General features: G+C 42.1%; 1 protein-coding gene across 4 annotated transcripts; it reads right to left on the minus strand.

Annotated features, from left to right (window-relative positions):
* Positions 1 to 14,190: 14,190 nt before the first annotated feature.
* On the minus strand, positions 14,191 to 58,977 carry rai14 (retinoic acid induced 14). Of its 4 annotated transcripts, none has more exons than XM_024380841.2 (18): positions 58,752 to 58,977; positions 58,059 to 58,141; positions 40,514 to 40,644; positions 37,371 to 37,459; positions 36,724 to 36,788; positions 29,034 to 29,091; positions 28,106 to 28,176; positions 23,276 to 23,382; positions 22,816 to 23,003; positions 22,441 to 22,478; positions 21,650 to 21,736; positions 20,974 to 21,063; positions 20,619 to 20,768; positions 20,173 to 20,274; positions 18,427 to 19,962; positions 18,061 to 18,222; positions 17,204 to 17,269; positions 14,191 to 17,108 (listed from the first exon to the last, which is right to left on the minus strand). In XM_024380841.2, exons 2-18 carry the CDS (start codon positions 58,092 to 58,094, stop codon positions 17,031 to 17,033), a joined length of 3,054 nt encoding a protein of 1,017 aa, XP_024236609.1. In that variant the 5' UTR covers positions 58,095 to 58,141; positions 58,752 to 58,977; the 3' UTR covers positions 14,191 to 17,030. The 4 variants fall into 4 exon arrangements, with proteins under 4 accessions (XP_024236609.1, XP_024236608.1, XP_024236607.1 ...); XM_024380840.2 differs by having other exon boundaries at positions 58,732 to 58,977; XM_024380839.2 differs by lacking the exons at positions 58,059 to 58,141; positions 58,752 to 58,977 and adding an exon at positions 40,768 to 40,859.
* Positions 58,978 to 60,948: the final 1,971 nt, after the last annotated feature.

A 60,948-nucleotide genomic window follows, 5' to 3' on the forward strand; every position in this document is an offset into this window, starting at 1 on the left:
AATGTATAGTCCATCTAGGTCACTGTGTACTTGGGGACCTTCAATGCTGCAGAAATGGTTTGGTACCCTTCCTCAGATCTGTGCCTCGACACAATCCTGTCTCGGAGCTCTACGGACAATTCCGCCGACTTCATGGCTTAGTTTTTTCTCTGACATGCATGTCAACTGTGGGACCTTATATAGACAGGTGTGAGCCTTTCCAAATCATGTCCAATCAATTGAATTTACCACAGGTAGACTCCAATCAAGTTGTAGAAACATCTCAAGGATGATCAATGGAGACAGGATGCACATGAGCTCAATTTCGAGTCTCATAGCAAAGGGTCTGAATAGTTTTTATTTTTATTTTTTATTTTTAACCTTTATTTAACTAGACAAGTCAGTTAAGAACAAATTCTTATTTATGTAAATGAAATTCTAAAAACCTGTTTCACTTTGTTATTATGGGGTATTGTGTGTAGATTGATGAGGATTTTTTTTATTTAATCCATTTTAGAATAAGACTGTAATGTAACAAAATGTGGGAATAGTCCATGGGTCTGAATACTTTCCGAAGGCGCTGTAAGAGGATCTGATAGGCTAAATAAACAAAATATGCATGCAAAGCTCACCGCATGATCCTCAAACCAATTACTGGCCAAACTTGTGTTTCCAAATGTGAATTCAAAGGCACTGTAGAATGCAGCATTGTACAGCCATACACTTCATTTTATACAGCCTAAATACGAATTTATACGGTAGGTATGTTGAAGTGCTGTTGTTGATGTGTTGTTGAAATGCTGTGTGCTCCTGCTTGTAGCGTGTCACAAATGCTTCACAATGTATTTCTTAAATGGCAGGCTATAGCCTTAAAATAATAATAATATAACCTAAATAATTCATTTTCGTTAGGCTACCTGGCTTGCTCCTGACTGATATAGAGTTAGTATGTTGCTGAAATGTCGAACGTCAACTTCAGCAGTCAATTTCATGTCTCCTCGGGGTTGTAGTGCAGGTTGAGGTTGTAGTGCAGCCTCTATAGGTCATAGAGACAAACCAAAGATATCCCATATGCATCGGAGTCACATCTTTCCCCAGCATTTTACAGCTTGTTTCTAGCAGGATTAAAGTGTCGTTATAGATCGCTTTATATAATCAGGTCCAAACTAATCTAAATCGTAAACTAACAAGGGGTAGGCCTACGTTTTTAGCCATTTTCTGTAACAAAAGCATATTACCCTCACATACCCCCTCATTTCAAGCTCTGGTTTTAACTCAACACACCAAGCTCTTCACTGACACTGAGATATTTAAGGAGTGCATGGTGACTGAAGGATTTGGCTGACAAAATCTATGTATAGTAGACTATAATTTTGTCTGTCAAACAGGTAGGTCTACCTCTTATTTATTGAATAGGAAGAAATAGGCTCCAACACAAATCCCTCTTGTTGTTAGTAGCCTAAAGTCTAATAAAAATGAAGACTGTTTAAATGAATTAGGCCTTCTCAAATTAGTCTACTTTCAGCACCCATGCGCTGTCCATCCGCTTCTTAGTGATGTAAGTCATGTAAATCACTCAAATATGGCTTATTGTGAGGTTAATAACTCTGACAAATAGCTTGATTTCGGGCAATAAAACATTTTTATTTTTATTTTTTTTATTATAGCAGTAGCAAGCTTACCTTCGGTCCCCCTCATCTTCACGCTCGCCCTCTCAAATTGAATAGAACATCAGTAGGCCTAATCCGAAGGCACAGACATAAGCATTTAAAAAAAAAAATAATTATACAAAGAACAAAATATTTTTGGAAGAAGCCTTTGACTCACCTCCTGAAGTGTCACCGCACACAGCACAGCCATTGGTTAGGCAGCACAAAAGGGTTTACATCAGCAAGAGCAGGGCAGGACGGAGCTCATGATTGGGAATGGCTATCCATTGCCGTGTGTAATGCAGTGTAGCCTAGTGTTATATACACCGTTCCAGCAGTGCAACAACCCAGGAAGTACAGTTTCATAGAACTTTTAGAACTTTTCTCTGTGCTTCTCCGAACATGATCTTCGTCAGTGGTATAAAGTACTTATGTAAAACTACTAAAGTACTATTTAAGACGTTTTTGGGGTTATCTGTACTTTACTATTTTTTTTTTTTGCCAACTTTTACTTCACTTCATTCCTAAAGAAAATTATGTACTTTTTACTCCATACATTTTCCCTGACACCCAAAAGGACTCGTTACGTTTTGACAGGAAAATGGTCCAATTCACACACTTATCTAGAAAACATCCCTGGTCATCCCTACTGCCTCTGATCTGTTAGACTCGTCAAACACAAATGCTTTGTTTGTAAATTATGTGTTGGAGTGTGCCCCCTGGCTATCTGTCAATAAAAATAATAATACAATTGTGCCATCTGGTTTGTTTAAGGATGTATACTTTTACTTTTGATACTTAAGTACATTTGAGCAATTTCCATTTCCATTTGATACTGAAGTATATTTAAAACCAAATACTTTCAGACTTTTACTCAAGTACTATTTTACTGGGTGACTTTCACTTGAGTCATTTTCTATTAAGGTATCTTTACTTTTACTCAAGTATGACTAGTGAGTAGTTTTTCCACCACTGCTCTTCAAATGACCTAGGCCTATTATACTATAGTGTATGCTTTGGATCATTTTATTGAGACCACATTAGGCGCACTTGATATTGCGCACCCAGCTAAGGGGCGTCGTCGAACACACAGAAATACCAAAATACGCAACTAATTCTCAAACCCTGAACAATATGACATTTAATCGATTAAAAATTACATGACCCTGCCATGGACTACAAAAAAAAAAAAAAAATACCTCCCCCATTTTCCTCTCGGTCACAATTGTGTAAATTTCGACCGCTCCCTAACAAAAGAAGTGAGGGAAATACTTTGAGAATCAAAGGATGTAGCATTGTCTTTAAGTGAAATAGCGACACTTTCAAGAAATCACTCACACACTGGTATGCATTTTTTGCTTACTAATCTCTGATTGACATACATTGAATGCCAATGTTAGTCAATTAACAACTGTCCTACTGAGTTATTTTCCTTCTAACCAGGGACACCGGGTAATTAGGATGTCTAAAACCACCTCCTCAGCACTGAGTGAGTCTTTTTCATGGTCCTTCGAGCTGGATAGAGACAATTATCCTGGTCCCTTGACCAGCGTCGGACAGGATGGGGAAAGTCTCCCCAATGATTGAAAGCAAGAAATCCCCATGTGTCCTTTGGCAGTACAGTAAAAGCGGTCTTTCTTGGCATAACATCCTATTCCTCAGTCTAGTCAGGTCTCAGTCATAAACACTAGTAGATCTATGGAGATAATTGTAATGTATTCCAGAGGCAGACTCAAAACCGTGCTGATTCTGATTCTCTCTTCCTAAAGCCCTGAATAAACTCACAAAGAACAACTAATCCCCACTGGAACAAAGTTTCAATATTGCAGAGGAAGAAGCCTGGTGACGTGCCAGTCTGGACACAGAGCAGAGCAGGCCCTGTGGACACAGAGCAGAGCAGGCCCTGTGGACACAGAGCAGAGCAGGCCCTGTGGCACTCACAGTAAAAGAGGATCAGCTCAACCTCACTAGAAAATAAAGCCCTTTCATCACCTCGGCATGCTGGCAGAGGACAGATTGAAGGACAGACCTTGATTGGATATGTCAGTCCACGCAATAACCAGCTGTAAGATCGACAGTTTCCCTTACCAGACCTCACTCTCAGTGAAAGCTCCCCACATACAAGGTCACCCCAAACACGAACCTTCCCTGTCTAACCTGCTCCCTGTCTAACTCTTCCCCTGTCAGGCTTGTCCCTGTCTCCATTGCCTCAGTCAGAGGCTGCCTCTCTCCACCTTCCCTTTCCAACCAGGCGGATTGTCTCCCTCCACATCCCCTCTCCACGAGGCAGTTTCAACTGCCACATGTCGCCACGCCAGAGAAGCAAACCCTTGCTAGCCACTTCCTCCCAGGGTTCCCTTCACGTTTGCTAACACTTTTTCACAAACACCACTAGCCTTTTGAAGTCCTTTTTAAGAGCACAATTATTCCCCCCTCCAGACAGTACACTCACTTCTCACCTTTTTAATAAGCCACTCATAGACAAGTGTCAGACTCTTAGACCTAAAGTACGCCCATAAAATCTCTGTCACTTGGCTGCAAACATTGAAATCCCTCCTTTGAACCCCCCCGCACCTCCTCCCCTCCAAATGGGTCTGTTTGCTAGTTTTTTGACTCAGTGCAAACACAGCTTCCGGCACCCCTTCGATTTTTGGTGAGTCAGATGTCACGCAGGTTAAAGAAGCCATTTAATTAGGGACCTGTGTGTTAATTAGGGAGCTGTGTTTTTAATTAGGGAGCTGTATGCGCTAATTGCTTTACATGTGCCACTCTGGCATCTAACCAAGGCATATTGGGGTGGTGTGGTTATGGGTTGGAGTGGCGCCTCAGAGGGTGGTTAAGGTCAAAGGGGACCAGGGTTTTAGTTCAGGGGTCGATAGCACCTCTGTTAACAGCATGTGTATAGTAGTGTGTGCGTGGGGTCGGGTGGGGTATGGGGGTAAGCTCTGTGTGTCCGGTTCTCTCTAGTCAGAGAAACTTCTCCAGTAGGAAGTGTGTTGAGATATTAAAGCCCAGCTGAGACTTTTTTTTCCCAGCTTGAAACTCTCTGTTATTAATAATGCAACATCATCCCATCTGTTATGAAGTCCGATTGTGGCATGTGTTTCCATTTAGGCTCATCAGAACTTCATGTGTATGCTGTACAAAAAAAGAAAGCCATTTGCCAAAAAGAAAGCCGTTTGCCAATAGATTTGCCATTCGCTGTGGAACGATCACTTGAAACGCACATTGTGATCATTCACATACCTACCCTTACCTCAATGTATCTGAGCAGGTTTCATGATCCCACAAATTTCGATTAAAAAGTGGCAATGGAACTCAATCTCCCTGACCGGGGTTCGGGAGCACCTCCACCACTACCACCACACTCCGTGTGCTCTATGGGTAAGCAGTTGGCCGCACATCTTGCAGCAATTTAGCAGCATGTGCCTTGTACAGAAAATATATTAATCGGATCTGGTTTTCTGGGCCAGTGTTTATTAGGCAAAGTTTTTGATGGTATGGTTGAGGCATGATGAACAGAGGCAGAACATGTTGCGGACATCAGTTAATTACGCGACAATCACATGCGGTTGCATTTGACTGAACACAAGCATGTAACCCAGATATCACTGGAGGTTTAGGAAACTAATGGGCCTGTGCTGCATGGATGCATGTTTGGCTGAAGACAACATTGTTGTTTTGGAAGCAAATATTGACAGCATATCAGTAACAACACTGATTTGAAAACGGAATACATTATTGGGTGATTAACCACAATAGGAGTTTTATTCAATAGATATAATTTACTTTAAAAGCTGTGGATAGATCATCATCAATCATTTTTCTTTTTACCTGTACAGTTTTACTTACATAATGCGATAGTAATTCTTCATATTAATGGGATTTGGAAGTCGAAATAATATAATTTACCTCTTATTGCCAACTCCATCCACACATCTTTCATATTTGGTTTTCGAATTGTTTGTTTGTTTTCCTCTAACTTCCTCTGGTATGTCCCTATTAAGTCCAGATGCAGGGTCTAGAGACAAGGGATTGATTAGTATGACTTCATTTGACTGCAGTTGAGTTTCTGATGACAGCTTCGCTTAAAGAATGTGGTTGTCAAAAAAGGGAACTGTAATTTGGCCAATATTGTGCGTGATCATACTGTTGGTAAGTCCATACTGCCATCTACCAGAGGCTGAGAGAATTGCTATGGAAATGTGTCCACATTTCCAAAGAGGTGTGTGAATAGCATACGGTCTATGGTAAATAGTAAACTTCTTCACTGGTGAAGTAAAGGAATATAGTCAATGAAAGCAAAGTGCATGTGAATCATAATTCTTAAACCTTTTTTCCTGAACTTTGTCAAACTAATTTGAGGACCCAATATTGCGTTGGCTTCAATGCACTGGCTGGCATAGTGCCTGCATGAAACTGCCTGGGAGTGTGGGAGTGTGGTTGTCCCCAGTCCTAGAAGTTTCCACAAGTTTCATCATTGCATCTCCTAGCAGGAATTGAGCCATTAACCCATTCTAACCAGGAAAAAAATATTGAATTTAAAGGTTATAAAGATCTATTGGCGTGAGTCATGAGAAGTGAACTTTGTTGGCTCTAGGAGAGTCAATATGTGGCAGAGGTTTATAGTGGTGGCTCTCTGTTCTCTGCCCTAGGGGAATGACAGTGGGCCAGGGGAGGAAACTCTAAAGGGTTGTGCCACCGGGAAGAGGAAAATAGAGCGGATGAATTACCCCAAAATTCAGCTGGCAGCACATCTGAGGCCACGGCACAGCAAGGACAGTCTGTTGACATGTGTGTGTCGGGTGCATACCAAAAGGAGCTGTCAGTGTCCTGAGGTCAGTGCAGGCCTGCAGTGAAGTAAAGTGTCCTCTAACCTGGGCCTAGATTCAATCAGATCAAGCGTTAACCAGCGATAGCCCAGACACCCACATAGCTGATGTTTTGGAGGTGTTGGAGGTGCAACGTAGTCTGGCTGACACATAAAGACAGATAGAGGACATCTTTGTATCTGCACTATTGAGGCTATCTCCATTTTGAAGTAGTACACTTTCTTCTTGGCTGATCCCTCCTGATGACCCGGTTGGACTTGACTCCAACAGGGTCACCAGGAGGGATCCGCGAATGAAATTGGTTGTCCCACCCAGTTGACTACATTAAAATGGTGGAATCCCTCAAATGATGCTGCCCATGCTAGTATGGCCTTTTGGCTAGAGGCCTCTATCCTTCTCTATGGGCTGACCCTAGCTCGCTGGGTAGTCACGTGGGTCGCATGTCAGCCAGGCTAGGTGGAACTGCCAAATCAATGAGCAGCTGCTCTTGATAATTGTTAAGAAGCCATACCAGTACCACTCCCGTAAAAAGTTCAGAATGAGAAAGTTTAGGCTACAGTATATAGAAATAATTACATTCAAATTGAAAATCATTAAACAAAATAATGAGGATTTCTATCAGCCTAATTAAGGTGTAGATTACATCTCACATTCCAATATTTGAACTTGTAAACAACGCTCCATGGGATTTATCTTATTGCGACTCTGTGCAGCCATTGGCAATGTCTGCTTTAGGTATAATTCCAGGAGCTGCATGTGGATTTGACAGCTCTATCGCAGTTCCACCTCCGACACCTCAAAATAATACCTATGCGGATTTCGGCTAAAGGGGATTTGATTGAATAGAGACCCTAGTTCCAAAAAGGGTTGGGTAGGTTACTTTCTAAATGTAATCCGTTACAGTTACCTGTCCAAAATTGTAATCAGTAACGTAACTTTTGGATTACCCAAACTCAGTAACTTAATCTATTTACATTGTCACTTTTAGATGACTTTCCCTTAAGAGACATAAGAAGAAGACAACAATCTATGTTACCAATTGAACAACATCTATTGATTTATCCTGCAATGTTAAAGTTTACCTAGCTGGCCATACACGGATGTACAATTTCACTTTATGGGTTGGTTATGTAGGCTTCTTATAACATTCTTCTAAGTCCAAAATCTATCAAAAGTGTGTGAGTTTGCTATGGATGCATTTTCTTTATCAGCATGAATTAGACTGAGTAATAAAAGTCCCACTTTATTTCTTAGGCTGGGATCCGCACTATGCAGCTGTTGCAACAGTGCATTTTTCACTGGCTGTCCACTGGTTTCCAAAACAATGACTGATAGGCAGCTTAAACTTCTTGAGTTCAACCATTATTGGGTTCAAATAGACATTTAGATTTGTGAACAGCCATCAACAACAACCACAATCCGTAAGGAGCAGATAGCTAAATGAGAGAGCAGCAGTGTGATTCCCATCAATGCGCTATGTAGATATCAATAATAAGTGATATCCGTATCGCCGTAGACTAAACCACTGCTGTCATCCTTAACTCCAAGCGTTTATTCAAGTTGGATATACTTTGGATGCCGACAGCAGTCGCCCATTGGAAGACACAGCTTAGACTGTAGCCTACAAAAGCCCATTCCTGCTCTTTTCCCGTGATCCGTCAAACACATTTGGCGTGTCATCGTAGTGGTCTCTGACTTGTGGTCAGATTCGCTCAGTTGGAACAAATTTAAACTTGCTCCTTTTTTCTAATGTCATTGAGAAAACAGAGAAGTGTTAATAAAGATTTATTTTCGCAAACATCCTTTCTGAATTCAAAAGTAATCCCTGAAATCATCTAGTTTTTCAAAAGTATCTGTAATCTGATTACAATATATTAGCTTGTAACGTAACGGACTAAAGTTAAAAATATATATATTAGCCCTTACATGTAACGGTTTACATCTTTAATCTGTTACTCCCCAACCCTGGTCCCAACCTTTTCTAACTTCCCTGAGGCCTTTAACAGAATGCCTTTCCCTTTACCGGGGTACAGCAGTGATGTTAATATGAGGCTCAGGAAAAGTTTGAATGCTATTGGAGAATTACTTTCAGGGTAGATTACGATCACAAAGAACCACAGATCACAGTCATGCTCGCCTGCAGGCACAATAATATGCACTTGTGATGGGTGTGTTTGGCAGCAGGAGAACGACTGTGCATACAGTACATGTCTGCAGGGCACATTCACCTTATTTCCTCTTCTCTGAAGAAAATGATCAATTGAGAATGACTTCCAATAAGTCAAAGCAAAACTGTAAAATATGTGTGCTGCGTTCCGTCAGTGAGGCTACATCAGCAGTCAGTGTCCTCCTGTTTTTGAAAAGTTGAAGCTTATAACTGCATTTCTATACAAATAAAAAAAAAAATGCTATTTTGAGAACAGCAAAAACAAGCAAAAATGACCCCATCCATCATCACCTTGGCTGCTGTACGTTCATTCACCTCAGTCAATCTACAAACACATAGCCTATTAGCTCATGTTATTCCCCTGAAAGGGAGGAAATATGAGAAATGATTCACACTGACACGTGGCATCAGAGACAAAACGTTCCTAACTTGTTTGGTAAGATTAGTACTGATTTTCTCAAGGGATCCCACTTGGTGCCCGACCCCAAGTTTGGGTACTAACCTCTCTGCTCCTCTCTCTCTGCTTCCTCCTGCATGCATTGCAGCCTGCCTCACCACTAAGCGCCACATCACTATCTGTCTCAGTAGCCTACGCTCTGTAAAACAAAGTTATTTTGAGAACTCAGCAAGAGCAGAAAATATGCTACTGAGGTAGGCTACGATTAACGTTAGCTTCTTACTTCCTTATAGCTGGCTAGGTAATACTAGCCAGAGCATTACTGCAACAGAAGTCTCTGCCGGAAGCGAGTCACCTGACTGACAGCGACTATTTGCAAGTTGTGCACTCTTTCTCAGAGAGTCGGTTTTTGTTTGTTTGGGGGATGTTTGTAGACACCACAGGAGTCAACGGGACGGTTTTAAACAGTGGTGGAAAAAGTACCCAATTGTCATACTTGAGTAAAAGTATAGATACCTTAATAGAAAGTTACTCAAGTAAAAGTGAAAGTCATCCAGTAAAATACTACTTGAGTAAAAGTCTAAAAGTATTTTATTTTTAAGTATCAAAAGTAAACGTAATTTCTAAAATATACTTACACTTTCAGTTTTCAAATCAAATCACGTTATTTGTCACATGCGCCTAATACAACACCTTACAGTGAAATGCTTACTTACAGGCTCTAACCAATAATGCGAGAAAAAAAAGGTGTGTGTGTGTGTGTGTAGGTAAGTAAAGAAATAAAACAGGGTTGGTCACCCGTAAAACTGCTGCCATTCCTTCCAGCGCCAATGTGAAATGTCAGAATAAGAGTAGAGAGAATGATTTAGTTCAGCATTTATTTATTTAATCACATTCCCCGTGAGTCAGAAGTTTACATACACTCAATTAGTATTTGGTAGCATTGCCTTTAAATTGTTTAACTTCGGTCAAACGTTTAGGGTAGCCTTCCACAAGCTTCCCACAATAAGTTGGGTGAATTTTGGCACATTCCTCCGCTTTAACTTCCTGACTGATGTCTTGAGATGTTCAATATATCCACATACTTTTCCTCCTGATGATGCCATCTATTTTGTGAAATGCACCAGTCCTTCCTGCAGCAAAACACCCCCACAACATGATGCTGCCACCCCGTGCTTCACACTTTTCCCTCCAAACATAACGATGGTCATTATGGCCAAACAGTTCTATTTTTGCTTCATCAGACCAGAGGACATTTCAAAAAGTATGATCTTTGTCCATATGTGCAGTTGCAAACCGTAGTCTGGCTTTGTTATGGTGGTTTTGGAGCTGTGGCTTCTTCCTTGCTGAGCGGTCTTTCAGGTTATGTCGATATAGGACTCGTTTTACTGTGAGCATTTTACTCGCAAATGTCCAATCTCTAGACAACCACGTGGGTGAAATAAGGGCACAAGTTGCCTTCCAGAGAGTCATCAGAGATTGTAACTTTCTCTGTTTCACAGAAACATGGCTCACTCGGGATATGCTGTCAGAGTCGGTACAGCCACCCAGTTTCTTCACGCATCGCAACGACAGAAACAAACATCTCTCTGGTAAGAAGAAGGGCGGGCGTGTATGCCTTATGATTCATGGTGTAATCATAACAACATACAGGAACGTAAGTCCTTTAGTTCACCTGACCTAGAATTCCTTACAATCAAATGCCGACCGCATTATCTACCAAGAGAATTCTCTTTGATTATAGTCACAGCCGTGTATATCCCCCTAAGCAGATACCTCGACGGCTCTGAAAGAACTTCACTGGACTCTATGTAAACTGGAAACCATATATATCTTGAGGCTGCATTTATTGTAGCTGGGGATTTTAACAAAGCTAATCTGAGAACAAGGCTTCCTAAATTCTGTCAGTATATCATATGCGCGACACGAGCTGGTAGCATTCTGGACCATTGCTACTCTAACTTCCACGATGCATACAAAGCTCTCCCCCACCCTTCCTTCTGCAAATCTGACCATGACTCCATTTTGTTGCAGCATTCGCACAAAACTGAAAGTGCAAACCACCACTTTTAATCATGGCAAGGCGACTGGAAACATGATTGAATACAAACAGTGTAGCTATTCCCTCCGCAAGGCAATCAAACAAGCAAAGCGTCAGTACAGAGACAAAGTAGAGTCGCAATTCAACGACTCAAACACGAGACGTATGTGGCAGGGTCTACAGTCAATTACGGATTACACACACAAAAAACAGCCTTGTTGCAGACATTGACGTCTTGCTCCCAGACAAATTAAACAACTTCTCATGCTTTGAGGACAATACAGTGGCACTGACACGGCCCGCTACCAAAGCCTGTGGGCTCTCCTTCACTGTGGCCAACGTGAGTAAAATATTTAAACGTGTTAACCCTCACAAGGCTGCCGGCCCAGACGGCATCCCTAGCCGCGTCTTCAGAGCATGCGCATACCAGCTGGCTGGTGTGTTTACGGACATATTTAATCAATCCCAGTCTGCTGTGCCCACATGCTTCAAGATGGCTACCATTGTTCCCGTTCCCAAGAAAGCAAAGGTAAATGAGCTAAATAACTATCGCCCCATAGCACTCACTTGTGCCGTCATGAAGTGCTTTGAGAGACTAGTTAAGGATCATATCACCTCCACCCTACCTGATACCCTAGACCAACTCCAATTTGCTTATCGCCCCAATAGGTCCATAGACAACACAATCACCATCACCCTGCCCTATCCCATCTGGAAAAGAGGAATACCTATGTAAGAATGCTATTCATTGACCACAGCTCAGCATTTAACACCATAGTACCCTCCAAACTCATCACTAAGCTTCAGACCCTGGATCTCAACCCCGCCCTGTGCAACTGGGTCCTGGATTTTGACAGGCTGCCCCCAGGTGGTGAGGATAGGAAACAACATCTCCACCACGCTGATCCTCAACACTGGGGCCCCACAAGGGTGCGTGCTCAGCCCCCACCTGTACTCCCTGTTCACCCACGACTGCGTGGCCATGCACGCCTCCAACTCGATCATCAAGTTTGCAAATGACACTACAGTGGTAGGCTTGATTAACAACAACGACGAGACGGCCTACAGGGAGTAGGTGAGGGCCCTCGGAGTGTGCGGTCAGGAAAATAACCTCTCAATCAACGTCAACAACACAAAGGAGATGATCGTGGACTTCATTAAACAGCAGAGGGAGCATCCCTCCATCCACATCAATGGGACAGTAGTGGAGAAGGTGGAAAGTTTTCAGTTCCTCAGCATACACATCACAGACAAACTGAAATGGTCCACGCACACAGACAGTGTGAACCTCAGGAGGCTGAAGAAATGTGGCTTGTCACCTAAAACACTCAGACTTTTACAGATGCACAATTGAGAGCATCCTGTCAGGCTGTATCACCGCCTGGTACGGCAACTGCTCCGCCCACGACCGCAAGGCTCTCCAGAGGGTAGTGTGGTCTGCTCAACGCATCAAAGGGGCAAACTACCTGCCATCCAGGACACCTACAGCACCCAATGTCACAGGAAGGCCAAAAAGATCATCAAGGACAACAACCACCCGAGCTACTGCCTGTTCACCCAGCTACCCTCCAGAAGGTACTGTCAGTACAGGTGAATCAAAGCTGGGTCCAAGAGACACAAAAACTGCTTCTATATTAAGGCCATCTGACTGTTAAACAGGCATCACTAACACAGAGTGGCTGCTGCCAACATACAGACTCAAATCTCTGGCCACTTTAATAAATGTAATAAATTGATTTAATAAAGGTATTACTAGTCACTTTAATAATGTCTACATATGCTACATTACTCATCTCATATGTATATACTGTATTCTATACCATCTACTGCATCTTGCCTATGCAGCACGGCCATCGTTCATCCATATATTTGTATGTACATATTCTTATTCATCCCTTTACATTTGTGTGTATAAGGTAGTTGTTTTGAATTTGTTAGATTACTTGTTAGATACTACTGCACTGTCGGAACTAGAAGCACGTAGTATGTTTGCGAGATGCCGGACAAAAGGCAATTTTAGAACCAGTGGTGTAAAGTACTTAAGTAAAAATATTTTAAAGTACTACTTAAGTCGTTTTTTGGGGTATCTGTATTTTACTTTACTATTTATATTTTTGACAACTTTTACTTCACTATGTTCCTCACAAAAATATTGTACTTTTTACTCCATACATTTTCCATGACAACCTAAGTTATCTAGGTTGTCAGAGAAAATGTATAAAGAAAAATATAGTTCATTTCATGTCTCAGGCCCTCAGCTGTTTGAGACAGTGGTGAAAGTGCTGATAAAAAAGGCTTACCTGGGAGGCAAATCCGGAGGATGGAGGCAAACATAGTGAACACACAACTGTTCATGATTCCACTCATTTGCAAAGAGGCAGGTGCGAATAGAACTCAGTCAGATCAAGGATATAAGCGTTCTGAGCTTTGATCAACACCGGGAGAGAAATGTTCAATGCTGACCCGTAATTGATTTTCTTTGTGTACAAAATATATATTTGTATTATTCATTTATTTTTTCAAATTAGTTACGGCCATGGCATCATTTACCTTGAATGTGGTCTCCTCGAACATGGAAACATTGCCTTTTAATTTAAATTTCGCACTATAGTGTAGATCTTCTGCGCTACAGATTGAATCTAGGCCTGAGAGGAACAGACATGAATAATGACCAGAGATAGGGAATAGTGACTGTCCAGGCAAAAGTCTTTGAAACAGGTCCCTGTATACATAAGGATGTCATCAGGGCTGTAAATGCAGTCTGATGTCAGGCTAATAGAGATAAATCCATATCTAATAGCCATTATACATATAACACAGACATCCATGCCTGGGGAAACCTGAGCCGCTTACCATTTCAACATCCATCTAATTCTCTACTTCTTCTAAAAATAAGTACGTTTTCCAGAGAACAAATTATGTCCACCTGCTTTACGTCACCAAAAGTGGTATGTGTTGAAATCAGAGCTAGTCATTCATTAATTGTTTGGCAGAAGCCCCTCTGTCATCCTAATTTATTATTGATTAGGGCCCTTGGGCTCTCTGGCAGCGGTTGAAATAAAAAGCAATCATCCCCACAGCCAATTGGATCAATACACGCCATATTTATGGGAAAGGCAACAGGCGAGGTCTTCACAATTTATTGAATTGGGTGAAAAACAACTGGCAAACAGACACATCAAAATCAGTTTCCATTACAAAAACAGTTGTAAAAACAACAGGAGACAAGGGGCATCTCATCCTTATCCCTTTCTAAATGCAAAACATTCAGGCAATGCTTATTAACCTCTGTCACAAAGAGAAGTCTTCTTTTTTTACCTTATTAACAAGAGATTTAGAGAAAGTCATCGAGTGACCTGGGATATAACTTCACTCCTGTCTTCATCATGTTCTATTATATTCTATTACTCCGCTGTAGTGGATCATCCTAAATCATTTAGGCTGTGTTTACACAGGCAGCCCAATACTGATTGGTCAAAAGACCAACATATCAGATCAGATCGTTTGCCCATAATTGAGCTGCCTGTGTAAACACAGTGAGGAGCCCAAAGAATGCTGAAACCACAGAGTACAGCACTGTGGTGGTATGTATAGGTTCGGGTTATGTATATGATCCATAACTGGAGTCATCCTGCATATCATGTGTCTGTTGTAATTGCACATCACTGTGATCACTATGGGAGTACACTGTGTAATACATGGCACAGTCAATGTAAGAGTGTTCAACCCACTAATATACTCAACTATTTCTCATTGGCTGCATCTTCAGCATTGTTCCTTGTACCATTTTAGTGGTAAAACTATAATGGAGCTTGTTTTCAAAAGAGTTCAGATTCCATGGGCTATTGTAAAATACATGATTTGTAGAAGTCAACAGAGGCAGTGCAGGGATGAAATGGTGCAGTTCTTACTATTACCAGGCCACAATGATACAGCACCAAATTGGAACCCTACTAATCCCGGACATCCAGAACAAATGTATTGCGTAATTGCGCCAGATGATTGATTCATTTCTGGGAAGGAGACGTGTTTTAAAAAATGTACTAACGAGACCACTAAACTAGAACTAGATTAAGCGTCTAAAATGTCCGACCGTTGTTTCAACGTAATCTTCTCACGTTCGCACACGCCAATTCATGGACCGTCTATATTCGGGTTGCATCCGATTTACTCAATCCAACTCACTAGCACTCAGTGCACACAGAGCGATTAGCGACGACATCATCACGTGATCCAAAAACATGACAGACATTGGATGAATAGAACATTTTTATATGTTCGGCTGTGTATGAAAATGTATAGAAAAACAAATCTAATCTGCCCCAGCGACAATTATTTAAATAATTCAATGGATGTCTGTGTACAAAAGTGACGATTTAAGTGTCTTTTTTGGACTTTTTAAATGTAATTTCTCTATGGTATCGTCTATGTGAATTGTCTTTCTCGGCCGGGCATCAGTTAAGCTGCAGTGCCGAAGAAAGACTGTAGGTGCAGTCGAAATCGTGCTTCTAGACCGGAACAATGGCCTCTTGAACAAGACGAGCTAAATCTCCACCCCTTTAAACGGATAAACCAGCCAGTGTTGGGCAAATCTATGGGCCGGATGTCCCCTTCCTAAAAACGAGAGCGCCTACGAAATCGTGATTTGTCCAAATGATGAAGAATCTGCTTACCAGAACAAAGTTCCTCGTTCGTAACGCATCCCAGTCTGTCGACAGATGCTAGTACCATTATGTTACGTGCATCTGTACACCAGAGATTATAGCCATATTTATGAGTAATGAACTTCGTGTTTTATGGTGCTTACTATACCTACTCTACTGCTCATGTACAGTATGTGGATGAAGTGGTTTGAATGAGCCTGAGCAACAGTCCAACAGACTCACATGCTGCCATACCAAGATACAGTATAGCAACACTGAAATAGTTGGTTGTTTCACCCCACCCCCACCCCTATAATAATATAACACTATTTGATATTACAAAATGAGGGAAGAAGATCAAGAATCAAGACAAGTCTGTCAGGCTTCAACACAGAAAGAGCAGGCACATGGGACACAAAAACTAAAATGTCCTGGATGGGACAGGTAATCTGCTGAGGCAATATAGAGTTTGAATGGGAGTACAGCATGATGAAAGTGCATTAGTCACATGGGTATTTTCTGTCCTCAGAGAGACACTCCCCAGAGATCTGAAACCACCTCACCCTTCAAGTACTGGATAATTGCTCAATAAATATCTTTGTTGACGCAATGGGGGGTTACATTACTCAAAAGGTCGATTCTGTTCATAAAGTCATATTGATTTAAAAAGCCTCCAAGGGAATATGGTGTAAATGAGGACAAAAACCCCCAGTTGGGTAAAATTGGCATTCACAGATTGCAGACACTAAAAAGGGCCTAGGTTATCAGACACAATATTGAATTTATACAAACCCCCCAAATAGGGTTGTTAAAAAATACAACTACCAAACTTCTTTGTTTTCATTTCATAAATGTATCTAGAAAAATCTTCCATACATTTGAAACTATTAGTTTTCATAAACATTTTATGCTATTAGGAAAATATTGATAAATGTGTCGAAAAAGCATTTTGCATGTGGTTGATTTAGGAAAAATTGCATGCAGAGGTCCCAAAAATTGGATTATATCATTGTCATGAAAACCAGTGCTACAATTAAAAACTAATTGACAACAATACAAAACTAACACTGCTAGTTCAAAGATAGGATGCCATTCAAATCTATTGACAAGGAGTCTTCATATTGTAGCTCCCCTCTGAAATAATTTGTAGACAAATAAAGAATCATTATCTTTGATTTTGCTGGACGTGTGTCTTTGATGGACGGATGCGGCACACGTGTGACAGGCCATGTAGGTTAGGAGACCAGCGTGTAAGGATGTTGTTTCCTTGTCTCCTCTCCAGCACTGGCAGTAGATAGATAGGCTGCTCCATCTCAGACACTTCATTTGGCTTCTGTTGGCATTTTGCACATCCTCAGAATCTGCTTCAAGGCTTTCTGAACGTCCTCATCCATCTGACCCTATGAGGAATAAAGCAATGACGTAATACCATTAAAACCACATCTGCGCCATTTAATATGAAATCACAGAGTACCCAGTATGCATAAAAACGTACCTGAACGGCGTATAGGAGATGCATCCTGTAGACGGACACTATCTCATGGTGCTGCCTCTTTGACTCCTATAGTAAAGAGATGCAGAAACAGGCTAGCGTGTTAACCAATTGGCTAGTGGAATATCATACATCAGCTATAAAAACCATGATGAAACTGCTCAGAATCATGAAAGATAAGCAATAAACCAAAGACTGAATAAATTAGGCAAACACCCAGCAGTGACAGAAACAGAAATCATAAATGACAGTAGACGTCCTTCAAAGATCAGCATCTACATGTCAAATGTCCTTGCTCAGAGCCATCTGATTTGCACAGTACATCCAGAGGAACAGGGTGGTCAATGGCTAACGCCTTGATCACACCGACAGCGTTAATGCGCAAAAATATTACGCAGCATCATCTGGATGTGTGTGCAACAAAGGTTCAACATTCAACTTCTGCTACCATTTCTGTCAAGCCATCTACACATACAGTTTGATGCATACGTTTGATAAAGCCAACGTATACACCAACGTGTGCAGCCTGTGACAAGCAGCGGCAGATGGTGAGAGGGTCCCGTTTGGCCTCCCCTGGACCAGAGGAGGATGCCCTGTATCAGTACATTACATCTCTTGGCTCTAACACGGAGGCTAATCATGACAGTACAGAGATCTTAATTTCAGCACATAATTCATCGCAATTCCGCTTCCAACTGTCTGGCAGTTGTTCCAGGAAAGTCCTTAGTCGAAGGGATTTGTGTAAACAGTGTATCCTGTCTTCTCTGACGCTATCGGAGTGAGGGTGAATGTAGTATACTGATTCATGGTTGAATGAGCCATATTAGCTATAGTGTGAAGGTGTATGACTCACGACTCACCCCTAGCTGGTACTGCAGCTGCTTGACTTGCTGCTGTAGGTTGTCCAGCTGCTGCTGTTGCAGGGTCTGCTGTCTCTTGGCAGAGCCTGCGCTGTAGGACAACTGGGATAGGCTGTTTAAGGCATCCTTTAACTTCCCCACCTCTCTCGACAGGTCATCGATCTGAGACACAAACAACGAGGGGGATCAATACAAGGAACGAAACTGTCTATCATATGGCCACAACAAAATAAAATGTCATGAGGAAGCAAAATAGAGGGATAGCTTTCTAAACTCAAAGTATTTCCTTTGCCAAACCAGGGAAATTTGCTATATCATTACTGGTGAACATTGTACTAAACACTCAGAAAGCTGTAACTTACAAACCTTCTTATTCTTCTCTCTCTCTGAGCTGACGTGTCCCTCCACCAGCTTCTTCAGCTGAGCTATGGCATCCTGGGCACCTCTGAGCTTGGTGCTCAGAGCGTGGTTCTCCTTCTCCCTGCTGACGGTCAGCTCCTGCAGGGCCTCCCTCTTGCTCCTCCCCTCCTTCAGCTCCTGCCACGCTGCAGCCGCATCCAGAGCCACCTCATCCTGCTTCCTCAGGGCCCCCTGGAGAAGCTGCGTCAGGTGGCCCACCTCAGTCTCCAGACCCCCTCTCATCTGCTCGTGCTCCAGCCGTGATATAGAGTCGTCCGGTGTGTGGTCCTTCTCCACGGTCAGTCTGTTCTGTAGGGCGTCCACCTGCAGGGCCCTCTGGGACAGCTGTTGTCTCAGAGCATCTGCCTGGTCCTCCAGGTCCTTGATGGCGCTGCCCAGAGAGGACACCACCTGGGTGTGGTCAGCTAACGCCACTGACCCCTGGGCCAGAGCATCAGCCTCCTGCTTCAGGAGGGCGATCTCCTCCAGAGAGGCTGAGTACTTGCTCTGTGTGTCGGCTAACGATGCCTGCAGCTCCTCCACTCTGCTCCTCAGCGTGTCCTGCTCTTTGACTGGGGAGAATACAGGGCTGCCAGGCTTAGACTTGACAGCCCGGGTCTCCTCCAGCTGGTTCCTGGTGGAGCTCAGTTCACTCTTGGCCTCGCTGTAGGACTTGGAGAGCTCCAGCAGGCGGCGCTGCAGCCCATCAATAACACTACCCAGCTCACCCTTCATCTCCTCAAAGTCATTAGCTGCAGCCTCCACAGGGACCGTCCCCCTCAGCGCCTCCTGCAGCATCCTGATTTCCTCCTGTGCCTCCTTGTACCGGTCCACCAGCAAACTCTTATCGTGATCAGAGCTGTGGTCTGCTGCCTTCAGCCTGGCCTCCAGCTCCCTGATCCGGCCTACATCCCTCTCCCTCTGCTGCCCTGACTGGGCCAGCTGGGACCTCAGCTCTTTCACTTCCTGCTCCAGAGAGCTTCTCAGTCGCTGGAGCTCCTGCTCTGCCAATTCCCTTCCTCCAGCACCTCCTCTTTCAATCTGTGCCCTGAGGGCCAGCACATCCTCTCTGGCCTGCTGGTGTTTCTCCTGTGTCTCCGTCAGCTTGGCCTGGAGCTCTGCTAGACTCTCAAGCAGCACCTTTCCCTCCCTTCCCTTCTCCTCATCCTGCTCAGGTATGAACCTGGCATGGAGTGTGCGGTTCTCCTTCTGCGTCTCCTGTAGTTTAGACTGGATGCTCCCTAGGGTCTCCCTCAGCAGCCTGATCTCCTCCTCGCCTCCTTCCTTCCCCCCCTCCTCACTCTCTTCCTCCTCCTGTCTCAGGGAGGTGATGCTGAGCTCCAGGGCGGACCCTTCAGACATGTCCTCCTCGGTCCCCTGAGGCTGGAGCTGGGTCTCGCTGGGGGACTCGTGGGTGGTGTGGTAGGAGGCGTTAGAGTTCATACTATCTGGACGGGACGAGTCTTCATGGCCCCCCTCACCTCCCTGGGGAGACGGACGCTTCTACAGGGAGATGGAGAGATGAGAATTGAGGAAAAATAAGTAACCACTGTTTAGTCGATTTTTAGGAACTTAATGGATATTTCTTATGTAGAGTGACAAATTATAGTAAACAAAACACTGGTATTACGATTGACAGAGAAAAGGCCTATTATCACTATAATGGGATATCTACGCTCTTGGAATGACGAGTTGTTTCGTTTGACAGCTTACCTTGAGTATCTGGGCTAACTGCTGGTTCTCCAGAGACAGAGCAGTAATCTTTGCTTGTAGGGCCACTACTAGAGCTGAGTCTACCTTCCCACAGTCCTCTGCCTGTATCAACACAATTATACAGTTAACCTGCAATGGTTTGAACTATCAGGGAATATGTTAAGTTCTTGGGGCATCTCATGAGACTTCCATAACCTTCCATTAGTACATGTAGTAATATTAGTCAACAGTGTGGGTGACTGTGTGGGGTTTTGAGCTACAGCAGGACAGTGCCCTGGAGCAGGCAGGATTCTCTACCTGAACATCCCCAGCCATTAAAAACACAGCACAGCAGCTGTATAAATGGGTTCCAGAGAGATAGAAAGGGGACAGAGAATGCTAGAGGCCTGGGATCAAAGCAGCGCAGGCAAGTGATATTAAAGGCCTGCGCTGTAGCTGTAACTCGCCTTGGGCCCCGGCTCCGTCTCCGTCTGGCTCATAGTCACAGTCTGGTCCACAATCTGCTTCAGATCCTCAATGGTCTCCAGCAGTATGCACTTCTCCCCCTGTAGCTTCTCCACCTCCTCCCTCAGAGACACGCTCTGCAACTCCTCCTCCTGAGACAAGGAGGGGATGGGATGGGGGGGGCGGACGGACGAGAGAGAGCGAGAAGTGAGCAAAACCAACATAAACTAAAATATCGACACAGAACAAAAACATGACGGGCAACAACCAAGATAATACTTTAGAGAAAAGAGCTGTTCTTTTAAATGAGAGCCCTGTAATGACTTCTAAGAAATTCTTGAGTGTAAGTGCATGTACCTTATAATTGAATACTTTAGATCCAAAACTTTTACTGGAGACCGGAGTTTCATTTGGGGTCATGTACGCGGGAGAGTTGGGGCTAGACATCTAGAAAGTTTGGAAACATAAAACATAAATTACATTTCTCAGTGTTTACTCCTGCGTTCGGAACTAGACATTTCTGTTACAGTACTTCAGCAATAGTCAATACATACAATTACACTGAGACAGACAGAATAACAACCCTAATGCACTGAATACAAAGAGCCCTTGAATGAAAGCAGTAGACAAGCAGGGTGAGGGTCCAAAACATTTAAGGACAACACTGGGTATCCAAACGGATACAAAGGTGAATTTAATTTCTTACGTGTTTTGCTCTATAGACACAGTAATTACTACTGGGAATTCAAACAGACACATACGAGGTCAACACATATTATAACGTTCAAGAACTTAATTCAGAGTAAAAGTAAAGCGTTACCTGACACAAACAGGGCTAAGGATCAATCAAAAGGGAAGCAGATACATAGATAGCCACACAGACGGGAAACGAACAGACCCAAAACAGACAGGCAGACTGACTGACAGGCAGACTGACTGACAGGCAGACTGATTGACAGGCAGGCAGACTGACTGACAAGTAGGCAGACTGACTGATAGGCAGACTGACTGACTGACAGAGACATGCCTTTACCTGCACAGGACTTATGGGAGGTGGAGGTGCTTTTCGTTTTTTGGGAGTTGTGCTTGGATCGCCACCTAATCTAGCCACTTGATCATGCTGAGGTGTGAGTGAAGGAGTGGGAAGAAAGAAGAACAAAAACAGAAGAACGATCCTGCAGTGTTTAGTTAGGTTAGCTAGTGAAAAAGAAGAATCAAACATTTGGAGAACTTGTAATCAAAGAGAAGGTATTTATCCAGGAGTAGCAAGGGCTTGGAGAGTAATCTGTTTAGCTAAGGTGTTAGATTCATGCTCATACATTGTCCTGTTTTGGGGTGGCAGGTAGCCTAGTGGTTAGAGCATTGGGCCAATAACCGAAAGGTTGCTGGATCGAATCCCCGAGCTGACAAGGTAAAAAATCTGTTGTTCTACCCCTGAACAAGGCAGTTAACCCACTGTTCCCTGGTAGGCTGTAAATAAGAATTTGTTCTTAACTGACTTCCCTAGTTAAATGAAATACAATAAAATACATGCTGCTTGAAGTGCATTTCAAAACGAGTTTCATTATGTAAAAAAAATACAAGGTTTAAAAAGAAAGCTATCAATCTTATTCAAGATTAGGTTGTTTAATGATGATACTGTGGCAAGAGGTTGGTTCTGACTGTTTAATTTGTATTATTCCTTCTGATTAGACTAATAAGTGTAATTTATCACATTCATATCAAGTGAATGTGTGTAGGGTCAATGAGCAGGACAACAGGTTGCAGTTGTGAAGTTTGGAAGACGATAGCAAGATTGCAAAAGCTGAAGTACTGGTAACTTACCTGAGGAGTTTTGGGGGACTTTGGAGACTTCGGGGTGTCTGTGAATGAGGAGAGGAGAGAAGGGGGGGGGAACAACATTCAAGGGACAGCCTGAAGATGGCAGTGTTGGGTCAATTCTGCATAACAGGCAAACTGAAAAGCTGCATTTGAAAGCTTGACCACAAAGAGGTCAATGATGTACATGGGTAGAAATACATGTGTATTGTTGAGGGCACTGGAGGACTGGAGTTGGGAAACACTGTGCTTATATGTCATAACTTCCACACACCTCAAATAGATTTGAAGGGAAATTAAGCCTGAAGGAGTCTGCTAGAGTCTCTGATCAACTGCCTCATACTAGGCACGATCCAGGAATGAAGACAGTTCCTGTCTCACCTGAGTCGCAGTGGGCCTTGTGCAGCGCCGCAGTGAGGACGGCCTTGACTTCACTGCTGCCAGACATTTTGGCGTAGTGCAGGACGTCGTGACCCAAAGAGTCCACAGCCTGGAGGTCAGCTCCTCTCTGGACCAGAACCTCCACTACAGACACACTGCTGCTCTCACTGGCCAGCATCACCGCTGTCCTGTGTCACACAGTCAGAAATAGTATCGTCATTGTCGTCATCACAATACTCATCATTAACACCATCATCCTCCTTCTCACCACCATCATCACCCTCACCATCATTCTCACCATCATCATCATCATCCTCACCATCATCATCCTCATCATCATCATCTACATCCTCACCATCAAGGCATTATAATGTAACGTGCTTGTAGAAAACCCTGTAATGATGAGATGAAGTTATGAAGCGGAAGGCAAGTGTGATCTGCCAGATGAGTCCTCCCCTACCTGCCGTTCTTATCACACGCGTTGACGTCGGCTCCCCAGTCCAGGAGGCTGCCGCACACCTCCGTCTGGGCGTGTCTGGCGGACAGCAGCAGGGGGCTGAGGCCATCCTGCAGGACCCACACATCATAGTTCACTCACAGTAACAGTATCCTGTGTAGACGGTCTGTTCAGATGCCTTGATCATAGCAGGTGAACACAGAAGCACACATACGGTCCCAAACCGACATACTGACGTTCACATACTGTACTGTTAAAGGATCCACAACCTTGTTTTCTCGGGAAAGGAAGAAGTGGGAGAAGTGATTGGAATGTAAGCGCGACAGTACATATTCAGCTGCTGTACACTAGAAGCATTGTTTGGTCTGCTGCAATGAAAACATACGAGACGTATAACACAGAGAAAAACCAGCTGTTTCGCTCATGTAGTCTATGACCACAATGCAATTCCTAAGACGACAATTGGAGCATTGACGAGTGGTAACAGGCTGGGCTACATCCTTCAGCATCCTGCTCAAATAAAAGCACGACTTTATAGCGCCAGCCTCCACTCAAACAAACCAGAGCAAAGGCCTTTTATTATATTATTTTGGCATGCAGAGTTAGCCATTCTCCCCCACAGCTCAGAGAGGGAAAATGAGAAACTTTACTCTACCCCCCGCTCTCGCACACACACAGACCCCTTCGTACACCCCTCCACACACAGCGTTCTCCGTCCCATGCACAGACAGTCCTCCTTATCAAATAATGTACACAACACATATGTTCCACATATTTTCTAGATTCCTTTCCTTATATCCTTTCTTTCCCAGGGTTTGGCTCGTCTTAGTAATACGGTTTAGGAAACTGACACCTCATCAAAAGCAGAGGCGGGCAATATCTACATGCGCAGCCTGTCTGCTTCACAGGACATTACACACACTGCACTGGGCGTTGACTCTTAACACAATCAAGAGGATTTACACAATTTCTGTCTCACTGGTAGATGGAACATTTCTCGAAAATCACATATTATCCCTGAAAGCTCTCGGAAAACACATTCTGGACGAACCATAAAAAGTGAAATACACTTTTCTTTTTTTTTTGCAGACACTAAACTTCATACAGATGTGGAATCTTAGTTTGAGCCAGTCTCCTGCAGCAGGTAAATAATCCTGCAACAAAAGGAAATATGAATTATTATGTGGATTACAATTCATGGACATTTTTGTAGCGGTTGATATATTTTTCACAAGGGAAAATCAAGTCTGAAATTTCTAAGTGGAAATGACAAACTTTATTAGAAGCCTTTTTAAAACCTCGAATTCACAACAAATGTTTTATTTCCTGTGTTGCAGAAAATTCTCCTGCAAATCTCTGACCAGATTTCCCCTCGTGAAAAATGTATCAGTAAGGAAATTCTCCTGCAACGCAGTGATCAAATTAAGATACCACATCTGTACTTTCAAAATCAACATCAAAGTAACTTAATTACTTCTAACTTCTACCATACACTAAAACCAGGAGCCAGTTTAAAAAGCATTTCACCATTAGCAACATATTTTCCCCAGAGATACACGTCACATACCATAACTAGGAGGTTGAGTGATTTCTCTGGTGATACCTACATTTCCAAGACCTTGTCTAGACGCTGACTACCAGCTCTGTCAAGGTGATGAGGCTTCTGACAGCCAGGTGTGAGAAAACTGACAGTGACAGCTCTTATTCACCAAGAATGACCTTGGATGATTCTCTCGTGTATAAAATGGAACCTTCCGAGGTGTTTAACATATCTGACGTTCAGACCACACTCTGGACAGTTAGACCATATTCTTTGTCACTGGGGTGATTTCTGGTAAATAACATTGGAATCTTTTCAGACCATACTCTACAGTTTTAGTTAGTGTGTGTGTGTGTATATGTCTATACAGGTGTAGGATCTTAATTTGATAATCCTGTTGCAGGAGAACTTTCCAGCAATGCATGAAATGTAAAACTTGTAGGCTATTTGAGGTTTAAAAAGGCTTTTAGGCTATTTGAGGTTTAAAAAGGCTTCTGACTTGATTTTCCCTTACAAAAATGTATCAACCCCTACAAAAATGTCAATTTATAATAATCCACATAATAATTCACATTTCCTGTTGCTGCAGGATTATTTTCCCGATGTAGCAAACTGGCTCAAATTAAGAGAGAACAGATCAACCTTGGTAGGAAAGAGGAATGAACACTAGCCATTGAGTGTAGGTGTGACAAATACAACATTTGACACATGAGGAATCTAAATGGGGTTCAGAGATGTGCCAGAGTTGACTGGGAATGTGTCAGACTTGCTTAGTGTTAAACGAACACACACCACAAAGGGCAAAGCTATTATGTGGGTTTCTAAGGGCCTTATGTCATGTATTTACCAGCCGAAAGGCCTAACTTTGGTCTTGAAAACAGAACAAGACAAAAGTCCTGCTTTCCTCATCTCTGGCAGACAAAGCCCTGGCAGGCGCAGAGTGTGAATGTTTTCCAGAGTGTGAATGTTTTCATACCCCTCACAGTCTGGGGGGGAAACAAGGGGATGAGAAATACATGGACTTATCCTCATGCCTAAATAAAGCTACAGTATGGCATCTGTGGGTTAGGCCAGCAGAGCAGAGGCTGGCTGCCAGGGCCCAGGAGGCTAATGTAACAATCTAACATTAAAACCATGTGTAATCTCAGCACTCAGCACGGTGCACCACAGAAAACTGTGGCTAAGGCTGTCTGGTCCGACACACAGAGATGGGGAGGGTTAACCATGAAGGAGTGCCCAGGGTCCTAGCAAAGCCACATTGTTACAGCAATAATGTGCCCCACTGGCTATAGTTTCCCTTATTTCTACTCCATTCGCTCCTGCATTTGAGAGGCCTGCGTGACTACAGTAAGTACCTCATCACCATCCTCTAATGGTATTGACATAGTTCTGTCTCTGTGTGTTTTATCGGTGCGTTGACATGAACATGGATTACAGCCAACCACACGGTAAACATTCCCCCCTCTGCGACTGTGAATGTTCAAAAACCGCCAATCCCAGGAATTCTCTCTCTGTTACATCATTTTGTCAGTATTTACAGTATTTAAAGAAGATATATAGGCATGTGGCACGTCAAGTATTAACAAGTTGGCATGTTCTTCCCAGCGCTTTCTGTTAGAAGAGAAGATGAATGAGTTCCAGATGTAAGCGAGACCAGGATCCAGGTTCACCCTTCACTGTGAACCACGGCTATAGTGGTGTTGACCTACAGTAACACGGAGTAAGAGCAGGCGTTAGCTACAGCTCCTCCCACTGAATGTGAAATGCAGCCAAATGAGGTACTTTGGCTTGACGTGTGCACTGCTGATGACTGTCTCCATCACCTCCTAGTGAGGTCATACTCCGTGAACTTAACAAAACCTCTCAACAAGGATACATACCGCAGCTGACTGTCTCCTGCGCCCGACTGTTTCTGAACAGCAGGCTCTGCCCACACACAGCTAAAGTACCGCCGTTCAGATGGCATCAAAGCCCATTTGGATCGGATTGGATAGCACTCCACCATTACCCGCGATTGTTTCTGAGAGAGACTTTAATTGCTGCAATAGCTCTCTTAACAGAAACACAACATAGTTATCTTGTGTGTTTATTATCCGGAGGATACAGACAGGATGACAGGCTCACAGTAATGAAGATGTGTCAACCAGGGTTTGAGTGGGGTGAGAAAGCGATGCACTTAAAAAAACTCTGACTGGTGTGTGACTCCCTCCCTGGCCCTCCACAGCACCCAGTTCCTTGGAGTGTATCAGTGTTCCGTGCTATTTCAGGATGAAGGAGGGTTGAGGAGAAGCCACAGCTGGATTGGAGAGGTTTGATATCTACACTGCAGCACAGCTCTTTTTTCCAGTACTTCCCCCATCAAAAGTCTTTGATTGGGCCAAATTGACTCATTTGTTAACAAAAGAGTATCGTAATTCCTATCTTGTTTTACGAAAAATGCTCTATGTCAATGTTATAGACTTGGCAAAAGTACAAGGAAATGCAGGATTTGAGAAACGCTTCAAACAATTGAGTATGAGGACAGCGGATGTAACACAAACCCTCACTAAAGGAAGAGTATGCTTCTCTACGGAGTTGAATCAGAGGTTCGGACTGTGCTGTGTTGGATATTACTGAGACATACAATCTTAAACATGTATCCCGAGGTAGACTGGCAGTAAATTACTGGATCAGAAGGACTCTAAAAACACTACATAAATAAAAGCCCTCACGGCCCTTTATACGACCCCGGTGCTGCAATTAACGTAATTGGAAGTAACATAGGGATTTTTATATGAGGGTGAGTCTGTGCTGGGAGTGGGTTTGTCAGTGAAGCTGGCGGGAGGGAGACATCTTGTACAGCAGGGATGTGGCATCACGCCTCCCAAAGAGGAGGAGGAAAAACAACACCGAGCTGAAAGAAACCACAGACATGTACAATGTCTCCATTGGAGACCACAAGCCCAGCTACCACAACACAAATACACAATGTATGCCTCACACACAGCGAACCCCCAACACACATACACACCGTTAACGCCACAATAACACACCATCAACTCCACAAACACACACTTGCATGCACACCCGCACGCACAGTCAGTCAGGGGATGTTAATTTGCTTGTCATTTTTTGTGGCACAGCAGAGCCAGTACAGTGGGACTACTCCATGCTGCATTTATGCGGAACAGCCTTCTCTCAACCCACAGGGTAGTAACAAAACTTCAGGCCTGGATATTTCTTTAGTTGAAGACGATACAAACAATAACTTGACTGAGAAAACTGCACTGTATCTGATCTAATGGCATACGTACCGTGTCTTTGATGTTTACTGGACACTTGTGCTCACATAAGGTTTGGACAATCCCAATGCTTCCACTGGCAGCTGAGGGAGAAAAATAAGATACATGGATTGATAAGCCCAAAATGCCCTGCCTACCATGGAGTTATGTACGGAACGAATACAAAACGCCACGGCAGGTTATTGACTAACTGAGAGCCGTGTCAAAGCTCTCCCACAGGCCCCCGGCATGACTCCTCCTATAGTAGCTTGCTCCCTGAATAGAACCCTACTGTGTCCAACATGGTGCAATTATCTTGCAGTCACCCATAAATGGACGTTGGAACCCGGGAGAAAAAAACCTGTCAGTAGAGTCTCTTACTATGCAATTGACATGGCTCTTTTTACTGTAGTCTTTGATCCAAGCCCCCGCACCCCAGATAAAAGCATCCTCTGCTGGCCGAAGCCTCTCTAAATGTATATGTTCTTTAGTAAAGTATGGTTCACCCCAGGCACAGAAACATTCCTGTCATATACTGTATGAGACAACACCCGAGGTATAGTCTAGTCTTATAGCCGCGGCCACTTCTGTAATCATCAGCAGGACTTTGAGCTGAGGTACAGCAGTGAGATGGATTGTGTCATGGATGAGTACAGGACCGTGACTGAAAGAGGGGAATTGAGATCAGATGCTTAGAGGATAGGCTATCTGCTGCTCTGCACCTAAGAAGAGGAATCATCAAGCCATTTTATCCTCCTAGGTTTGATGGTCTCAAGTAATACAAATAGGATCTCAATCGATTTCTGATGAACATCACCATTTCAGTGGGAATCTTCAATGCCCAAGTTACAATTTTCCCAGAGCTGATGCCTAGGAATGCCCTATAGACATAAAGTGTCATACGTTCATGTAGGCATTATAGAGGCCTTCTGCATACAAGTTATTTCTAACCAAGTCTTACCTGCGTGATGAAGGGCTGTCTTCCCTGAGCTGTCCAGAGCATCCAACACACATTTACTCTGGTGGGAAAACACAGGCTTAGGTTAACATCTATATCACCATATTATTTTTCCATCACTGTTATGTTTGTCTTGAAAAATTGGTCTGAGCCTTAAAAAGGGGAACCACGGCAAATTTCTGAAATTTGTCCAAGTGCCTAAACCTCTCTGCTTAGTGGTGGACTGTCTGTCAAAGTGTGCACCGCTCTCACTCAGGGAGATCGAGAGAGCCCCTCACTGAGCGCTAGATAGAACTTTGTGGAATACAGAAAATATACGGGGGGGGAAATGTACAGTGCCTTGCAAAAGTATTCGGCCCCCTTGAACTTTGCGACCTTTTGCCACATTTCAGGCTTCAAACATAAAGATATAAAACTGTATTTTTTTGTGAAGAATCAACAACAAGTGGGACACAATCATGAAGTGGAACGACATTTATTGGATATTTCAAACGTTTTTAACAAATCAAAAACTGAAAAATTGGGCGTGCAAAATTATTCAGCCCCCTTAAGTTAATACTTTGTAGCGCCACCTTTTGCTGCGATTACAGCTGTAAGTCGCTTGGGGTATGTCTCTATCAGTTTTGCACATCGAGAGACTGAAATTTTTTCCCATTCCTCCTTGCAAAACAGCTCGAGCTCAGTGAGGTTGGATGGAGAGCATTTGTGAACAGCAGTTTTCAGTTCTTTCCACAGATTCTCGATTGGATTCAGGTCTGGACTTTGACTTGGCCATTCTAACACCTGGATATGTTTATTTTTGAACCATTCCATTGTAGATTTTGCTTTATGTTTTGGATCATTGTCTTGTTGGAAGACAAATCTCCATCCCAGTCTCAGGTCTTTTGCAGACTTCATCAGGTTTTCTTCCAGAATGGTCCTGTATTTGGCTCCATCCATCTTCCCATCAATTTTATCCATCTTCCCTGTCCCTGCTGAAGAAAAGCAGGCCCAAACCATGATGCTGCCACCACCATGTTTGACAGTGGGGATGGTGTGTTCAGGGTGATGGGCTGTGTTGCTTTTACGCCAAACATAACGTTTTGCATTGTTGCCAAAAAGTTCAATTTTGGTTTCATCTGACCAGAGCACCTTCTTCCACATGTTTGGTGTGTCTCCCAGGTGGCTTGTGGCAAACTTTAAATGACACTTTTTATGGATATCTTTAAGAAATGGCTTTCTTCTTGCCACTCTTCCATAAAGGCCAGATTTGTGCAATATACGACTGATTGTTGTCCTATGGACAGAGTCTCCCACCTCAGCTGTAGATCTCTGCAGTTCATCCAGAGTGATCATGGGCCTCTTGGCTGCATCTCTGATCAGTCTTCTCCTTGTATGAGCTGAAAGTTTAGAGGGACGGCCAGGTCTTGGTAGATTTGCAGTGGTCTGATACTCCTTCCATTTCAATATTATCGCTTGCACAGTGCTCCTTGGGATGTTTAAAGCTTGGGAAATCTTTTTGTATCCAAATCCGGCTTTAAACTTCTTCACAACAGTATCTCGGACCTGCCTGGTGTGTTCCTTGTTCTTCATGATGCTCTCTGCGCTTTTAACGGACCTCTGAGACTATCACAGTGCAGGTGCATTTATACGGAGACTTGATTACACACAGGTGGATTGTATTTATCATCATTAGTCATTTAGGTCAACATTGGATCATTCAGAGATCCTCACTGAACTTCTGGAGAGAGTTTGCTGCACTGAAAGTAAAGGGGCTGAATAATTTTGCACAACCAATTTTTCAGTTTTTGATTTGTTAAAAAAGTTTGAAATATCCAATAAATGTCGTTCCACTTCATGATTGTGTCCCACTTGTTGTTGATTCTTCACAAAAAAATACAGTTTTATATCTTTATGTTTGAAGCCTGAAATGTGGCAAAAGGTCGCATAGTTCAAGGGGGCCGAATACTTTCGCAAGGCACTGTACGTTCCGTCACAGCGAACATACTAAATCTGGGAAGACCAATCGATTGTGCAATGCAACATAAACATTGTATATGATACATTTGGGTCACGGGTTCACAATTTTACCTTTTCTGAGATCTCTGCCAAGAAAGCAGCAAACAGCAGCCCGTGTGGGCTTACTGCACGTGCAACAACACAGGCACGAGAGAACTCCTCATAAAACACAACACTTGTCACCGTCAGTTTTCAAAATACATCCGTCTTTACCACATCACCCAACACGCCTTTTATTATAGTCCTATAGTCACTCGAGAAATATATACTGAAGCAAATTTCACCCACGTTTTAGATAAGAAAATATTCGCATACCTTATGGGGTAGCTAATCTAGCCTAGTTTCGAGACAGAGATACTGAAAGTTTATGAAGACAAAAGCCAAGCGGACATGTGGAATTATTTTATTTGAATGGATGGTTGACATGACAGAAAGGTATGAGGATATGTTTTTATCGAAAAGGTGGGTAAAAATGTTTGCTTCCGTATACATTTTTCAGGCACTAAAGTTGAATGTGTTGTTGTGTCGCACACACATTTTCTGCTTGGTTTAGGCTACAGAGAAAGGGACTTAAAGAGAAACGGTCTGAAAATAGGACTATAATAAAAGCCGTGTTATGTTATAAGGAAATCAGTCAATTCAAATACATTCATTAGGCCCTAATCTATGGATTTCACATGACTGGGAAGGAGCTCAGCTACTGGGGAGCCAGGCCCAGCCAATCAGAATGGGTTTTTTTCCCACAAAAAAAAGGGCTTTTATTACAGACAGAAATACTCTGTTTCATCAGCTGTCCGGGCTCTTCTCAGTCAATCCCACTTGTGTAGAAGACGGATGTGGAGATCCTGGGCTGGCGTAGTTACACGTGGTCTGCGGTTGTGAGGCCAGTTGGAGGCACTGCCAAATCTTCTAAAATAAGTTGGAGGCGGCTTATGGTAGAGAAATGAACATTCAATTCTCTGGCAACAGCTTTGGTGGACATGCCTGCAGTCAGCATGCCAATTGCACACTCCCTCAAAACTTGAGACATCTGTGGTATTGTGTTGTGTGACAAACCTGCACATTTTAGATTGGCTTTTTATTATCCCCAGCACAAGGTGCACCTGTTTAATGATCATGCTGTTTAATTTAGCTTCTTGATATGCCACACCTGTCAGGTGGATGGATTATCTTGGCAAAGAAGAAATGCTCAGTAACAAATTTGTGCACAAAATTTGAGAGAAATATACTTTTTGTGCATATAAACATTTTCTGGGATCTTTTATTTCAGCTCAAGAAACATGGGACCAACACTTTACATGTTGTGTTTATATTTTTGTTCAGTATATTTTGAAAACGGTCAGTGACAGTGTTGTGTTTATGAGAAGTTCCCTCGTGTTGTTGCACATGCAGTAAGCCACTGTGGGCTGCTGTTTCCTGCTTGCTTGGCTGAGACCTCAGAAAAGGTCCAATTGTGAACCTGTGACCACAAAGTTCTATCTAGCGCTCAGTGAGGGGTGCATAACCTTGTGACGTAGCGCTCGCTCTAGCTCTGGCTTGCTCTCCCTGAGTGAGAGAGGTGCACACTTTGACAGGCAGTCCCACTCTAAGCCAAAGAGCTTTAGGCACCGTTGTAAGCCATTTTTCAGACGCATTTTCATTTGGAATTAATGGGAGTGCCCTTGCATCAGGTTTCCGACAGTGTGTCAAGTCAATCTGTATGGGCAAGTGGCTTAGCTGGCCATTCAAGTGACAGGCATTACCAGAGAGAGGGAAGGACATGTATTACATCGGACTTCAGCTTCCCAACTGTTTGGAAAATGGTCTCAATCTCACGGAGACACTTAAAATGAACCCACTGAAATTAGTTCCCTCAGTTGTTGATAGGCTATGTATCGATTACAAAAACAGCTTTAGTACAGAATTGCTACACGGAAGCTTTGAATTCAGCTGCTACAAAACAAATATATAAGAAGGACTGATATTAGCATTAAGTAGATGATGTACATACAGACATACTCACAGCAGAGTTCATTTTGGCAGCTATTTTAGATTTGGTTTTCGTCACATTTGAGTTATTTCACCCATTGCTAGTTTCGGTTATCAGTCGACTAAAACTATTTTAGTCTAGTTGTAGTCACAGCCTTTTTAGTCACATAATAGTCAGTGCATTTTTCTTCTTCTATTTAATAATGAATATTTAGGCTACCTCCAACTTCCATCATGTGCACATTCAGATAGCCGTGTCCAACTACACTTACTATCTCCTCATCTAACTTAGCTGGCAACATTGATATTGTGGCAGAGTGTAACCAAAGGCAGCCATAATTAATCATACAGTGCATTCGGAAAGTATTCAGACCCCTTGACTCCCCTCCCCCCCATTTTGTTACGTTACAGCCTTATTCTAACATGGATAAAATACAAAAGACATCCCCAATCTACACATAATAAAACAGCTTTTTAGAATTTTTCCAAATGTATAATAAATCAAAAAACAGAAATACCTTATTTACATAAGTATTCAGAGCCTTTGCTATGAGACTCGAAATTGAGGTCAGGTGCATCCTGTTTCCGACTTGATTGGAGTCGACCTGTGGTAAATTCAATTGCTTGGACGTGGTTTGGAAAGGCACACACCTGTCTATATAAGGTCCCAAAGTTGACAGTGCATGTCAGAGCAGAAACCAAGCCATGAGGTTGAAGGAATTGTGTCGAGGAACAGATGTGGGGAAGGGTACCAAAACATTCCTGCAGCATTAAAGGTCCCCAAGAATACAGTGGCCTCCATCATTCTTAAATTGAACAAGTTTGGAACCACCAGGACTCTTCCTAGAGCTGGATGCCTGGCCAAACTGATCAATCAGGGGAGAAGGGCCTTGGTCAGGGAGGTGACCAAGAACCCAATGGTCACTCTGACAGAGCTCTGGATTTCTTCTGTGGAGATGGATGTCCTTCTGGAAGGTTCTTCCATCTCTGCAGCACTCCACCAATCAGGCCTTTATGGTAGAGTGGCCAGGCGAAAGCCACTCCTCAGTAAAAGGCACATGACAGCCCACTTGGAGTTTGCCAAAAGGCAACTAAAGGACTCAGACCATGAGAAACAAGATTCTCTGGTCTGATGAAACCAAGATTGAACTCCTTGGCCTGAATGCAAAGCGTCACGTCTGGAGGAAACCTGGCACCATCCCCATGGTGAAGCGTGGTGGTGGCAGCATCATGCTGTGGGGATGTTTTTCAGCGGCAGGGACTGGGAGACTAGTCAGGATCGGGAGAAAGATGGACGGAGCAAAGTACAGAGAGATCCTTGATGAAAACCTGCTCCAGAGAGCTCAGGACCTCAGACTGGGGCGAAGGTTCCCCTTCCAACAGGCCAACGACCCTAAGCACACAGGCAAGGCAGCGCAGGAGTGGCTTCATCACAAGTCTCTGAATATCCTTGAGTGCCCCAGCCAGAGCCCGGACTTGAACCCGATCAAACATCCCTGGAGAGACCTGAAAAATGCTGTGCAGTGACGCTCCCCATCCAACCTGACAGAGCTTGAGAGAATCTGCAGAGAAGAATGGGAAAAATTCCACAAATACAGGTGTGCCAAGCTTGTAGCATCATATCCAAGAAGACTTGAAGCTGTAATCGCTGACGAAGGTGCTTCAACAAAGGGTTGAGTAAAGGGTCTGAATACTTATGTAAATTTGCAAACATTTCTAAAAACACTTTGTCATTATGGGGTATTGTATGTAGATTGATGAGGGAAAAAAACAATTTAATAAGTTTTCTGAAACGTAACAAAATGTTGAAAATGTCTGAATATACTTTCCTTGGCTACAGGTTCAACAATTTACAGCTCAGATTTTCAAGGTTTTCCTTGAAAATGGGAGAATTTGAGCTTTACCAAAATGCCAGAAGTATTACTGCACTCCTAATATTCAACAGCATTCATTTTTCACTATAAGAAAAAAGAAAATTCAAACTGCATTAGTTTTTCACTATAGGAAAAAAGCAAATTCAAATAGCATTAGTTATTCTCTATAGGAAAAAAGCAAATTCAAATAGCATTAGTTTTTCTCTATAGGAAAAAAGCAAATTCAAATAGCATTAGTTATTCTCTATAGGAAAAAAGCAAATTCAAATAGCATTAGTTTTTCACTATAGGAAAAAAGCAAATTCAAATAGCATTAGTTTTTCTCTATAGGAAAAAAGCAAATTCAAATAGCATTAGTTTTTCACTATAGGAAAAAAGCAAATTCAAATAGCATTAGTTTTTCTCTATAGGAAAAAAGCAAATTCAAATAGCATTAGTTTTTCACTATAGGAAAAAAGCAAATTCAAATAGCATTAGTTTTTCTCTATAGGAAAAAAGCAAATTCAAATAGCATTAGTTTTTCACTATAGGAAAAAAAGCAAATTCAAATAGCATTAGTTTTTCTCTATAGGAAAAAGCAAATTCAAATAGCATTAGTTTTTCTCTATAGGAAAAAGCAAATTCAAATAGCATTAGTTTTTCTCTATAGGAAAAAAGCAAATTCAAATAGCATTAGTTTTTCTCTATAGGAAAAAAGCAAATTCAAATAGCATTAGTTTTTCTCTATAGGAAAAAAGCAAATTCAAATAGCATTAGTTTTTCTCTATAGGAAAAAAGCAAATTCAAATAGCATTAGTTTTTCTCTATAGGAAAAAAGCAAATTCAAATAGCATTAGTTTTTCTCTATAGGAAAAAAGCAAATTCAAATAGCATTAGTTTTTCTCTATAGGAAAAAAGCAACTTCAAATAGCATTAGTTTTTCTCTATAGGAAAAAAGCAAACTCAAATAGCATTTGCGGACCAAGGTGTAAGAGAGGCAACACAGATTAGAGAAAAACAGAGCACATGGGAAAATAGAGCTTATGATGCAAACAAGGCAAAAATAGCCTACATTAAAGTAAGAGAGAGAGTAAACATTGTTTCTAGTTGAGGTTAGTTACAAGTCAAGTGTGCTGGCTTCGCATCAGTTCAAAAGTGTGACTGAAGTGACCGCTTGGGAGCTGTGTTATAGCATAGTTATTGTTGATGAAATTAACACTGACTCGCAGATCATATTACAGTAAGAGTCAGCCATTCTGATTAATGGCCAAGTATTATCTTGTATGCACACTGTGGTGTAGACTTGATTCTGACAGCTTCATAAAATCATATTTTACGTACACAATTATGACATGGTAAAAAATAATGACTAACAACAGTTCATGCACACATAAATCCCTGATTTCACGACATCAAGACTTGAACAAGCTATCCACTGTACTTGTTGATTTCCACAAGCTCCTGCAGATGCATTAACAGACTTTTATTGTGTGGACGTACGCATGGCTGAACTGAGGTCATATCATAAAGAAGAATAGAGAAGAGGTCATGGGGTTAGGTCAGCCGATGCACTAGGACAGACCGAAGAACCACCAGACAGAACACAACCAGATATGACACACCTCTCACCACAAGACATTACAGTCACTCGGTGAACCCATCTTCACAATGGTCAGAGAGACTCTTTTTAAAATTGGGATTCAACGAAAAGCACAACTGTTTTAGCTCGCTTGCATACACATGACCCATACATAAGGGTGATCATGATGAACTACTGGAGAATATATCAATGGCTTCATCCGATACAGCCAGTGAGTGAGTTATCAGTCAACATTTACGTTTGCAGTTTCATTTATTCAGTAGCTCCATCTCACCTGTATAAGCTTTTTGGCACACTCCTGATGGTTGTTTTTGGCAGCGAGGTGTAAAGCACTAAAACCTGAAGGGGAAAAAAATACATCCAGGTGAGATATCTTACATTGCAGCTTCAGTTTAATTCAACTCCCTGCTGGTCTCAAGTCTATATCTGTAACCACTAGCAGTAGAATCATACTTGAGAAAGGTTTCTGGGCAGATTAGGTCTATAGGTGAATGTTCACCTACACTATGTTCAGGAGATATTCACATGTTATGTAAGTAGCTCTGCCTTGAATTATTAATCTGGATCTTTGGGCAGGCACAGTACAAGGTATGTCAGGGGTCCCAATTCAGCCATGTGTGTGGGGTGGGGTGGCAAAACATAGTTACAAATAATTTGTAGACTACAAATTGAGCGCAAAAATCCCAAACAGATATAGTATTTGAGAAAAACTGAATAATTTCAAACCTTGATTTATACCTCAATTTATGCATGGAATACTTGGGAACATATTTTAAATCACGTTAAAATGATTTCCTGGTGATTTGACAGTCTTTAAAATGTCCAACAACAGAAATTAATTACAAAAAAATTGCTCCGAAAACTGAAGGCGCCAAATAAAAATCACCTATTGGGGAACCCTGAGGAATGCAGTCCACTAACCTGAGGTGTCTATGATTGATGTGTCCACTCCATGGGCCAGGATGACTGCCAGACAATCAGTTTGACCACGGGTGGCAGCCACATGGAGACTGTACGAGGAGAGACAGCATATCGAGATGATCAGTCTAACACAGTGGAATGGTACAGTGGAGATTAAACATGTCATTGAAGGAATAAACAGAAAATACAGCAATCAATTGTGAAGAAAGAAAAAAAAATACTTCAATTCCCTACACAAAAAGCAAACAAAGTGTCAACAACACTACAATTCAATGTTCACCAATGTGAGCTGTCAATATGATTATCACTGGCCATCAAGAGAAGGTTAAGTGGGGAGGTGACTTTTGAATTCGGTGCTACGGAATGTGGTGTTAGAACAGGGGGAGTGCATTGCTGTGGATCAATGAGCTCTGCTCCAGGCCATCAAGCAGACTCAGAGCTAATACACACACACACACACACACACACGCACACGCATGGCCTCTAGCACCGTTCAACTCAAGAACACGACAACAGAGCAATTACCACCGCTATAGAGATTGTCTTCCTCAAAACTATGAAAAAAAAAAAACTGCATAGCAGGTTCCAGATTCTGGTTCCAGAAGCATTCTGGTGCACTTCTTCCAAATGACTTTGACTGATCCAAGGACGTGTGAGGGAAATATTGAAGTAGTCAGACTGAGTAATCATCCACGTGTGTTTGCACCTGTTAATAATTCAGTTCTGCTGTGAAAAGTTGTGATTTTAATTGGAAGAGATAACAAGACCATTTCTTTCACATACTTTGGAAGAACACAGATTTATTTTTGTAATGAACATGGATGATCTAATATTGGAACATTTAGATAAGCAAGTGTTTAGATCAGTTAAGTGTCTAGACTATTTAATAGAGCTTACACAGTGTATCTGCTGAAATGAATTACCCTCAGAATGGAAAGGCATTAATCAAACACACTTGCCTGACTAACATGTTTGATATGCCTGGCACAGCCAGAATAGACTGTTTCATTTTTAATGAATGTTTAATTAAGCATTCTTCAACAGCTTCCACAGTGAGCCCCATTTCAACACCAATTACACTTCCCCGGGACATCAATTGCTAGGTCAATAAATTATTATTCATTTATGATAACAAGCACAAGTGGAAGGGCACAATTTAACTCCTAGAAAACGATATTATCAATATTAATTTAAGACAATGACTTGCAGTTACACGTCATGTAATGAACTGAATGAGTTACATTTTCCTAATGAATCAGGCTACATAGGACACACACACACAAACAGAGTTATCACGTGATTATCTGTCTGTGTGTGTTTTGCAATAATAATAATAATGAGAGATGTCGTGCTTTCAGACACCAGCACCAACACCACCACCCATTCTAGTCATTATGTACAAATTAGAAGTCTCCAGTATCTCCATGGCGACACTGACTGTTTGGGAATGCCATGCCAGTCAGTGTGTGTCCTTCTGGGAAACATGGGAAGGTCAGATATGTAAACAATGGTGTCTTTATATAAGTGACATTAAAAACACCTACGTCGCCTGATAGTTACATATTGCAATATTATTTTTTGGACGATATTATATAGACATATATGTATATTACAAATCGATACTTGGAGTCAAATGTCTATATAATATGGTCCAAAAAGAATATTGCAATATGTAACTATCAGGCTATGTAGATGTTTTTAATGTCAAATAGTTTCTGTATTCAGCTGTACCTGTGCCAAAACTCTGGTAGTTTTCATCCTATAGCTTGTCCTCCATCTTCTTTTTAAATAGTGAGCCAACATGTTTTCAGCCCTTTTATTCCCCCGGACTGATCAAAACTCATTCTCATTCTTTCTCTTGCAGCAGATTTATAGTGAGCAATATTTTGGGGACATCAAATCGCAATAAAATCACAGTTTCCGATTCATAAAACATAGAATCGCGAGAATCACAATACATATCGGCAACTAAGTATCGTAATAATATCGTATTGTGAGGTCCCTGGCAATTCCCAGCCCTAATTGTGTGGCTGGCTGGTGTGTGCATATCTCCCTCAAAGTAAATGACTAAATATATTTAGGTCAGTGGTGTCATCTTTCACTGGTCTCTGGTGGTGGTGCTCTGTCTACAACTGTCAGAAAGAGGTCAAACATTAACACTGTCCCTCTGCATTATCTGGTCCAGCTAGGAAGTGGGAGCATGGCTGTCAAGTCCATTCAGAGCCTATAGAAATCAGGACAATATCAGGACACAATCACGCTTTGTGGTATTTGGGAGATTGTTAAACACAAAGGAGACCATGCCCTACTCTATACAATTGGAATTATATCATGTTCAATAGGCGATCAATGAAAGTCCATAGATTCTCACAGGTTTGTACACATGAAAAGAGAGAAGGGCACAGGAATGGCTTTGCCAAAACAGTGCGTGGGGTGCATTTTATGAATCATTAGCTCACCAATTTAATCATTTCCCCCATCATGAGTAACAAAAGATGCCATTTAGACGTTAGCACATATTCATTATGGAATAGGAGGAAGGGCAAAGCTAAACAGATAGACAAAAGGAGGAAGAAAGGAGATATACGATGACAGCGATGCTCGTACAGATACAATTACATCTCTATGGTGCTATACTTAGCAACTCATTGTCAGGTTGCAGTTAATTCAGAACCAGTGATTTGCATGACTTTCTTTAACTTTCTCTAACCATGATAATACCTAAACCGTCTCTGGCTCCAGATGACTTATTCCCTCCTTCAACGGGGTATCTAGGGCAGTTCAGTTCAATAGCATCTCCACTAGTGACAGGGGCTATGGCTTATTGAGTCGAACAGTTGCCCGGGGCCAATTCCATTATTATCAACTATTGTAGGATGTGTCATCATAGAACTGTGGGGGAATATCCACATACTGCAACTTCTATTCTGCACTGAAACAGTTTCAGTGTTGGAGTTGTAGATGGTCTGGGGAAGATTAGCAAATATGTAATTGATTTAAACAATAAACATGACTATACTCATATTTCAAATGGTCCTTTAATTCAGTTTGCAAAACCCACCTCCTAAATCTCCAAGCTGTCCCAATTCCCTGTTTCTTATCTGTGTGTGGCTCAACACCATCCCTCAACCCTCGATACTCACGCTGACTTTCCCTCATTGTCCAGTTTGACCGCGCTGGCTCCTTTCTTGGTGAGGAGAGAGGCCACCTTCTCCACCTCCCCATGTTCCACAGCTGCCAGGAGGCGCTCATCGTTTTTGCTCCATTCATGGGCCTGAGGAGGGAGAGAAGGAAACAATATCACAGAGGTTAATGCTTCTCATTCACAGAGTTGAATGTACCTACCACCCTCCCACTCCTGTTCAAATCCTGTGTGGCAAAAACCACAGTTCCTTACCCATTGTAGACAATTAGCATAAAAGATAAGAGACGTCATAGCTTTTGGTTGGTTTTACTCCACAGTGAACCTAGCTAACACAATTCAGCATGTGAACACGGCCAGCCATGTCTCTCTGGTGACCTCTAGTCTAGGTGATAATCCCATTTAGACTTAATCCTTAAATAGGGAACTCCCCATTACATAACTTGATGAACACAGTTCCATTATAGCTTAAAGGCATTAGACAAGCTGCACCAGGAGGTTGTTTCAAAGCCATTAACAGAAGATTGTTTCACTTTTAACACATTTTTGGCCACCGTGGCCTGATGACCAGTGGCTATACTGCATGACACTCATTCAGTTCGAAACCTTAGGCTTATCCCATGTTTTCTTGCCTGAGTCCACTGGATCATATTACTGTGAAAACACAATGCCTCGGGGAGCCAGCTTCCCTCTGCTCCTACATCATGAAATCAATTGCTCAAATAAATGCTTGTCTGCACAGATTTACAAGGGCATTCATTTTACCAGAGCCCAGGGGCCTCATTTATCAACCGTGCACACATTTCTAACACAATTCTGGCGTACATGGAGATTCTAGATTTGCGTGCGCAACAAATAATTGAGATTTACCAAACTGTCGCTTTCAACATAGACGCATGTTTTCATTGATAAATCAGAGCCATATTATATTTCTGCGCTCGCGTTACAACCCCCCGGCTGGAAAACGCCCTCCATTAGCATTTTATGGTAACATAAATCCCCTCATTGGCTGTATGATTTGAAGATGTTGGAACTGGGTCATGACAGTTTCTAAAGCGCTTTGTCAAATGTGATCTTTTTTCGAGAAATTAGCGAGTGACATTGTTTAGCTGCGACTGCCAAACACTGGCCGTGAATTTTGCAGAATGAACTGTCTATTGAACACTTTAAAAGTAAATGCTACAGTGCACACGTTATGCAAAATACGAATTGTTCAATACTTTGTTTATCTAAATGTCCTAAATAAAAAATGTACTAAATAACCCCCACCCCCCCAAAAAAAAAAATAATAATAATATTCATCAATAAATGATTGTGTTTCTATGTCCTGCCTTGGTATAGATTTTGAGATTAAACAGGATATTATGTTGCGCAGACTCGAGCTCCTATCGCACAGCAATACTGTACCCTACCCATACTGTCAGAGGCCAACGGTCTTTACTTTCGAGCATGGTTGACTATTGAATGAGCGATTGATAAATGGTAGCCTACTAATTGTTGTGTATAAACCAGTCATGTGAGAAAAGGATACATGCCCAGCAATATGATTATGATTTAGGCCTATATAATAAAAGTACAATAAATATCCTATATTGGGCGACATTGCTATGCGACCTTCTTACCAATAGAAAATGCACCCGTTTTATCATTAGGCCTACTCTAATGTTTTATTAGCCTACCATTATTACAATTGATAAACCGCTAGGAGTCGTGCGTAAATATGGTTTAAGAAGTGCGTGGAAATACGCAAACTTTCCCTTCAAGTTCAGCATGGATAAATACGAACCTTTGCGGGAAAACCAGCGCACGAAAGGTTTAGGGTATTTTTGTGCGCATGCACCATTGATAAATGAGGCCACGGGGATGGTTGAAATATCCCGAAAATGACTAATGTCCCAAAACAAGGAGGATTGTTTTTCTAACTCTGCCACAGTCCATTTTAACAACGAATTGCCCTCATTTGTAATCCTGACTGACTGTCAAGACGTACAGGGCTCCAGTCTGACCTCATAATGGGAGGTCACTGGCTGGCCAGGCCACACTGACTCTGCCCTAACCTGCCTGGCATGCTCAATGATAGCAGCCATCCACCCACTCACGTCCATCTTTTTGGAGGGTTAAGGCACTGGCTTAACTGTTAGGATGATGGGAGGCTCCGTCTGGAAGGAGAGAGTTATGAAGGGAGAACGTGTATCCATTCTCTCGGCACTTGTGTGCACGTACGTGCAGAGAGAGAGAGAGAGAGAGAGAGAAGGTGACTGAGTAGAGTGGGAACTCTGAAAGTTGACTCTTCAAGCAAGAGGAGGACTATCCATCAGTCTGACAGTCCGCCTCTGTAACAGGGAGGAAAATAACACTGAGAACTCTCCCCCAGTCAAGAGGCTTTAGCACTCCCTCCCACACTAAAAACAAACCGGACCAATGCTTTGTGACTGACTCATATACTCAGTTTCCTTCAGAGCAGCACGTAAAGCTGTCTGGCCTGGTAGGTAGTATTAATTCCGTTTTATTTGAGGGCCATCCTACAATAGAAGTGTCATCAAAAGTCAAGATGTCTATCAGACATCAGTATGTGGACGGTAGGAGATGGTGCTTATTCCATGGTGTCCTTTCCAAAGCTATTTCAAAGCCAGGTTTACGTTGAAGCTATGTTATTAGTTCTTATGGGTTCTACCTGACACCGACACGTGAGCAGAGGAAGGGGACCTGTTGAAGAGACCTGCGACCTCAGGTATGCATAGATGAGCTGCAGAAAGAGCAGAGGGGTCAGACACTCCTCTACTCTATCACTATTTTGGGAATGTTGTAACAGAAACCAGCTCAAAGACAGTCCGGGAATACCAAACCTTACCCTACCCAACACCGGCAAGATGCACTGTTCTGATCTGGTACACACAGCAGGGTATAACACATTCATCATCTATAAACTCAGCTCACACACAACTTTCCACATAAAAAAAATACTACATATATTTTTTTAAATAAATACTGTAGTGTTTTTGCGGACTTTACTGTAGTATTCACTGTAATCTCTTTTTGCAGAATCTAAAGTCTACACTTAAACTATTGTCTAAAATTGGTAAAAGAAAACTTAGTATATACTATTGTAATTAATGTAGTGCTTTTGTGGACTGTTGTATACATTACTGTACTATTTACTACAGTGATTTTTTGCAGATAATACTCTAGTATTTACTATAGTATTCTACAACATTCTATAGTAAGTACTACACATGATCGAGGGATACTGCAGTGTGTAGTATAGTATGATATAATATACTACAGTTTAGTATGGAATTATGTAGTAAGTACTGTAGTATTTTTTTTCACGTGGGTAAGTGGATAAATAGGTAAAACAAATCTGAAAACCTCCACGTGATTGGTTTCCAACTTTCCATACATGGTAATAGAGGGCATTTGGATTCAGCCAACTGGTTTTCTTTGAGAAACTCAAACTGAAAGCATATCTTACAGTATTAGATAACACAAGCCTAGTGGTAGCAATTAGTGAACACATGTTTCTTCCCTGTAGAACTCTAGCTCCTAAATAGTGAAGGGGTTATACTGTCAGGATGATCTGACGTTGGTGTTGTATGGTAGATTATTCCTCTTATTAATATCAAGCTCAGGTACTGTGCAGGCAGACTACAGTCATCTCATCTGAAGGCTGTTGCTGTGATCTATAGATAATGAACTGAAACGTGAAATACTGTATACACTCAGTGGCCATTTTGTTAGATACACCCATCTATGGTAGTACCAGGCCGGAGCCCCTTTTCTTCCATAACAGCCTGAATTTTTTGGGCCATGGAAATGTTGCTCAATTGGTATCAAGGGACCTAATGTGTGCCAGGAAAACATTCTCCACACTATTAGACCACTGTCACCAGCCTGTACAGGTAACACCAGGCAGGATGGGTCCATGGACTTATGTTGCTTACACCAAATCCTGATTCTGCCATCAGCATGATGCAACAGGAACTGAGATTCGTCGAACCAGGCAATGATTTTCCAATCCTCAATTGTCCAGTGTTGGTGATCGTGTGGCCACTGGAGCCGCTTCTTCTTGTTTTTAGCTGATAGGAGTGGAACCCGGTGTGGTCGTCTGCTGCAATAGCCCATTCGTGACAAGGACCACCGAGTTGTGCGTTCCGAGACGCCGTTCTGCACACTAATGTTGTACTGTGCCGTTATTTGGCCCGCCTGTTCGCTTGCACGATTCTTGCCATTCTCCTTCGGCCTCTCTCCTCAACGAGCTGTTTTCGTCCACAGGACTGCCGCTGTCTGGATGTTTTGTGTTTGTAAACCCTAGACTATGATGTATGTGAAAAGCCCAGGAGGCCAGTCGTTTGAGGTACTGGAACCGGCGCACCTGGCACAGAAGATAATACCACACTCAAAGTCGCTTAGGTCACTCGTTTTGTCCATTCGAACGTTCAATTGAACAGGAACTGATAACCTTGCTGCCCGTCTGCCTGCTTTATATAACAAGCCAGGTGACTCGGTGTATAACGTCTGGAAAACAATACCCTTTGAAGGCTCCTACAGATGTCAAATATTACATATACTACATACACTGTAGGAACAGAAAAAAGGTACATTGTCAAAACAACATTTCTAGTATTATGTACTCATGAAAATGACTGTATACTGCATGAATTTGTCCATGGGATGTGATTGAACAGTGGTGCTTACTGCTCACAGTGCTTTGTTTATAAATCGATTCATCCCTTTCTGTTGTAGCGCTAACTGAGCCGTGCTGGTGGAGGACTTGGTGACCTGCAGTTTCTACACAGCAGGGGCCAGGGGAAAGTAGAGCAGCGAAGTCAGCCCTGATATATACTGTAGAGGGCCCGGTGTGGCTGCTGGCTACTAAAGTCTCTGTCACTATTTTTGGTATGCAGCGTAATGAGACACGGCTCTGCAAGAGATTTGGGAATAGCCAGTGTTATTCCAGTCGGCTAGGCTATCTCTACATGCAGCTAGCTGAGGATAAGGAAAAAGTCCAGCTGCAAAATGCAGCAGCTCATCACATGCAATCTCCTGGTCATTGAATCTCTGATACAGTCAGGGGTGAAAGTAAGGCGGTACAGTCCAGTACGGTGTCCCGGCAAAATAAATAGTGGGGGTACGCCGTACTGGTAAAACCTGGGCCAATCACAATAACTAAAACAAAATATCAAGAAAACTGTAGGCTATTACATAACTTTTTATCATAACCGCATGTCAGAAAAATGTGCGAATGGATTCGAAAATGGGCAGTGGTGGGAAAAGTACTCAATTGTCATACTTGAGTAAAAGTATAGATACCTTAATAGAAAGTTACTCAAGTAAAAGTGAAAGTCGCCCAGTAAAATAGTACTTGGGTAAAAGTCTAAAAGTATTTGGTTTTAAATATACTTAAGTATCAAAAGTAAAAATATGAATAATTTCAAATTCCTTATATTAAGCAAAGCGGACAGCACCATGTTCTTTTCATTTTATTTTTTATGTACAGATAGCCAGGGGCACACTCCAACACTCAGATATTATTTACAAAAGATGAATTTCTGTTTACTGAGTCTGCCAGAACATAGGCAGTAGGGATGACCATGTGTTCACTTGATAAGTGCGTGTTCGGCTAAGCATTCAAAATGTAAGTAGTACTTTGTGGGTTGTCAGGGAAAATGTATGGAGTAAAAAGTACAATATATTCTTTATGGGATGTAGTGAAGTAAAAGTAAGAGTTGTCAAAAAAATAAATAGTAAAGTAAAGTACAAACACCCAAAAAAACGACTTAAGTAAAAATACTTTACACCACTGAAAAAAAGTACTACTTTACACCACTGAAAATGAGTGGTACAGCCTACGCTCTAAAATGTGATGTGGTTCCACGAGAACACTGACATTTTGCCACGGCAGGGATGAGTGGCCGACACTACTGAGCCGTGTGCAGACAACAGTGGACGCTTTAATTCTGGCCTAATGACAATCGCCAAATGTCATGACACTTTTTGGTTTTGTGTAACGGGTTGTGTTCATGAGACAATAAAAAGTAAAACATTTTAAAGTTAAAATTATAAATCTTTACGACAAGGCCCACAGAGATCCTCGTCAATTAATAGGGATTCTATATGTAATTCTATAATTAGGCTTATAAAAAAAAGTTGGTGCAAGCATTGCACACCTGTATTTGGGGAGTTTCTCCCATTCGTCTCTGCAGATCCTCTCAATCTCTGTCAGGTTGGATGGGGAGCGTTGCTGCACATCTATTTTCAGGTCTCTCCAGAGATGTTTGATCGGGTTCATGTCCGGGCTCTGGCCGGGCCACTCAAGGACATTCAGAGACTTGTCCCGAAGTCACTCCTGCGTTGTATTTCGCTGTGTGCTAAAGGTCGTTGTCCTGTTGGAGGGTGAACCTTCGCCCCAGTCTGAAGTCCTGAGCGCTCTTCATCAAGGATCTCTCTGTACTTTGCTCCATTCATCTTTGCCTCTATCCTGACTAGCCCCTGCTGCTGAAAAACATGTCCACAGCATGATGCTCCCACCACCATGCTTCACCGTAGGGATGGTGCCAGGTTTCCTCCAGACGTGAAGCTTTATTTTTAATACATTTGCAAAAAAAAGAAAAAAAATACCTGGTTTAGCTTTGTCATTATGGAGTATTGTGTGTAGATTGCTGAGGATTTTTTTATTTTTAAATCCATTTTAGAATAAGACTGTAACGTAACAAAATGTGGAAAAAGTCAAGGGGTCTGAATACTTTCCCATGGCACTGTATGCGTTTTATTTTTCATCCATTTTTTTTTACAAAGTTAGAATTTTCTTCCATTAAGAATATTTTGTGTAGATCTTTAAAAAAAAAGATACAATTAAATAAATTTGAATCCCACTTTGTAACAACAAAATGTGGAAAAGGTCAAGGGGTGTGAATACTATCTTAATTTTAAATTAATTCCTAAACATTTCAAAAAACATAATTCCACCTTGACATTATGGGGTATTGTATGTAGGCCAGTGACATAACATCTCAATTTAATCCATTTTAAATTCAGGCTGTAACACAACAAAATGTGGAAAAAGTCAAGTGGTGTGAATACTTTCTGAAGGCACGGTAAATATATATTCCGGACTCTGACATTGCTCGTTCTGATATTTCTTAGTTTTTATTTTTGGGATTTGTGTATTGTTTTGTATTGTATTGTCAGGTATTACTGCACTGTTGGAGCAAGAAATATAAGCATTTCGCTGCACCTGCGATAACATCTGCGAAATATGTGTACGCAACCAAAAAAATGTGATTTGAAGTTACAAACAGTCAGTGACAGACTCCTTGGTAGTGCAGCAAGGAAGTGAGCCAGACAAAGATAGTCAATAACAGTCAGTCAGTGTATAGTACAGTAAGGGAGTGAGCCAGCCAGCCAGATAGAGAGACCATAGCGGATACTGTCAGAATGTGCAGGAGGGTAAACAGGGATTACAGATTAATACAGAGACACAGTGCAGCTACTTTTAAATGGTGGCAGTCCTGCTCTGGTCTGCTCTGTTCTCCAACACCATTAAAATCCACTCACTCTGCACTTCTGACAGACTGGGGTCAAAGTCCACATCACCTTCCTGCCCATTAGGCCTTACTACACTCCAGCTGGATTTCACATGTCGACTAGCCTTATTCACATTTAGTAAATAATCTATAATAAAGTTGTTGATTGGAGCCTGCAAAAACATTTCACAGTTTCAAAGAGAAATTTCTCTGCATTTCCAAGCCACATCCACAGTTCCCAGTTCTCTTTCATTTGAACCCAGAGGATGTCTGTGGAACTGTGGTTGCACCAGCATTACTTCAACTGCAGTAGAACGGAGAAGATAACATAACATGAAAATACTGCCGTGCTCTAGAAGAACTAACCAAACAGAACACTGAACAATATCGCGTGACTGTACGGTGTAGTGCGATAGATGAAACGGACACACAGGAGGCGGGATATTGCTGCAGTGGACTGTGAATGCCTTACCATTGCATTTGACAGATCTACAGTAGTGGACTAAGTGGAGCGGAATGCAATGCTCAAATTTCAAAGGGAGTGACATTCCATGGAATGGATCAAATTCAAAACCACTGTAATATGGGCGTGGCTGGATGCTGTGCCTCTGATAAAACTGCCATAAAACACACAACAGTAAACCCCCCCAAATGCAAGATAATAGTAATACACACTTACTTATATAGTACACTCACTCACCACACTAAAATGTGTATGTATCAGCCCTTGCACATATGTCATGCGAGACTCCTCACTGCTGCAGATGTTCACTCAAAACAAAATCTAGAGCAATAGCTAACTCGGTATACTGTATCCGGGCTGAGTCAGCCCCCTCCCTAAGCAAGGAAACACTAGCTACAAATTAGGCTACTGTCCATCAGTAGAAGTACATGGATCACATTAGTGATGACATGGATCAGCTTGGGCTGGAATATGCTCTTTTGTCAAACATGGAGACAGATGATCAGTTTCAGTGAGGGGTTGTAGGAAGTTGCGATGTACTCAAACTAATGCAAAAGTTCAAGAGTAAACAATTGAACAGATTTTCACTTGGATTTGGACGCGTATAAAACTAAACCATGACTAGCGACATCCCTTCATAAACCCAGAGCTGAATGAAATATTGTGTAAAATGGCCCCGTGGCTACCGGCTGGTCTGGGGTCTCTCTTGAGTCAGGGCCAAGCCCTGTAAAAACAGGAAACACTTAACATTATCTGGAGGGGCTTGTGTGGCTAAATGACCATCGGGGTAAAGAAAGACGTGGGACAAACATAACCACCCTCTTCCAAGAGTAAACATTCAGCCCTTATCTCTAACAGGTCTTCCTCGGGAGAACGAGAGTGGCGGGAACAGTTGTCCTCTGAGTAGTGTTCCCGAAAATCTGAGTAACGTTCCAAAATCAACTAACTTTTCACAAAACTGTATCAATATTGTTCGGTTTGATCTAATGCAGGATGGGTGGGCCTCTTTTGGTAGTTTGTACTGTATCAAGCTACACACCTGCAATACTTCAAAATTGGGATTTTCAACTAATTGGATTGTTTCATCTGCCTATGAAACTAGCACCATGATAGTCTCCCAACCTAAACCCCAGGGTACAGACAGTATGGTGTCAGCCCATAGGCAGGTTAAACATGTACCATCTCCTATACAATAGGCCAGTCAAACCTGTGAAAAGCATGCACTCTGCTCCCTAAATCACTACACAATGGTCTCTGTTCATAGTCTGGCAGCAGGATAGCACAATGATAGAGAAACTACTCCCTTTTGGGCACATTACATGTTCATAGTCTGGCAGCAGGATAGCACAATGATAGAGAAACTACTCCCTTTTGGGCACATTACATGCTAAATAGACTATCTTTGCCATGAATTACCCTGACAGTATTTTAAAAAAAAGGTTATTATTGTAATGTTCCTGAGCGGGTTTTCCTCTGAACACCCCTATCCCTGATGAGTCCGGTTACAGTATGGTGTACAGGGGGACTACTTTATGTATGGGCTGTGAACCTCACCGGATGCGCCGGTCAGAAACCCAACAGGTGAACCCCCTATCAATACTCTCTCTGAGACATATGTGACATCTCAAAAAAGAAGGCTTGTTGTCAAACCGGATAGTATCACATGAAATACTAATCCCCATGGCGAATATCAAAACGAGTTTTGAATGGAACAGATATGCACAATTTCATCCTAATTGAGCAAAAGCATTTTCCTAACCAGCATGGAGAATTCAAAGAAAATAGACATGAATTAGGTGAAAATAAATGTTCACATCAAATGTTATTCCAAAATCTGTTCTAGACTCAAGTCCACTTCCTGTTCTTTGAGGCCCCGTCTCTCCAATAGAAAAAAACAAACCCAGACTGCAAAGTTGTAATTCCTTCAGCTACACTCAATGTATTTGTTTAGTTTGAGACACTTTATATTAGGAAGAAGGAAATCAGGAAGACTGACCCTTAAAACAGTGAACTGAGTATCCGACTAAAACAAACTGTTGATCCTCTCACCAATGTTGCCATAATAACAATAACGCTTAAAGCTGAATTTGCTAATTCATTCCAAAAGATTGAGTGATGCCTGTCAACAAAATATGTAGAGCAAAACTTATTTAGCCACAGGTCATGCAAGCACCTGGGTCTCCTAGCTGTACCAAGTATGTAATGATCCTAACTGTGCCACTCCCATTACAGTACAGCAGGCAACTGGGCCAACATCATAAACACACAGTAAATGAAGCTCACTGGGTCACACCAGGTTAGCAGCACAGCGGTCCCTGGTGATAGCAGGGCTCTTTACTGGATAGCAGAGATCAATCATGTATAGGAGGACTTACTGCAGAACAGAAACAAACTACATAAGACCTACTGAGAATTGCAGATGCAGCATTTCTGGAAACTGCTTGAGTGTCCCACTCAACAAAGAGGAGGCCATCTTGCAAAGCTCTATCCCGGATGCAATTTCCTGAGGGCAAAAGTACACTTAGACCATAATCTGCAGCCCAAATCGTATAAATAGATTTGACCTGGGGGGGTTATGGAGATTGTGAGAGGAAAAATCTCGGTAAAAGACACCAAGACCCTAGTAAACATTTGATTACGAGTGTATGTTAAGCTCGACATGAAGCAGTCCATGGAAAGTGTGTTCCCTCAACTGTAAATACTGTGAAACAAGGCATGTACTTTCTACACAATAGTCAAGTATATGGGGTGTTCTGTTCTGGATTGCCATCCGAATACACTTTTCCATATGTAGACTTGTTCTCATTCCAATGCTCACAGTTGTGTCACTCAGCCAGCTTCTGGTATTCTCTCTATACTGTTACCGTGCCAACTATTCAAGGATTACTTCTCCACACAATAAGAGCAATGTACTGTATAAGTATACCTGATGCCTCTGGTATTCTCACTATCGTGCACTGTACTACCATACCGGGTCTGGTCTGAAGGACTTCCACTACGGCCTGCTGGTGAAATCATCAGCCTAGATTTACACAGAGACCACTTAGTGCAGACAGACAGCAACTGTAAAAGTCTCTCTCTCTCTCTCTTCTCTGGACCCCCAAGGACAAGCAAAACCCAAGAGCCATGATTTTAATGTTTGGCTTATGGAGAAAGTTTTACACCGGAGCGCAAACTTGCTACAGGCAATACGATTTGTTTCTCAGGCTCAGCAAAGACAACTGCACAAAACAAATGATCTGAGGAACAGCCGATGACCCGAGGTCTGACACCACTTCAAGTGCGTCCCTATGGGTATTGCCTGTCTGCCACCACACAGATGCATGTCTGTGTAGAAAGGGTGGCAAGTATCTACAGCATTACGATAAACAATGGAAATGTTCACTTCAAGCACTTCCTAACACAAAGCACATGCACAATGTCCCCAAAACAAGGCATCCTTTCTACTAAATAACAGCTGAAATTGCTTAAGCAATCTCAAATAGGCTCGAGCAGTATACATGACTTTGAAACTCCAAACAGAATAAGGAATTGGAGACCACAGACAAATCAGAGTTAAACAAAGAACATATGGTAGGTTTCAGACAGATTTCCACTCTCAGACATAGCAGTAGTCTCATGTTTTTTTCATACAAAATAGTACATTTTCACATGTACATTATTACCTCACGGTATTAAACCTCTAAACGTGTGTTGAATGCACACCCCCACATTTAGTCAAATTAACTTTATGGCCTATTTAGACTAGCAATTGTAGCTAGGAATCCATTGTGTAGACATCATGCAAAAAATACTTGACTGTATATTGCCATGGCATCAATTACTGCTATATAAACAGAGGGAAGAAATTATAATTTCCACATTTCCTTTTGCGTCAAGTCTCTCAGTCCATCCTCTGGCTTCCCCATCGCCGCAGTGCAGACTGAGCTTGGCCAAATTAACTTCACCGTTTTTCATCTTGTAAAGGTGATGAGTAGCCAAGGCAGGGGTACAGACAAGGGACTGTTGTTGGAAAGCATATGTATGCGTTTGAGAGTAAGAACATCATGTTTTCCCTCACATGTGATCTTGGCGAAGATGCTGGTTTTCTGAACCATTGCAGTTGGTGGGGTTTATTATTGTGCAGGAGAAGCACAAGGTTTATTATTGTGCAGGAGAAGCACAAGGTTTATTGTTGTGCAGGAGAAGCACAAGGTTTATTATTGTGCAGGAGAAGCACAAGGTTTATTATTGTGCAGGAGAAGCACAAGGTTTATTATTGTGCAGGAGAAGCACAAGGTGTATTATTGTGCAGGAGAAGCACAAGGTTTATTATTGTGCAGGAGAAGCACAAGGTTTATTATTGTGCAGGAGAAGCACAAGGTTTATTATTGTGCAGGAGAAGCACAAGGTTTATTATTGTGCAGGAGAAGCACAAGGTTTATTATTGTGCAGGAGAAGCACAAGGTTTATTATTGTGCAGGAGAAGCACAAGGTTTATTGTTGTGCAGGAGAAGCACAAGGTTTATTATTGTGCAGGAGAAGCACAAGGTTTATTGTTGTGCAGGAGTTTCCTTTCAGTTACGTCCCCAAGGTGAGGCCTAAATGTCGCTTTTGATGCATACAGTAAAAATAAGCCCAGTACTAACACAAATAGCTTTTCCTGTTCAATAAATAAGCCCGGTACTAACACAAATAGCTTTTCCTGTTCAATAAGTAATCCCAGTACTAACACAAATAGCTTTTCCTGTTCAATAAGTAATCCTAGTACTAACACAAATAGCTTTTCCTGTTCAATAAATAAGCCCGGTACTAACACAAATAGCTTTTCCTGTTCAATAAGTAATCCCAGTACTAACACAAATAGCTTTTCCTGTTCAATAAGTAATCCCAGTACTAACACAAATAGCTTTTCCTGTTCAATAAATAAGCCCGGTACTAACACAAATAGCCTTTCCTGTTCAATAAATAAGCCCAGTACTAACACAAATAGCCTTTCCTGTTCAATAAATAAGCCCAGTACTAACACAAATAGCTTTTCCTGTTCAATAAATAAGCCCAGTACTAACACAAATAGCCTTTCCTGTTTAATAAATAAGCCCAGTACTAACACAAATAGCTTTTCCTGTTCAATAAATAAGCCCAGTACTAACACAAATAGCCTTTCCTGTTCAATAAGTAATCCCAGTACTAACACAAATAGCCTTTCCTGTTCAATAAATAAGCCCAGTACTAACACAAATAGCCTTTCCTGTTCAATAAATAAGCAACATTCGACATAGAAAGCTCCCCATTTCCAGAAATACTGAATGCCTGTTGATAAATTGTGGGAAAAACAGCTCTCCCTCACAGAAACACATTCATTACTTAGTTTCCTCTTCTCATTCTATGCATTATGGAGGCGCAACTAACAAAATATCAGCTGAATCAGATGGACCAGAGGAGGGATGTTCTGCGAACAAATTGACACAAGGTTGCCAAATTGTGACAAATAGCAGTATGACCTTGTCAGTGATCTCACTTACAAGCTTTTCACCTGGACTCCTTCAGGTCACATGTCATGCCTGCAGTAATGCAAGACGTCCTAAATCCAATAACTATGTGCGTTAACTTTAAAGGGAGGCCTTCCTTTACATCTCTACTTAAGTTTCTCTCTCTCCCACTACTCTAGTGGCATTCCCTTCATCAGTGATCAGTGGACTGTATCATTACCTCATTCCTGGCGATAATGTAACTGACGCCACAGCCCGAGCCCAGGAACATTTGATTTATTACCACATTCTTTTTTTTTTTCATTGTGGCGTTCAAACACAGACAGAATTAGCACCGCGCTCTAAACATCCACAGAGCCATCCTATACCATGCTCCGGGTCAGTGTCAGCTCAACCTAGAATTACTGGGAGTCAAGCCTTCTGTTATTGACCAAGTTCCACTACTTTGTCTCTACTTCTATAAACAACTGATAAAGAATCCACGTGGTGCTAGTTTTAATAAACTCCACGTCAGTGTTTGGGCTGTCTCTGAGACCCCCCTCAGACAAGCCTCCGGGATCTATCCCCCCCCCCCACACACACCCCACCAGGCAGCCCAGATTAAAGCCCTCCTACACCGGTTTACTGTCACTGTCCCCCCATTAAGAGGCCTTTCAGTAAGACGACAGAGATAAGAGACAGTGTGCGTGTAGCCTGCTCTGTGCTGAGATCATTCAGACAGCCGTGTTTGGTGAGTCGAGGATACATAATCCAGCACACGCATGAATTAGACACAGTCTGGAGGCTAGAGGGGATTGGAGGGGGCGGTATGTTGAGACAAGCCTTTGTTAATCCCTCTGGGCAGCCAGGGCAGGGTAATACATCAACTCCAGTGCAGAAGTATGGTAGTAGGCTAGAGAGTCTGTCTGGGAGGGAGAAGGGTAATGCAGGGACACGGTAGTATGTTGACATGACAACAAGATGAGCATGGTCACACATGGTTGTAATAGTGTTGTTTACAATTTCTCTTCTCGCGACCGGCCAGACCGTGGGTATTTTCAATAGATATACCACAATAATCACTGGAACAACCTCGAGTACACATGCCAATATCTATATTTCTCCAATACTTCAAATGAGGAATATTGTAAAATGTGTAGGTGTGTGTGTACAAAACTGTTCATGGTAACTCGGCCAGACCAGAAGGTAGCTACTGTAAACCACAGAGACCTTGGGAATAGGGATCTACAAAGACTCTAATAGCATAGTACTTCAGAGGCTTGAACTCCTCCCTGTCCCGCTGCGCCCAGCCAGTCTCATTCCCCTATGCTGCGCCGCTGCCAGATTCTATGATTGGTCACCTGCAGTTTGGCCAGGTCTCAAGCTCTCTCCTGATTGGATCTGTGGTCTAGATACTGCAGCTGTGGATTTCTGATTGGTGACTGGGAGGGAGCAGACTGGATATAACCTGGTTTCTGGGAATGTGCTTGGCCATTAGCCACAGAGACTTACTGAGACAGAAAAAAAAACAAGGCTCTCACTTTTGTTGCTATCGCCAAATGGGCTTAGACTAAAATGCTAACAATATTCACAGACACATACAAAAAATACAACAAAAAAAACATTCATCAGCTCTTCTCCTTTACCACGACCTTATAGCTAGACACTGTAAGACACCTGCTGCTGATAGTTTACAATGGCTGCTTTTTTTTTTAACCAGTGAAACTTGTTTTCTTACATGGCTCACTTGATATAACATTTTCCTTCATGCAACGTTAAATCTGTTTAATACCAAGCTGGGAAAGCACATTTACACCACCTGGCCCTGTCAATACAGGCCTGCTAGATGATCCAGTTCCAATTTGGGTTGTGAAGGCGCTTGCGTTCCGTAAAACAGCATCAGGTCAATGGAACTGTGTCCAACCTGTATGAGCCAATTGCAACACAGTCTAGCCTAACCAGTAAGACACAGTTGCAGCAACAGAGGCTAATCTGTAACAGAGAGTTGCATACATACTAGATGACTAGACTCAATGAAGGTGTCAGGTAAGGACAGGTCTATAGGGGATTACTGGCTAGTCTGAAAAATATGCACTTGGGCTAGAAGAAACAGGGGGTAGGGGAGGAGGTGCAGAGGGAAGGATAGCTGAGACTAGGATGTATGAACTATAATGACATAGCTGGAAGTGCTGGGCAAGACTTTTCTCTAATAATCACTGTAGACACAACTCCACTCCATTCCTGAACATTCTCAGCTGAGTTCCCTGTTGTAAGAGTGATTGACTTGAATGCCTATTGCAAATAGATCATTGTAGATTAAGAAAATCCCGAGAGACACATTTAGCATTGATTTGACAGTTAACATTATCGTAGTCCTTGGATAAAATAGCCATTACATTAAAATGACTTTTTGGCAAATGGCTGACTACATAAAACGATTTATATACTGGCATTCCAGGTCTCCTTGTTTTGTAAAAGAATGAATGTCTGGCTCTGGAATGAATTCCACCACAATCTCAGGCTACCACACAGCCCTAAAATAGAATCAGGAGGATATTTTCTTTCTATTGCCCTTGATTAGCTTGGTATGGCTGAGGGAAGAATGAATGTGGTCTGTGGAGCTAGCTGATCCACAGTAATCCCACTACTCTGACATATGAGGAGGGTTTTCTCAGATTGTATGAGAGGAAAAGTCAAGCCTCATAATGGCACATGGTTCTGGTATTGACTTAGGCTGTCCATCTAAACGCCACATGGAATATGTACAGGCCGATAGCTCAACTTGAGAACCTCTCATGAGCCTCTTCTTAAAACTAGTAGTAGCATGTTAAATTCATAAGATGGGATCAATTGTATACTAAACCAGAATTCAACAAAAATATAATATATCCGTTAATAAAGAAGGCAAGTCTACGGCTGATTCTGATGGTTTTTTCCCCCTGAGTGAGCAGTTTTGAACGTTTGTTTTGAATGTATTCAGTCCAAGACTCTACCATGACCACCAGTGAACGATGTGTTTCTTGTGAGGATGAGAGTAGTGAACCGGGTCACAGTTTAGGTCATTTTCAATCTACTAACACTAAGGCAACCAGTGGAAAGAGTGAACTGTAGCCAATCTTGAGGACAGAAGAGGAATTTTTAATAGCAAAAAAAGTGTGAGAAGTGATTAAGTGGGTGTGAAGTAGATGGTCACAGAGATACAGACCGACTGTTCCTAAGCAACCTAATGTGAAAAACACCCACGGGTTGCAACTCCCACTGTTAAACTACATTCATCAGCAATAAGCCATGGCTATGTTTCACCACAAAAGCATCAGATCCACGACTCCATTATCTGTGGCATTAATATTTGCATTTAGCCTCACACTTTTATAATTACAAGCTAATAGAGGTATCTAGGGAAATAATTTCCCATCAGATTTGCATAATGCAAGAAAATATACCTTCCATGTATGTCCTATGATTTAAGGCGCACGTCAAGTGCTAAACACAAAGTACTTTTCCCACAGATAATCCCAACCTGAAACAGTTTTTGGGCCTCTTGGCAACTCTTAGTATTCCAGTGACACAGGAGGACTCATCAACTCTTACATATTTCAGTGAAGGTATTCTGCATTTAAATTGTCTGCCTGTCAATAACAATAGGAACGGTTGAGAAATGTAAATTGATTTATGAAAACCCAAACTTGAGTGTCCTACTCCCTGACTTTTGGACTTCTCCCCAGCTTCCTGATTAGGTACGTACTCCTCCGAGATGACGGAGGTAGCCAGTGTAAAGTGTCTAAAATCGCCCCCCTTCATGGCCACACTCTGGCACTAATGCTGTCTGATACAGGTCACCGTGACGACCAATGAGTCATACTCAGTGGAAGCTGCTCACTTCCTGTAGGATCTTTAGAATACTCCCTGCCTGGAAAAGTCACACCCAAATGATTCAGTCACAACTATGGAGAAACAACCTGTTATTGAAATAGCTTTACGACTGAGGGCTTCATTGCTATGACAGTCACAGAGCCATACGGATGAATGGATGAATGGATGAAAACATTCTGTCAGGCAATAACATACCACCACCACCCAACCCCACTGACAAGTCATGCATGTTCTTACGTCGCTCTTCCTAAACTTTGCTTTAAGGCTCTTCATGTTAAACCTGGTCCATACAGTTTTCCCCCACTTGTCCAGGAGCGGCTCTGAAACCAACAACAACAAAAAATGCATAGTTACACATCTTACACTTTTAATAAGCTTAACTGCTGAAAAAGCTAACTCTAAATAGTATTTAAAGTGCAACAGGACGAGGCATTAACAAAATGTGAAAATGTAACACTTTGTCTAATTACATGTTAACTTATTTGAGAGTTAGCCCTTATTAGCATTCATATTATGTAACTGTGTAATATTAACAATTTGCAATTGAAACGTGTCTTGCCCTCTGCTCATTATTCTAAAGGCGCCATAGCCTATCCAGCACTAATGAATGAAAACAAACTCATGGGACTGTAGTTTTTGGCTGCTACAAAGTATCAAGCGAGCGCTCAAGTCCCATGGCACGTTGGACGTGATTTTGAGGTGTCTACAGTAGCCTGTAGCAATAGATTACTGAATATAATGGCTACATTAGTGCACAATGTTCAACGGCATTGTTTTTGATTATTTTTTATCCGATACATTTGTTTCATTCAACCAAACTTGCTCGTTAGCGAAAGATACGAACAGCTAGCGAGCTAACAGTTAATTCAGTCTAGCATCAACTTTGTAAATATGAACACTGGACACTTACCCTATAAAAGTTGGACTCACCGAGGAATAGCCTGCTCTTGATAGACTACAAAACCTGTTCAATGCAGAGTTGACTAAATTGTCAGTCGGTAGGAATCTATTCAAATAGCATCGACACATAGAAAAGGAGTGGCTAATATGAACAAATAAGACCACCAAGATAGGCTATGCTGGCTAGGTTCAGGCAGAATACATTAAAAGTTGGGCTATTCAAGTCCCTGTCGCTTGACCGGGAGCTCTCTGATTGTTCAACGGGTTGAAAGGGTGACGTCATTCTTCCCTCGTGACCAAACTCTTCTGCATATTCCCATTCATGAATAAACATTTTGTACAATACATGTGCAATTCAATTATAGTCTTGCTTTTATTGCAATTACAGGAGTAAAAACTGTTTACAACACCGACATCGGGGCGATCACACATCTCTACCACTGTAAACAAGAAAAGCGTCTACACAAAATCACACTACATTTCTGCAGATTAGTGATGGGCATTCCGGCTCTTCTCAGTGAGCCGGCTCGTTCGGCTCAGCTCACCACAAAGAGCCGGTTCTTTTGGATCCCTAACGGCTCTTTAAAAAAATATGTTTTGTATTTTTTCAAGTCAAACAGTTTGCGATAGTTTGACTATGATTGGTGTTAAAACAATTCTAATTAAAGTATTACATGAAATCATACTCTACCTTAACCAAAACGTATTTAAAAATGCATTGGTTTGTTATGAAAAAATAATGCTATTAAACATTTGTATTTAAAGTATAACTTTTTAATTAATATAAACAAAGTGCATACAAATCTAACCATTCAAAACGAATACAATCTGAGCAGCATAATATAATATTGCACCATATCAAAGAAAAATAAATAACAATTTGCAAAACTGCAGCATCCCATAAAGTGAAATAAATGTAAAAAGGAAGGATGCTATTACACATGTGCATTTAAAGTATAACTTTCTAATGTATATAAACAAAGTGCATATAAATGTAGCTATTCAAAACTAATACAATCTGAACAACATAAAAATATAATATTGCACCATATCAAAGAAAAATAAATAACAATGTGCAAAACTGCAGCATCCCACTTAAAACATTAAACTGGTCCCTCTTTTCTCTCTCTTCCTTATTGCCATGTTATAACCAGCAGCACAGAGCAATGCTGACCATATTTTGCATTTATAAGAGATTTGCATTCAGAAATGCAAGCCGCCTCACTTTCGAGGGGCTGATGCGGTTTCTTCTCTCAGTAATTATTTGTCCCGTTTTTGAGAAGACCCTCCCAGAGGGAACGGATGTGGCCACTGTGCAGTCTCACTGTCATGACTTTAGTAAGCCGTGGGTAGACAGAGGCCTTGTTCTTTCACCAGCTCAGAGGATCTGCAGATCTTTGGAGGCGGGGCTCCTCCAATTAGGATCGGACCTCCATTATGACATCTGCTGAGGGATTCCTCAGTTGCTCTCTCGTCAAACAGCATCCAAACCGCAGACGTTTGTGGCACTACTCTTCCCCCCCCCCGCTCTTCATCGCTAACTTAACAGACCATTTTTCCATCTACTTGCCATTCTTGGACTCTCAACAGTTCCTCTGCCAAGTTCTCTGAGGTGTGTCTGTCACTGAACTGCTCTCAGTAGACATCAGTTGACATGGAATAAGTGATTTTGTCAGTGGTAAGGCAAACTGCAGTAGGTGTTGATTTTGAAAGGGTGTTCCTGCATGGAATTGTGTTCATTGGATTTAGACTATTGCTATAATTTCTAAAACCATTGTCCTCCACGATTGAAAAAGGCTGGAAATCGGTGGCAATCATTTTAGCCAATGCAACATCAATTTGGCCTTGTTTTTTACAGACATAAACTTTGGCATAAACTGGTTCATAGAAGACTGCGTTGCTGTGGGTCGCGGAGTAGGCCTACTTGACTGAGTGGCTCCACCACTATCACTGGCAGGCCCGCTAGTTTCTCAAAGCTCCGCTACAGCTAGCTTCACAGTTGGGTGCACAGTTCGCATATGCCTGTGTAGGTTGTGTGTAGAACCGGCTTTATATGAGATTTTGTTTTGGGAAATTCTACACTGTGCTCTAACGTTGTCTACATTATTAAAATGCATCCAAATGCTATTGTGCTTCCAACTCATTTTCCAGCTGTTGTTTTCACAGCTGTCCTCACTCTCTCTCTTCTGCTGCTAAGTGTGTGACGGTGAGTGAGTTGGCTCGGCCC

This window comes from Oncorhynchus tshawytscha, linkage group LG20 (genome assembly GCF_018296145.1).
Source record: "Oncorhynchus tshawytscha isolate Ot180627B linkage group LG20, Otsh_v2.0, whole genome shotgun sequence".
Taxonomy (NCBI): Eukaryota; Metazoa; Chordata; class Actinopteri; order Salmoniformes; family Salmonidae; genus Oncorhynchus; species Oncorhynchus tshawytscha.

Coding starts and splice junctions, on each gene's coding strand:
- rai14 (XM_024380839.2), bottom strand. CDS start 40,806: ATGACGTCTCTTATCTTTTATGCTAATTGTCTACAATGG. Junction 29,092..36,723: donor GTGCCAAAAAGCTTATACAG/GTGAGATGGAGC, acceptor TTTTCCCACCAG/AGTAAATGTGTGTTGGATGC. Junction 19,963..20,172: donor AGTTAGCCCAGATACTCAAG/GTAAGCTGTCAA, acceptor ATCTCCCTGTAG/AAGCGTCCGTCTCCCCAGGG.